This window comes from Rhopalosiphum padi, chromosome 3 (genome assembly GCF_020882245.1).
Source record: "Rhopalosiphum padi isolate XX-2018 chromosome 3, ASM2088224v1, whole genome shotgun sequence".
Classification (NCBI taxonomy): Eukaryota; Metazoa; Arthropoda; class Insecta; order Hemiptera; family Aphididae; genus Rhopalosiphum; species Rhopalosiphum padi.
In genome coordinates, this window is record NC_083599.1 from 75732620 (window position 1) to 75804708 (window position 72089).

General features: G+C 27.9%; 3 protein-coding genes and 1 long non-coding RNA gene across 5 annotated transcripts; 2 read left to right on the forward strand and 2 right to left on the reverse strand.

Annotated features, from left to right (window-relative positions):
* Positions 1-25596: 25596 nt before the first annotated feature.
* On the reverse strand, positions 25597-30031 carry LOC132925733 (piggyBac transposable element-derived protein 4-like). Its single transcript, XM_060990102.1, has 5 exons — positions 29918-30031; positions 29777-29827; positions 29639-29704; positions 28164-29576; positions 25597-25649 (listed from the first exon to the last, which is right to left on the reverse strand). Exons 1-5 carry the CDS (start codon positions 30000-30002, stop codon positions 25597-25599), a joined length of 1668 nt encoding a protein of 555 aa, XP_060846085.1. The 5' UTR covers positions 30003-30031.
* Positions 30032-35986: 5955 nt separating this feature from the next.
* Positions 35987-36875, reverse strand: LOC132925734 (uncharacterized). Its single transcript, XM_060990103.1, has 3 exons — positions 36831-36875; positions 36541-36706; positions 35987-36474 (listed from the first exon to the last, which is right to left on the reverse strand). Exons 1-3 carry the CDS (start codon positions 36873-36875, stop codon positions 35987-35989), a joined length of 699 nt encoding a protein of 232 aa, XP_060846086.1.
* A 5847-nt stretch (positions 36876-42722) lies between these two features.
* LOC132927661 (uncharacterized) lies at positions 42723-44948 on the forward strand. Its single transcript, XR_009661778.1, has 3 exons — positions 42723-42937; positions 43059-43212; positions 44625-44948. It is a non-coding gene; the product is annotated as an uncharacterized LOC132927661 (long non-coding RNA).
* Positions 44949-60492: 15544 nt separating this feature from the next.
* On the forward strand, positions 60493-67580 carry LOC132927629 (uncharacterized). 2 transcript variants are annotated; one of them, XM_060992206.1, is made up of 10 exons: positions 60493-60890; positions 65039-65260; positions 65387-65596; positions 65665-65727; positions 65809-65919; positions 66029-66211; positions 66378-66527; positions 66626-66876; positions 66967-67126; positions 67323-67580. In XM_060992206.1, the coding sequence occupies exons 2-10, from the start codon at positions 65065-65067 to the stop codon at positions 67448-67450; spliced, it is 1452 nt and encodes a 483-aa protein (XP_060848189.1). In that variant the 5' UTR covers positions 60493-60890; positions 65039-65064; the 3' UTR covers positions 67451-67580. The 2 variants fall into 2 exon arrangements, with proteins under 2 accessions (XP_060848189.1, XP_060848188.1); XM_060992205.1 differs by lacking the exons at positions 60493-60890; positions 65387-65596; positions 65665-65727; ... (4 more) ...; positions 66967-67126; positions 67323-67580 and adding exons at positions 61231-62860; positions 63132-64977 and having other exon boundaries at positions 65039-65153.
* The last annotated feature ends 4509 nt before the right edge of the window (positions 67581-72089 follow it).

Consider the following 72089-nt stretch of genomic DNA (forward strand, 5'->3'; position numbering starts at 1 on the left):
TTAATCGAGTGACTAGTTGGAAAGTTGGGAAGGGGGGAAGTCAGTGTTTAACGGTCTGCTTCAAATCATACAATTATATAGTTGTTTTTTATTTAATCGTTTTTTTGTTTAATATATAATATTCCAGCAGGAGGATAGACATTAATCCATTATCCTATGAAGAATGTAAAAAAATAAAATTGAGGCCCTAGAGAAAAATTGCGGCCGAGGCCTTTTATGTACCAGGCCGACACTGGCCATGATAATTGTAAATTTGTAACCAACTGTTAGTCGGTTTTTTGTAGTAAAATATAACTATTAGTCGGTTATTCAAATTATTCGGTTGTGCCCATCACTAGTCCACATCATTAGTTGATAACGTTTTTGTTTCAAATAATTTATTATGTACAATCTCTGTAGAAATAACGTTATGTTAATTAATTTTGTTTATTTTAATTTTATTTAGATATTTAAAACATGTTTTAAATATCTCAACATTCTCAACATTGATTAAACTTATTACATTTAAGTATTTAACTATAAATATATAATTTATTTTGACAGCTATAAAAATTGCTTACCGTTGGTTTCTGTTTTTGAAAAGAAATTTACGATCTTAGGTAGTTTAGTACATTTTTTTCAAGTTCCAGTTTTCTTTTTCTATTTTCAGCCCCACTGAGCTTTTTTTTTGAATTCATCATATTTTTTTTTTGGTGAAGAAATGTTAAAATAAAAAAAATTGTAGAGTTGAAATGAATCTGACAACAACCTTCGACTACTCGACATGAATAAATGAGCAATAATAAATATTATCGTACATTCCAACATTGTAAATACCTATTATAAAACCTATGCATTTATCATCGATCGCCAGTTTGGGTTTTCTCCGAAACTGACTGTTAATAACTAGGCGACTATAAATATAAAATATGTCAACACCGGACCAAAATATAAACAAAAGATAAACGTATTCGAATATCTAATATTATTTATTCTGTTTAAATATACAGTATTATAATTTATACATATTTTATGAGATATTTTTAGCTTATTTTTTTATTTTTTATAATCTTAAGAGCACCCAGATACCAACAGCGCCCGGGGCAAGAATACCCACTTGCCCCCCCCCTAGATCCGGCACTGTCTACAGTCTATAGTCTATTATAAAATGTCTAAAAATCATCTACTAATAGACATTTAAAATTATCTACGCAAAGTATTTTTCATAACGTCAAGCTGATATTGTGTATAATATGTTATATACCATCTCATTTGTGTGTATATATAGGATGTAGACGTTGTAAACGTCTGCGTAGACTGATAGACGTTTAGTATACCTATAGGCTATAATAGATTATGTGTGTTTGCTAAGGTAGGTACTAACTCTCCTATAAGTATGCATTCAATTTACAATAATCGTATTTCGTCTAGACGCGTTACTAAAGATAGACATATAAATTAGACACGAGGATGATAAAATATATAATATTATATTATTAAAATCATCAATCATCATGAGTTATACTTCACTCAATAAAATACATTAAAAAATATTAATATAATATACATAATATTAAAATGTATAATATATATTCATAGGTACCTATACAAAATAAGGTTAATAAAAAATCCGTCTGCTCTTCGGTATTCGGAAAAAAGCTCTTAAAATTCACTGGAAAAAAAAGCCCTGTACGAACGAAATACATTATTTATTATTTTATTATGATTTGCATAATTCAATATAATCATTACATTTATTTATGTACACTTATTTAACATATCTAAAACTATACCCGTAATGTGCATTCAACATTGTCGATAATTGCCATTTGTCATTTGTACCTACATAATTCAGGTAAAAACTTAAAATAATTAAAAATATAAAATAATTTATGCCATTGATGCCATGGTAAACTGCCACTATTATTAACTTTTAGTCTTAAGTCAAAAACCAGCGTGTTATAGAGCAAAACGTACAGTGTGAATAGATTCGTGATATAAAACTCTAAAACTAATTTAAATATTTTATAAAAATATAGTTTATAATATACGAGTAGGTAGTATTATACAAAATCAGTGCCGGGTTAAAGGGGGTGGGCAAAGGGAGCAGTTGCCCCCGGCGGCAATTTTTTAACGGCTAAAATGAAGGTTTTTAAGATTTCTAATATATTCTAATTTTTAGGAAAAATTATTATTAATCATTGAAAAATGTGGGAACAAAATAATAATAATTGTAATATAGTATAATATTATATTACGACTTATGAGTGTATTGTCAATCAATAAGTTTATCACGTCGAGACCATACTATTAGAGAGCTCGGATGACCGACGCATTTCTATTTTCGTCCTTATTATCGTATTATTTTTTATTTTAATTTGTACACGATATGTTTACAACAGTACACACTAAAACATTGACATATAATCAACACATTAATGTGTTTGTATTTGTATACTTGTATTATACATTTATAACCAACAGATTATTATATTTAGTATTAATAGTTTCGAATGATTTATTTATATTTTATATACTACCAAGCAATTGTTTTTAATTTGTATTATACTATTTATTATTTTATTATTCGTCTCTCGATTCTCGTCGACACTAGTCGTAATCAGTCTTAATATAACTGAAAAAAATGCAACATTTTTGTTAAAAGCGTTAATTTTTAATAAATATGAGTGGAAAACGAACAAAATTAAGTGGCGCTAAATATCGCAAAAGAGCTGAGGAAAAAAAGAAAAAAGAAAAAGAAACTATTTCTCAAACTCTTAACATTCAAACTTTCTTCAAAAAGGTAGAAAAATAACGTACATAATAATTCATTTATAATTAAAACAAAATAACAAATTTATTTCCTTATAATTGATAAAGTTTACTCAAGTAAATCTGAAGCAGCTTTTACTAATTTAAAATCTAGAGGAAAACTGATTCACTCAAATGAACATTTTCACAATATTATATTAGCAATAGAAAATGCTTTCTCGAAATATTGTACTATGCCTAGTGTATTTCAGGATACAATAGATGATTTTATAGAAAATAATACCAGTTTACTAACATTTCCATGTGATGAACATAAAAATGAAATATTAATGTTCATTATAGGTATTACATTACAACAAGGATGAGACAATTTGCAAATATAGAAAAGAAAAATTAAAAAAAGAAAAAATCTGCAAAATTGGTCATTACTTGAGTAATATAAATTATAATATATTATATCTATTCTTTAATTCTTGTTTTTATAAATTGAACCCATTGTTGTTGTTTTTCTTATTATTCACAATACCTATATATTTACCTGCAGAGTATTTGAATTTTGAAGTAGGTAGCTATAGTTCAAAATATAATATTCCATATTCACAGCAATTGTTATTGTAAATCAAGTGTTAACAGGTTTGTCATACTACCTATAGCTATTAGTTATTACATCAATAAAGTAAAATACCTACTAAAATGAAAATATGTAAAAATAATAATTTTTTTTTATATGGATACAAACGAGGGTACAAATGTACAATAATTACAATTTAATATATTATTAGTTATTACTTTATTAGCGCGATGTAGCCATGTAAGTATTGTTATATAACGCACTTATTTACCTACTACCTAGATAGCGTTAAGATTGACGTTGTACTAGCTAGTGTTGTACATTTTTTCCATAGATAACGACGTCGTTTCCAGTCCTGTATATCTTAGTCCGTGGTATATAATAGTAATTATTATCTCAAATCAGTCACCGACAATACGTGTTCACAGTTGATCGTTTTGTATAAAATCGCGATTTTACGATGGATAATATCACAGAGCAACGCGTATGTATTAAATTTTGTTTCAAAATTGGTAAAAATGCTACGGAAACTTTTGAATTGATAAAATTAGCTTTTGGAGATGTCTCACTAAGTCGTTGTGTAACTTTTGACTGGTTCAAACATTTTAAAGAAGGTCGGATATCCATTGAAGATGACCATCGTTCTGGGCGCCCATCAACATTAAACGTGGAAATCAAAGTCGTGGTTTTTGCACCCACGCATTCAGCACTTTCCATACGCGAATTTTTGGCATCTAAAAATATACCAGTAGTACCTCACCCACTATATTCACCTGATTTAGCTCCCTGTTTTTTTTGTTTCTAAGACTAAAAAGTACCCTCAAAGGCCACAGATTCGAATACGTTAACAAATCCATAACACGACACAGGAGCTAAAGGTTATATAACCTTGGAAGAAATTCAAAGGTTTTTCAAAAAGTGACAAGACCGTTGGGAGCATTGTATTGAAGCTTAAGGACACTATTTTGAAGGTGATCCATTTAAATAGATCATAAGTTATAAATATATTTTTTAATTAATTTTGTCTGGGTATTTATTGAACACACCTCGTATTTATCTAGATAAAATAAAAAGTACTTACATTTTTTTTTATCTAGATAAGATAAAAAGATAATTATATTTTATCTAGATAATGCACAACACTGGTTAAGACCAATGATTGGTTACCTACAAAGTACTAAGGCAAAGTTACCAACTATTGTTTATTTTATTTATGGTTGGGCTTATGAACTTACATCGGTGGACTTTTGTAAATGTGAATGTGGACTGAGCAAAGTTATTGTTGTAGATTGGAACAATTATATTCGAGAAGTATGTGTATGGAAATTGCCTGGTTGCATAGTTGAGATTGACGAAAGTTTATTTGTTAGACGTAAAAATAATGCAAGTCGAATATTGTCGCAGCAATGGGTTTGTGGTGGCATATGTCGTGATAGCAATGAGTGTTTCGTTCTATGTGTACCCGATCGGTCGGAAAAAACATTTTTACTAATAATTTATGACCGTGTACGAGTTGGATCGACCATTCTATCAGATTCCTGGCGAGCTTATAATAATACCAAACAAATCGGAGATTATAACCATTCAACAGTAAATCACAAATATAATTTTGTGGATCCTTTAAGTGGAGTTCATACCCGGAATGTTGTGAGGATGTGGGGAAGTGCTAAATGGGAAACAAGAAACGAAAAGCGACCAAGAGAAACTTCCTCGATTCATATTTGACAGTTTATGTGGTGAAATAAATTGAACGGACGCGATCAATTTGAGGAAATATTGAAAGATATATCTGAATTTTGGCCACCTGCATAAGTTTTATTTTTTTTTATAATATTACCCACACAGCATTTGTCAATGATAATGATTGTATCAATATTTAATTTTGATTGGAATTTAAATATTTTAAATTAAAACTTAATTCAACATTGAATAGTTATTTAATTCTTTATGTTATAATTTAAATATTTAATAAGAATTTATTAACATTTGACAACAAATATTTAAAAGTTAAAACAAATTTTAAATTGCATAAATTTTAATATTTAACATTTATTTAACTTAATTAGATTAATAATTATTAAAGATTGAAAATTAAACATTCCCTCAATAATTTATATTGAATGTTTAATTCTAATTTTGTGTTCTTTCAAAATCAAATGTCTGATAAAAAAAATATATACAAATTTAAAGAAAACAAATATATATTATCATAAATATAATTATTATAATATATTATTATGATTATTAATATTAGTATAATCATGTATTCCTAATGTTGTTAAATCTATTCTGTATGTATATATTCTAATCATAACATTATTATTAGGTAAGTATAGGTACTATGAATACTATGAATCTATATGATACATATTATTTTACAGGCCCAACATAAAAATTTATAATCAAAGTGTAAATATTAAAGCAAAAATAATTATATTATATATACATTTAATATACAATAGTATTGTGCGCAGACTATTCGGTAAATCACGACCATGGCTGTAGATATAATGTGTCATTCTAAAAATATACTGGTTACACAACGAGAAAAGAACACAAAATGTGGTTCCCGCAATTTCACAATGGTTATAAAGATTATAATTACGTATTGGTAGCATAGCTAATAGATATAATAATATACAATATATATAGAGGCCATCCCTGCATGTACCTATATATATATATACTATTAACACATAGTGATGGGGCGGCGTTCCAGAACTTTCGGTATATGTGCTCCAGCAGCATAATATAGTAGTAAGTATAGTAACTTACACGTAAAATATATTGTTCGGAAACGCTCAACTATCAAACGCTGTCAGTTTATTTTAATATTTTACTGCTACAATGGAAAGTGCCGTAATCACGCGCGGGCTTTCTGCAGTACATTGTACAGGGCATAGAGTATCTTGTTATTATCGCGCCTCGTTTCCGTTGCGTAACCAATATAATAGATTATTATCATGATTAATGATTATTATGGGAAATTCCAGTTAAAAGTACAGTGGACTAATATTTTTGGATGAGCATTGTTCACTGTCGTCCAATCCTGACGGATTGTGGCGCGTAGACGCGTGCCGTAGTAGGGATGTGTAACGGCGATCGTGAATCGTGGTGTTTTTGTTTTTGTTTTCGTCGTTTTCGACTTTTCGACTTTTGGTCTTCGCAAACATCGGAATTCGTAGTGAATATAGTATATACCTATTCATTTTTATAAGATTGACTACATTTCGTAGTCCGTATGCTATATACCTATCTACATAGCTATATATATATACACAGAGCACTTTAATAAGAGTAAACTCATCAATGTAAGACGGCTGGTGTACTTCGAAGTAAGTATATAGTTATTTTACTATTTAATTTCATGGGATTGAGTATCACGCTATAATATTGGTTAAAATTTCAGTATTGTCTCCATATCTTACGCATATATAATTATATTCACTATATGAATAGTAATTATTGTCAATTGTCATCATTACTTCAAATAAAAGTTCAACTTGCAACTAAATATTTTAAAGTAGAATACAGTAAGCTTATATAGCTTATGCAGGTGCACAAATCGTTGGAACTTAGTCCTCTACACACCAAGGTAATGATTATATTAAAATGTTTAAACATATATATATATTATTTCTTCTGCATACATCCGAATTACAAATATAATTATAATGTAATAATTTATATGTTTGTATTATTTAACTGTTTCAAGAAATTAGTGTAAAATTATTATATTTTTTGTTTATTGATAGAAAAATAAATATTAATTATGACAAGTTATTCAGTAGTACATTTCTTTCAAGACAATTCTGTTGAAGCAGTACCAAGCTATTGGGTTAAAAAAAATGGTACATGTGCGTGGCCTCATAACCAATTGTCTGCAACAAAATTAATTGAACGAAAAACTATCCCAAATGAAATAGATTTTAATTATTTCAAAGCAAGAATTTTAAAAAATAATATTGGTAAACTAAATAGTTAAGATGAACAATTTTAGTTAAATAGTTCTCTTTCAATTTAATGTGTATTTTAGAATCTCTGATATCGGCAAGAGCATTTGCAGACAAGGCAACTATAATAAGTAGGGCTAGGATTTATATGCATTTGCATGTTTTTTTCCTTAAGTCCAAATCGATTGTTTGTCAAATTTGTCTACAATTTTGCTTACTCTCGTTTAAATAAAATCAATTTTTTTTTTGCATATTTTTGCATATTTTGAACACAATGCATATAATTGCATATTTATAGATTTTAAGGTTTTTTATTTTTTTTTAACTTAAATTTTTAAATTTTTATAAATTATTATTCGGAAATTGGTGATGGGCCAATTTGGGTTTCAATAGATGAGACCACGGACGTTGACGGTCGATATGTTTGTAACGTCATAGTTGGTCTCCTCCACGAAGACAATTATTCAAACCCGTATCTATTAATGTGTGAAGAACTAGAAAAATGTAATTTCCAAACTATTGGCAAAATATTTAATGATGCAATGCACCTATTATGGCCATCAGGAGTGAAATACGAAGAAGTTTTACTTTTTGTTTCTGACGCCGCGCCATATATGGGTTAAATCAGCGAATTCCTTGACTATGTTATACCCTAATTTAATTCATTTAACATGTTTGGCACATGGGATTCATAGAATTAGCGAATGTTTACGAAATTAATATTCTACTGTTGATAAATTAATAGCGACAATTAAAAAAGTATTTTTGAAAGCTCCCAGCCGAATTATCAAACTACGTGAACTATTCCCAAATTTACCTTTACCACCTCAACCAATTATCACTAGATGGGGTACATGGTTAAATACAGTAGAATACTATTCAAATAATTTTGATTCAATAAAATTTGTAATATCAAATTTAGACGACGAAGCAGAATCAATTAAAAAATCAAAAGAATTGTTTGAACACAAACATTTACAAAATGATTTGGCATATTTAAAAAGTAATTTTTGTTTTCTCATCCAAGCTATTACTAACCTAGAAAAAAGTACACTATCCCTTGACGAAGGTTTAAACACTATTTTAAATGTGAAAGATAAACTGAATAAATGTAACGGGAGAGCAGCAGAATTGGTAAAAACTAAAATGGATTTTATACTAAAAAAAAAATAAGGGATTTAAAACACTATTAAAAATTCATAGAATTATAAACGGTGAATATGAAAATGAAGAAGAAGATATTGATACTAATCTAACTCCAGGGAAAATCGCGTCATTCAAATATGCACCAATAACCTCGTGTGATGTGGAAAGGAGTTTTAGTCAGTATAAATCTATTCTACGTTCAAATCGCCGGTCGTTCATATTTGAAAATTTGAAACAACATATCATAGTAGCGTGTAATAATATAAACTAATATTTAATGTAATTATATAAACTTATATTTAATGTAATAATAATAAATTATGAATTATGATAAAAATACATATCTAGAAATAATAAAAATTTGTTTTTGCATATTTTGGTAAATCAAATGCATATTTTACAATTTGTTATTGCATATAAATCCTAGCCCTAATAATAAGTGATTTATCTGGGGATGATGATAAATCAAAAAGAAAACTACTTGCAAAGAAAAAGACTCATTCCTATTCTGATTGTCCTGAATATCCAGGTAAACAGTATTTTTTATTTTTATAAGTATTAAAATTGTATTAATCTTATCTTAATTATTAATTTATATCAACTTAAATACTTTATTAATTTAATAAAATTAATTACAAATTTAGAATCTGATGAAGATGAAGTTTTTAACAAAACCTTATCTTTGAAAAGAACAGCTGGTTGGTCACCATCTCCAAACAAAAAGGGTAATTCAATTTTTTATTTAAATTATGTGTAATTTAAAATAGATTTTTTTTTTATCATAACTGTAATAGTTTATTCTTATTCTTATCGATTTGTAGCACAGAAAGTTCAGTTTAATTCATCCAATTTCATCAATTCCATTAAACAGCCTACATCTAGTATTAGTACAACTTTTACTCAAAGGCCATCAATAGTAAAAAAATTATCTTATAATGAATCTCCTATTGAAAGTGATAAAGGAATAATGAGTAAGTAGTTATAATAATATAAATATATATAAAAATCATGTTATATTTAATATTTATTTCCATAAAAAGTTTTTTATTTAACAAATACTTGATTAAAATATTTTATGTTTAGAAATGTGTAGGATTTTATCATATTTTTGTTTTGATGATCTCTTAAACTCAGTATTTTATTTGTGAATCTTAAGAGCACAAAACACATACACACACAAAAAGCATTTTTTTTTTTCTAAGATTGTTCTATTAAGAATGTTTAATTCTTAGAATAATGGTATAGGTTTCATGTTTTTACATATGAGTTATGATCAATTGAAAAAAGATGTTTGATGAATTGGACCTGGCTTATTGTGATAATTACGTATAATATATCTTATATGTGTAAATGTTTTTGCTTTACACAGTAATTACCTATCTTTAAAGTATATTTTATAATTTTTATTGTATCTGTGGTGTTCTTATTTACATCTCAATATCTCCTTAAATAATATTTTTTTTAGATTGGATTTTGATAAATACATTTTTAGTAGTTCTAAATACAATGATTTTATATTTAATAATAATATTTGAAGAAATTTTATTTTTGTGTTATGTGCCCCTTTAAACAAATATTGACAATTTATAAATTCAATTTTCTTAATGCCTATTGTGCTGTAAAATCATAACTTTGATTATGATAATCTTATATCTATTTTTTTGGTAGGCTATGAAATCAATGGTGATGGTAATGATGAAAATAATTATGCTACTGGTAGTAACAGCAATGATAATTCTAATTCATTAAGATTGGCTGAAATCAAATGTAGTAAATATAATTTTATTATAAAAATTAAAACTTATTAACATCCAATATATTATTTTTAGCAAATAACAAAAGTCCACAAATAATGATTGCAACACCGACATCTAGATCATCATTAGTAGAAACACCAGAAAGTCTTATTATACCAACTGAACTTGGTCAGTTTACTTTTATGTGATATTATGCTGTTAATATTCGCCTAATTTGTACTTTCTTTTATTAATAGTTATTTCTTTTTTTTATTTGTTACGAATAGGTAAAGAGTTTCAAAAAGAAGTCCTTCATACTCTGTCTTTTATAAAACATGAATTAAGACGAATAGTGAATAATCAAAGGGATTTTACTCAAAGATTTGATGTAATGGAAAGTATTTTAGAAAAAATGTCATCATCTGACTTGTCTGATAGTATGAATAAGTCATCTACACCAATAACAGATGTGACAAGTAGTTATTCATTACCATTAGATAATTTACAAGATCTTGAAATGTTTGAAGTACGGATTTCTGAAGATGGTGCATTCCGCATAAATTTGGTAAGGAATTATAATATAGTATAATATTCAACTCAAAATAAAAATAAATTAATAATTATTCAATTTTTATTCATTACTATTATACAGGTAAATCAGTTATCCTATTTAGGTGGTAAACATGTTAAGTCAATGATTAAAAGGCTCATGGGTAAATTGTTTAAAAACGAATTGCTTAAAGACTTTTCATACACTGGAAAAAAAGGAAAAAAAAAAGTTTTCAGCCTTGTCAATTTGTTCAGTTATATTTGGTAAGATTACGTATTAATTCAAAATTTTAACATTTCATTATATAATGGTAGGGGTCAGCAGAGAAATTAAAATTAATTTTGCATTACAATAAATACTATAAGCTTGCCAATTACATAACATGGATAGTATTATGTTATAGTAGTCATTATAGGTTGCTAACGAAAAAAACTAAATTATTACTCAGGTGACATTTAGATTGCTAGCGATTAAAACTTATAATTTCTTTAATAAGCTATAATTTTTTTGTGACATATTGATATATACTGAGTATTTCAGGAATTTCTCATGTAAAAAAAAAAGATAAATCGGTTATTAAAAAAAAACAAATGAACTTTCTAATTTTAAATATTTTTTGAGTACAATATATTATATTATAATTATAAATAAAAACTAATGGAATTACCAATAAATGCCAGCTAATTATTTTCATTTTAAACTAATTTTATGAGACACCAATATCTTCATATACTTAATAAAGTTATATCTTGTTATTTATACCAAAGCTATCATCTACTTATATCTCGGCCGTTTAAGGTTGTGGGGAAGTTCATGAATGAAGTTAATGTGTTATATCAATAAACTTTTGAAAAGTGTTTTTGTTTTATATATTTTTAATACATAAATATGTTATAATCATAATATGTTTTAATACTAATTTTTCACTATTATGGTTTTTCAGATTCTGTCAAAATTCAAACCAAATTTAAACAAGTGTCTCAAAACGAAATGGAAGATGTTATAAAATACATTCTTGCTCAAGCACCATTCAACATAAAGAGGCAAAATGAAAAAAATTTACTTACATTATAAAGTTTATTAAACCAATAAAATAAATGTTATTACAGACTATATTTTAGACTTTTGATTTTAAAAAATTACCAGTTTGCATCCACCCAAAATTTTTAATAAATTATGAGTTTCATGAGTTAATTATACAATATTATACTAACAATGTAATAATTATATAAGTATATAATCTTTATCAGTTACTAGAAGTTATATAGATACACACATACGTTTTGGGGGGGGGGGATGAAAGTGCCTCATTTACTCTGGGGATTTGCGCCACTAAATTATATTATATATTGAATCCCTCTTCATTCTTCAATGTTCATATATACCAATACCTCCAATTAATATATGTATAATGTATATATATTAAAAATAATAGAATATTAAGTAAATGTTTTATATACATTTATGTTTGATTAAATTATATTTATACAATACATATTAAACATTAAAAAAACTACCATTAAATATTAATTTTCAATATTTATGAAATCTTACCGAAACGGTTCAAACAATATTTAATAGTCATTAATAAATATTTAATAATTTATTGACAATGAAAATTAAATATTTATTAATAATTGATATTTATTTTCAAATATTTCTTTAATTTTAATTAAATATTTATATGCTGTGTGGGTATTCATAAACATAATTTTCATATACTTTTGTAGTAATCGACCATGTATCAATATATCATGCTTTTGTATTTATTTTGTTATTATTATTATTAAATTCCGTATAAATTTATTAGCACACCGAAAATAAGAAAAATATAAGTGACGGGCGTCAACTAAACCAGTACCAATAATGCTGGTAGAGTTGTACCTCAACAATGGATTTTTTGAGGCATTTGTCGGGAAACGACGGAATGTTTTTTAGTTGAAGTGGATATTGAGTGTGTACAGACGTTACAAATGCATGACCAAAAACGATATATCAATCCAGTTGGAAAACATTGGTAACATTCCACTTAAACTTGACTTGAAACGAAGTGTGGAAAGTGATATGAAAATTAAAGTATTGAGTCATCCGTATACGATGGAGATCATGAATGACTGATTAGTAATAAAAATAACACAATAATCAATACACAATTAAAATATACAACTATACAAGTAAATAGGTAAGTATGCCAGAAACAACTTCCTAATCTGAGGAATAAAAATTAATATTTTTGTATCAATAGGTACTCGTACTTGAAAACTATCACTTACCAGAATGCTTGTACGGTGTATAGTGTATACACTAAGCAGGCTATATAATGTTAATCTATTACAAATTATATCTATCTATTAGAATAATAAAAACTCATTTTAAAATGTGTATAAATGATACAATATAATATAATATACTATTATTAAAAGATGTATAATTACTTGAATCATTTTCGCACACTATTTCCTTATGGTACTTCATAATGGCATTATTAATTAAGGAAGTAGGAACATTTGAATGCCTCCTCATTTTAATGTCTATGTAGGTATAACTTATAATAGTTATAAATAATATAATAGTATATGTCTGTATAAATATACCAGTTTAATTATAAAGCGTTTGGACACAAAATAAAAATGTACAATAGGTATACATTTGTTTACATGCGACGATTACAAATCACGAAAATTTATAAATAACATCTTATAATAGGTACCAAATGTACAATATAAATGTTTATTATGGTGTAATTATGTAGATTTGGTTTTGCGCAAAAGGGAGAAGGATACAATTTTTTTTAAGGAGGTTAAAAATGGGTACAAATCGAGTACAAAAAATTGAGATCGGTATGCGTTATACTACTTTATTAATAGAGGGCAGGGCAGATATTATATCCTTTACAAAATATATGTTTTCATATAATAAGTATTTAAACTAAGATATTCTAAATATAACTCAATAGTATTAATATTACATTATTTGTTTTTAATTATTGCAATTTTCTAACATGAATATACTATTTACTATTAAGAACATCTAAATTTGTAAATGATTTGGACATAATATTTTAAATATCTATGTCTACAAATGTTTGTTTGGTTAGTCGCTTATGAGTGGAAAAGAAAACTGTATAGTTGTAGACATCTACTGCGTCTCATCGTATTTTTAAAGAAATAACAAAGTACTATCACCTTTAAAAAACTTTTAAGATTGTATCTATTTTTATGTATATATATATATTATAAACGATATAATAATATGGAATAAATATTGTAATTTGTAATACGCTTAGTAATCCAGTCACACAATGACGTCAATGATTATACTACCTATATATTTGTATGGGGAACACATTAGATGTCTATAAAAGATTCCCAGTTTTTCAGTTGAATTGCCTGAATTCCAAATCCATTAATCACGAGGGTTGGGTCATGCGTATAGACTATAGACCATTATTTCAATAATATAACAAAAACATTGATATATTCCTGTTGGCAATGAATTCCATGTTATATTGTGTTACAGGTATTTTAGAAAGTGTACTTCCTGCGAGTTGGCGCCAGACGGCAGGTTTTACGAATTCAATAAATTCAGATAGTATTGTGTTGGGTGGACAATACACCAGTGGGGTTATCGATGAATATAACTGAGACGATTTTAATGTCTCGCCTAAAATAATAAAAACCTTATAATATAAAGTTAAAAACCGAGTAGCTGAATTTTATATATTTTTACGTAACTAGAAGCACTCTTTGCGTCAAATATAATCAGAATATGTGTGATTAACATATTTATTAAAAATTGTACATATAATACGATGTATAATAACTATAATATGTTTAAAATTCATTTTTTAATTATTATATTATATACGTAAAATAAAATATAACAAATAAAAAATTACTTAGTATTAAGTTACCTATAATTTTAGTATTAGTACCATCCGAAAGTTTCCGATATTGAATGATAAAAAAAAAATGGAATTTGTTGCAATTATTTCTTTTAATTTTTACTTTTTTTTCATATACTTGACAAAAATATGTACTCGTGTTGGTAATGAAATCCATATTATGTTGTATTGTGTTACAGGTATTTTAGAAAGCGTATACCTAAAGCGTGTATGCGCCAGACGGCAGGTTTTACGAATTCAATAAATTCGAATAGTATTGTGTAGGATGGACAATACACCAAAAATCGAGTATAATATGTACCGATTTTTCGTACGAGGGCACGTAGAATGACCATCCTAACAATAAACTATGTATGCACAAATAAAGATTTCTCTTACGGGTTTATCGATGAATAACTGACGATTTTACTGTCTTGCCAAAAATCCAAGTGACTGAATTTTATATATTTCTACTTAACTGAGATATTTTCTTAACTTTTAAAATATATCCTTATTATTTATAAATTTTACCTTAAGTCATTGTAAAAGATGACTCTACTATGAATATTCCTCAAAGTTATTCAAAACCGTTTTTATGCCACATCATATTTATTTTACTTATTGTATATAATGTACAGATTATAAATTCCCAATTAACATCATTAATAAAAAAAAAAGAAACTTAACTAGAAGTACTTTTTGTTTCAAAATGTTTATCCTGCAAATATGCATACAACATGCTGAATTCGAAACCTTGATATTATGAAAATTTGACTCGTGGTGGTTTTTCGTATTTTTCATATGAATTGTTAATTTAATACAATGTTTACTATTATTTATTAACAAAAATTCTTCAAACAGTGTTATATTAAAATATTTTCTATTTTAATAGTTATTAATTAATAATAATATAATATTATCATGATTATATTATGCACACAATTATTACTACTTTTATTATTATTTTATGCAGTGACTAAGTGGTTCAATTTCTTTTCAATCAAAATACTCCGTCGTCATTATCAACATTTTATTAACGATAGTATAAGTACCTAAGCATGTTTTGTAAGTATGCTGCAGTTTTTACAACGATAATGGACAAATAAACACAATTATACAGACAATTTTGTTTTGTATTTATTCACGAATCTGTTTGTAGGCATGTTTTATTCTATAAGAAACGATTATTTAAAAAAATAATACCTCTAGGGTTAAATATTTAAATCATAGCCAGTTATCAATATAATGCTGTACATATTACTCTGATTTTAAAATGTTACGAATACAACTAATCCAATAATAACATGCGTACTCATATTATTTTTAATCAAATGTTAATAATGACAACAAAGTACCTATATTTATTGAGTACACGTACATTGTGTACATCGTGCATTGTACACGCGTTCCAAAATTATCAGAGTAGCCCGATTGCGGCCCGAATACAGGAAGTTGTATTTTATCCCAAATATAAGTATCCTGATTGCGTCCAAGCACACATTGGTTCCAAAAATAGCTTATAATTAATAAAATAAAATAAATATTTAAAATTTTTAAGTACATTTGGAAGTATTTGTATTTGAAATTATATATGAAACACTATTAATGCGTCAATAATCGAATATTAAAATAACAAAATGTTTACAATAAAAAAAGATAAAATACAATTATTATGTCAATAAATAGTAAAATAATTATAGTGTTAGAGGTAGATTTTTAAAACTCATTATTTTCTAAAAATTAAAATTAAATATTTCCAAGTTGTTTAATTTTGTTATCTGGGTTGGTACAATTTTTTTTAATTATCATTTTGGTTGTTTCCCGAGGAGTCCAAACAATGAATTAAATTTTTATTTTATCATCTGTTTGGCATTGTTTCAAAATTTCCAAAAATTGAATATACTTGGTGTTGTAATGTTGTATATATAACAAAATATACGAAGCGGGAGTCAACAAATACCGATTCGACAAAAATTAATAATTAAATTGTCGACGGCGATGACAAAAACGGAGCGATCGGGCAGTCGTGGTGTGTTACGGCTGACAACTGTTTTATTTTAAAATATCTTTAATTATTTCGTTGTGTTATTATATGTTTATTTTATTTCAATTAATATAACTTTGTTTTTATTCTCATATCGAGGTACGCACCTAAGCGTTTGTGGTGAGGAAACACTTTAGTAGAAAATAGCAAGACACTATAATACCTTATTTCTCTTCCAGTACTCGTTATCGTGGTCAGTTGTTACTCGTTATCGTGGTCACCAAAGGATTGTTGAGTAAGCGCTTACCACAGGTGTCGAATGTCGATACTACTTGTTTGACGGTTTGGGAATCGGATACCGAGATAACTATTTTATACGTAAACCATCGCGTGACGAATACGACATTGGATAGTGAATTTAATTTGGAATGGAAACTTCCACACGCATCGTTGTCAAATACATACTAGAACTACAAATATCATATATTTCAGGAGGAAAATCAGAATCATCATTAATATAAGTGTCTACTAAATAATCACAAAATGTTTGTATTTTAGCCGCTGAAGGTTGTATATAGAATTATAGAAGCTAAATTTATAGCAGCACCGAATTACCACACCTTTTGTATTTATTGGAGATGAAGCTTTTCCTCTGCGAGAACATTTGTTAAGACCCTTTCCGAAAAAACAATTAAGTGACGAGGACAAATCGTATTATAATTATCAGGGCCGGCGAGAGCTTTTGTGGGCCCCAGGGCTGATTATTTCCGGGCCCCTTCACTTATATATACTTATTTTACTGAGATTTATAAAGCTGTATGGCATTTTTAGCGATACTTAATATTTAAGTTGGATGAATTGTAAATAAAACAAACATAATATATGGTATATAAAATCTTTTATTAAAATTGAAGAAAATAATGTAAAAAATTAAACAACTATTTAACAGTAGTTATAATGAATAATTATTAGGTTTAATTAAAGTGTTCTTTTTGCCCATGCTTTAGCTCCTATAAGCCTATCTTTGTATTTTTTGTGACTCTTGTTCCATAAAACATTATGTTTTTGGATTTCAGAAATCAATAATTCCGTTTTTTCAAAATCTGTATACGGCATTGTGTACAAAAATGTAATTAGGTAACAAATAAAAATTAATTAAAAATTCCTTTTTTCATCCACTCTCAGTTGCGATGACGCATATGACATGCGACGAAAAACAAACTATTTTGTATTTCAAACCTGCGAGTGCGTTGCGTTATCGTGAATTAAACGCATGCGTCGGTAACCAGGACAGTCCGATCTATTTCTGGACGTTTGTTATTATTAAAAATCGCATGCGTTGCACGCATGACGATTTGCGGTGCGTGCACGCACCAGCTAGGACATAGCGTTATGAACAAATCTGTACTTCATAAAATAGTAAATGAAATAACGTCCGCTAAATATTTCTCGTTAATCGTAGATTCTACTCCCGACATCACGAAATTTGATCAATTAACGATTGCTGTTAGATACGTTAATTTAGGTGGGACTGCAGTAGAGCGATTTTTATGTTTTATTCCATCGGTTGGACATAAAAGTAAAGAAATGGAAGTCGCAATATTAACGAAATTATCTGAATTAAATATCGACATACAGAACTGTCGTGAACAATCATACGACAATGTAAGAAATATGTCAGGTATATTTAATAGTCTGCAAGCTCGTATTAAAGAGAAATCAAAAAATGCAATTTTTAGTCCATGTTCAGCACACTCATTAAATTTAGTTGGTTGTCATGCTGCTGATATAACTAAAGAAGGTTATCACTTTTTTTCACTTGCCCAAAATATTTATGTATTTTTTTCTGCATCGACATGGCGGTGGGAACAACTTTCAATAAATTTAAAAAATATACCAAACTCAATGTTTGTAAAAAACTTATGCCCTACTAGATGGTCATCCAGATATAGTGTTTGTAAGAGTTTAAAAATTGGGTTTGAAGCTGTATTAAGTTCATTGAAAACTATAGCTTTGAACATAGATCAGAAAACTAGTGTAAGACACGAAGCAGAATCGTTGTATAAAAAAATTGAAACTCTCGAGTTCTCATTTATGATAGCTCTATGGACTCCAATATTAGAAAGATTCGACGCTACAAGTAAAAATTTACAACGTATTAATATTGATTTATCTTGTGTTGTAAAATTGTACGAATCTCTAGAAATGTATGTACAAGATTTAAGAAATAGATTTGATAATATTTTAGCTGAAGCAAAGCAAATGATTGGATATGAAGTCTTTTCTTACGAAGAAAAAAGAAATAAACAAAAAAATTGTTTTCACGATGACCTTAATGTTCAAGATATAATATTTCACGGACAAGAAAAATTCAAAAATGAAACATTTTTACCAATTTGTATCCAAAAAAATAACAGAATGGAAAATAGGTCATATGATGACATGCAAGTAAACTACACCAATAAGAGTATTGGAAAAAAGTTTGTGGACTATTTAGGTCCAACTAATTTTAACTCATTGCCGCTGTAACTAGAAAAATATATTTCTAGTAATGTAAATAAGAATAATTATATAACTAATAAAAAAGCTATTGTTAACTATTTGTTTCGTGAACTATATAGTTGTATCTTATCTAGTATTTAAATATTTTAATATTGTTTGAAATCATAATTTTAGGTTTTGTTTTAGTTTTAATACATTTTCTACTTAATGTTTGTTATATTTAGACTTACTTGTGTATTAAATAGGAGCTTAAATATTTCAAATATTGCTTAAGTATTTTATTAAAGTTAATCTGTATCACTTATTTTTAAGTTTTAAATATTATATTGTATACTATCAACTCATCTACCTCGCCGCAAGCACAGCTTAAGGAGGTGGATTAAAATTTAAAAATAATAATAGATACATTGTTACATTTCTAGTTTTTAATTTGTAAATTTTTAATGTTTAATGTAATGTATTCTATTTTTCTTAAAAAAAAAAAAAAATTAGCTATTAAGTGAGAACATTATTATGTGCTTTATTTATGAATTTATACTTAGAAATGCTCGCAGAATACACGTCTATATTTATGTCTTTAGTATTTATTTATATTAAATTCGTATATCAATAAAATTATAAAACGCTAAAATTGTACCCTAGATATTATAAAAATATATAAAAAATATTTATTTACCTCTAAATAATATGTATTGCAGTCAGCTGAAACGTAAGCGAAATCCAAAGCTATTTTAGTGGTGAGTCTAGTTATGCCTTCAGTAGCCAGTAATTCTTCAGGCGTAAGGCATTTGCTGGTTGACAAAAGTTCCGAGTTGCGGCGTATATGCATCTCTGAATTCGAAATTCTCCTGTATTGGTCCGGCGAACTGCGAAGTAATCTGAACTGGTGCTATAGAACTTTTCTGTAAGAAAAATATAAAATAAACTATAAGACACTAGTGTTTGATCCCTTTATTAAACATAACAATTAAAAACTATAGTTTTGGCCGTCGTTTAGAACCACTCAACTACATACTTATAAAACCGTTCAATACCGCACCCATTGATGTATATTATTAACGTATTAAATAACATTATATCATTTAGTATCACCATTGATTAAATATACATAGATAGCTCACGCAACGTTATAAAGTGTTAATGAAAAATCGAGATAATGGGAGCCCAGAAATATTAGTTTGGGAGCCTGAATTCAGAGAGCGCTATAGTAGTTTTCGACACTATCACAACCACGACAGTAACCATTATTGCAGTGCTGGTAGTTCATACTGGTATGTGTGGTTTTGCGTAACAACTAACAAATTATGATAAGTGATAAAATTGGATTTAACTGACAACAGACTATTTACTGTTTATGCTCTGCTGTTCAATGTTCACATGTTAATTTTTCGATTTTCATTTGACATTTACATACTTTTACAGTTTTTGTTGTGTCGTTGTTTCGCGAAATTGTATAGTTCTATGTTATATTATTTATTTCTCGATTTATTCATAACTACTTTTTACTGGTGTTGATATCCCGATTTATATTATGTCTCGTGGTTGTGGCAGTAAATGTGTGTATATGGACTGTGGCAAATCTGCACGTAATAATGCCGATTTGAAATTCCGTAAATTTCCAGTAAATGATGACGTTCGCAAAAAGTGGATTTTAAATTCAGGTAAGAACAATCATATTTTATTATAATATTTCAATTTCCTGTAATGTCGGAACCCAGAATTTGATAGAAACATAAACTTTATAGAATGCCAAAAATTAAAAATTATCATTAAACGTTTCATGTGTTATTTTGTGTGTAGGTATAAGAGTATAAGACTGATAAATAACACATACATTTTACATAAAAAACCTAATTTTTGTCTTATACTTTTGTAAAACTATTTAAATTGTATTTTAATAATTTTCTTTCAAGAATGGTATTCTATAAAAATGTATGTTGTGAGTAACACAATGATTATATCAATGTAATAAAACTATTGGTAGATAATTAACTATAAGAACAATTGCTTTATAGTTTAGAATTTATGAAAGGAAATGAAAACCTAATTATATTTTTTATTATTTAATATTTACATAAAAAAAGCTAGCAATTTAATCTTTTTTTATAATGCCTACCTAGAACATATAGGCTATAGATTTATTATATTGACGAAATGATATCTGTGTACATTGGTGTAGTTGATTATAATAATATGTGGCAGTTTTGTAAAATATTTGAGTAAATATATATGTATATAAAACTTTTTAAATGTAGTATTTGGAAAGTATTTTAAATACTGTCTTGGAGGCTGGGGTGTATTGGTATATATATTTTTTTACAAAAATGCTATGTAGTTTATATACTTATGACAAGCAAACATTTTATAGTTTTAAAATTTTATACTAAAATAAAAAATTTTATATTTCAATTAGGAAATGTTACCCTAATGAGTCTTACACCAAAGGAATTGTCATCTCGATACATCTGTGACAATCATTTTATAAGCACAGATTATACTAATGAAAATAAACTCAGATTAAACAAACATGCAGTTCCTGTTCAATATAAAGACATTGAAAATTTCCATGTCACTACTCCTACTAATATTTACAAAAAAATATGTGTAAAAAGCCCCATTCAGATACAAATGAAATCCAAGTCAGGTTCTCCAAATATGTACATTCAAACACCAAATAAAGTTCAATCTTCAACTAGTAACTTATCCGCAGTTGCTTCTACATCCTCAACTCCAGTATTGACACCAACAACAAGAAAATTCATTGAAGAATCTCATGTACCAATAAAATTAGCCCCTAAGCAATTATTTAATAGTGATAAAGTCTCAAAACTAAAATTGTCTTTGGAACAAAAAAAAAAGCAAATCAATAGTAAAAATGTATCGCTATTCAGATTAAAAAGAAGGCTGAAATTTATAAAAAATGAAAGGCAAAGTATAACTAATATTGTAGATTCATTACATTATCCATCAAAAAACTCAAAAGTACTTGTCAAAATGCAAACATTAAGAACTAAATTTTCAAGAAAACCTTTCTCAAAAGCTGAACAAAATTTTGCCCTAAGTTTATTTTACAAATCACCAAGTGCCTACAAATTTTTGAGAAATAATAAAGAAATAAATTTACCTGGTATGTCAACTATTCGTCGCTGGATAGGTAATTCAAAATTCAGACCTGGATTTAACACTGGAATATTTAGACAGTTAAAAAGAAAATGCGAATCAATGAGTAAAGAAGAATTATACTGCACATTAATATTTGATGAAATGAAGATCAAAAACTATCTTGAGTATTCTAAGGTTCTGGATGTCGTTGAGGGGTATGAAGATTTGGGACCAAAAGGTCGTACTAATAAATTAGCTGGTCAAGCCATGGTATTTATGATTCGTGGATTGTATTCATCATGGAAAATGCCCATTTGTTATTTTTTACCAGCGACATCAGTAAATAATTGTGTATTGAGTGAGTTGTTAGTGGAGGCAATTAAACGATTATTAGATTGTGGATTGTTTGTTAAAGCTATAATATGTGACCAAGGTTCTAATAACGTAGCAGCACTAAAACTACTGAAAGTCACAAAAGAAAAACCATTTTTTGAAGTGAATGAACAAAAAATCTATTCAATTTTCGATACACCTCACATATTTAAAAACTTAAGAAACCATTTAAAAAAAACTAATTTTATATTCGAAGGCGAAGAAGTCTCTTTTCAAGATTTAAGAGATGTTTATGAAATTGATAAAAAAAGTTGTACTAGTCGATCATTATTAAAAATAACTGATAATCATATAAACCCAGGGCCATTTCAATTGATGTCATGTAAATTAGCTATGCAACTTTTTAGTAACACTATGTCTACTGCTATAAGAACTAGTGTGTACACCGGCCAGCTAAAGTCCAAAACAGCTCTTCAGACAGCTAAGATGATAAAGTATTTAAATGATTTATTAGATGTACTAAACAGTATGAGTTTGTACCATTCAAACCCATTTAAATGTGCTTTATCCCCTGAGAGACCCCAGCAGCTAGAATTTCTTCAACAAGCAAAATTAACATTTGAAAATTTAAAAAAGAAACAATCTGTCATAAAAATTAAAAAAGAAAACAGACCTATTTGCTTTGATGGTATGTGCTGGACTTTGAATGCTATTATGATGCTCTATAGTGAACAACAAGACATGGGATTCACATATATTTTGACTGGACGCCTCAACTCTGATGTAATAGAAAACACATTTTCTATATTTAGACAAAGAGGAGGATATAATAGGTAAAAAATGCTTGTAAAATATTTGTTAATATTTCTTATAAAATATAAATGTGTAATTTTCAGTTGTAAATAATTTTTTTTAAATGTTTGTGCTTTTTCAGAAATCCAACTGCAAGAACATTCCGCACAACATTTAGGATTAATGCTAAAATGAATTTGATGAAGCCATCTATTTCTTCTAACTGTGAGCCAGATGATGACAATCATTTAATGACAGAGGCTGTGAATATTAACACCCAATTAAATGAAGATAGTAGTGAATCATCAATGTCATCAAATTCATCATCTGATTCATGGACTGTAGACAGTATTCAATTAGAACAAGAAGCGGTGGTAAATCTAGAAAATTGTTCAAATACTTATTTTGCTGGCTATCTAGCAATGAAAATTATATCTAAATTTTCCTGTTTAAACTGTGAAAAATTATTGATAAGATCAGATCTTTCAATTCCAAATAAATTGGATTTTTTAATTTTTTGTAAAAACTATGATTCCAAAATTTCTGAAATGCATTTGAAAATACCGACTACTGAATTAACGCAATTTATTATTTTGGCTCAAAAAATCCTTGCAGATATATTAGAAAAAAAACCACATAGAAGAAAAATAGCACAATTTGCTGAAAAAAAAATAAAAACCGAATTAATTTGTTTATTAAATGTTAATGAAACTTGTGTTCCACATATTGAATTTTTAATCAAACATCTCATTATATGTAAACTTTTTAGAAATTTCAACTGGGTTTCAAAAAATATTAAGCATGTAAAAAGTGAAAAATGTCAAAAAAAGTTAAAAATTCTTAGAAATTTTTAGAAATTTTTAAATTAGATTTTTAGTATTTAAGCATTGTTTTAACTTTTATTATAATATATGTCATCATTATTTTGACTGTAAAAATATATTTTGTATGTTGTTTTTGTTATTTATGTCTTGTTAATTCTTAATACTTTGTTATAAGACTAATAAATAAATTTGTATTAATACTAAATTGAATATTTTTAAATTTTTACACTGTCGTTATTTTTAATCAACATCGATGATGAGTATTTATAATTTTTTTGTGAAGAATAATTTTTAAAAAAACCGGGAACTTGCTCTGCTGTACAATAGGTGTTGAGTGGATCTCGTCATTGCAGAGTAGGTCAGAAACGTGGCTGAATTTGAAAATCAAATATTTAAAAAAAAAACACAAAAAAAAAAAAGAAGTGAGTATCGGTCTGCTGTACATTAGGGGGTGGGGTGGACCTAGGTAGACTAGGATAGGTTAAATTTGAATGCAATGATAGGTATCATTGTATACGAAAAGCGATTCTGAACGGAGATGATTTGTCAGTCTAGGATATATTATATTTAAATATTGTCATAATATATTCTATTTTGAAACAAATTAAAACATTTAAGAAAAAGTCTCAAGATCCTACGTTTGGTAATTTTTTAAAAAAGGTCATTTAAATTCGAGCTCTAGTTATGAATATAATTTTTGGTAATAAACATTACAAAAAGCTTTATTAATGAGTTACCTAGTAAAATAACCAAGTCAAAAAATCAGATTTACGAATTTCATTTGTTATTTCAATATATTTTGTTCATCTGGATATAATAATTCGTATTTCGTATATTTTGTTAATAAGTAATAACATTCATTGCAATGTAAATACTAAATATAATACTATAATTACTATTTACAAAACTATTGTTTCCTTATCGCAATTTATTCCTATCCAAATACCAAAACTGGTTATTGAGTCTGTTTGTCACTAACATGATCCCCACCTTTTATTTTTCGTAACAGCCTATATTTAATCAATGATTTTATGATTTTAATTATTTCTCAGATATTAACATCGCTAATGCCATCTATTGAGAGGTCGCTCTATTAATTTAGGCTATTACATTATTTGTATAGAAGTGGGCTATCTATGTATATTTAATCAATGGTATCACACACCGGTTAATCATGTTTAATCAATACTACAAATCATTAAAATAAAGCTTTCGAGATAATACAGAAAAATCAGTTCTATTCCAGTATTAAAATAAAATTACAAACATAATAATTCACAATCTGGATTATGGTTAAAACTTTTTTTTGTTTGCCACATTTGATTCCTAAGGCGTTTGTTGAGATTATAGCTACTTGTCCAGATGAAAAATAATTTTATGATTTTGCTGTTTAATTTTTAACTGTGAATAAATAATGTGTGAGGTATTGAACGGTGGAAAATGTGCGGTTATGAACAATAAGTGTGTGGTTATGACGGCCGCTGATAGTTTTCTATTCCTATTGTTTTAGTAGAAACAATTACTAAAGTATAACAAATAAAAAACATTTTATCGGTCATTATCAATAAATAAAAATGTTGTATTAAATATTTTGATAAAAAAAATAAAAACATATAGCGGAGACTCAACTTTTTAAACAGTAAAAAAATGTAAATCCATAATTTTTTTAGATTCTGAACGGAGTGATGAATGTATTGATTTTACAACGATGTGTGTGTTTTTTTTTTAAATTTTTTTTTTTTGTGCCTGTCATCACTTTTTGGAGTAGTAATAATGCTTCGATTTTTTACTTCAGCCCCTCTTTGAAAAGGAAAATTTATCTAGTTGGTACTTTGTGGGGGGGGGGGGGGGTATCAAAAGTAGAAAGTAAAAGTAAAAAGGGAAAAACCCTACAAAAATTACGGAAAAACGGGAATTTTTACGCATAACCACTTTTTGACAAAATCGATTTTTTGATTTTGCTGTAACTCCAAAACGAATGATTGTAAATACTTGAAATTTTCACCAAATGTTTATATTAGCGTTATCTATTTACGATTAAATTTTCAAAATATTTAGAATTTTTTTAAGCTACTTATAGACAATTGAAATTTTTGACTTTTGAAGTTTTTTTTCTTAAAATGCCGATAAAAAAAATTTGGCTATCCAAAAAATCTTAAAAATTTAATACAAGGTTTATTATAAGTTGAACTTATCGTAGTAAAAAAAAAATCAAAAATCGTTAGTCACAATTTTTGATTATAAGCATTTAAAGTTCAAATATTTACGAAATATATCAAAATCGCGAAAATTTGCGAGGAATTTTGAAGTTGAAAATTCATAAAATTTTTGTGATTTATACTTAAGGTTCAAAAATCCAATAAAAGGTTATCCATAAGTTTACCTTTAAGTAATTGTAAAAAAAAATTCTAGCGTCGATAAAGAAAAAATTTCATGAGGTTAGGAAATTTAATTTTTTACGAAATCACGTAAAATAACGATATATTACAATTTAAATATAGGTAATAATATGATATATCCTGCTAATTACCATTGACTGACAAATCATCTCCGTTCAGAATCGTTTTTCGTATACAATGATACCTGTCATTGCATTCAAATTTAACACATCCATTATAGAGACCAGTAATCTACTCTCCATCTCTACTATACGGTAAACGGTCACTTTGTACTGTCCATTGTTTAAAATGCAGAACGCAGACACTTAGTACGGTGGTACTAAGGTAAAAAGGTTACTTGGTAAAAAGGTACTTTGCAAAACGTGGACACTTTGTACTATTATACTATTATATACATAAAGTATATTTTATAAATTAAAGTTTTATACCTAATTAGTAACTAATAATTAGTTATGTATAGTGTTAATTATTAAAATAGAAAAAATAATAATAAAATTGTTATAAAATATTGATTGTATAATAATAATAATAATAAATAAATAAACAGAATATAACTATTTGAAATATACTGTTATATACTCTTTCGGTTAAGGCCAAAAGGTATATATATGTTGTAAAAGAGTTCGTTCACTTACGGGTTGTATTCAAAACACTACACAAAATCTGTTTAACTTTAAGAAAATATTTTATTAATTATTTTATTATAAGAATACTGAATATTTTAACAACACAGTATTATACGAATCGGCTACTTATTCACGACTAACTCTTGCTTATTCTACGTTCTTGTCTTGGCGACGCAGTCGCTTACAAAAAAAATACACATATTGCTTACACTACTATATCACGTTGAGCGCCATGAGACACAAATTTGGGTCTCACTTATCTTCGATCAAACCGCCACATAATTTTTGGTATGGTTTACTCAAAAAAAAAATTGAAAAAAAAATTGCCCAAATGGTTTGAAATTTTACACATACTATTATTATGGCTAACATAAGGGATTATTAATATTTTTTAACTGATTTGGAGCGAGACCCTAAAATAGGTCTCATGGCCAAACGGAGTCACCCATCAAAAATATATTATTTAAATGATATTTTGAGACTCATATTTGACCCTCAACTATTTTATAAAATAGGTAATCATAGATTGACATAACCAATTATAAATGTTATTGGTAAATGTAGAGTAAACCAATAATAACATGCAGTCAATTGTATGTAATTAATTTTATTAACATATAAAAAATAACATTGCTTATGTTCAATATTCTTATAGAAAAACAAAAAACTTAAAAAAATTTCAGTCTACTTCATTGAATAACAATAGTAATACATAATGGTAATTGTAACTTTATTTTAAAAATTATAAAACAAAACAAATCAATAAAAACTTGAAACATATTTTTTTTCAATCTAGTTAAATAAAAATAACAACTTTATTTTATAAATTATAAAACATAACAAATCAATAAAAACTTTACTTCTTTACAATTTTATGTTCCTCAAAAAAACAATCAAGACAAAAATGTTTATCACATAAAAAACATTTAGTATTAATTTTTTTTGTATTGCATTGTGCATATTTTCTGCCTTTTTTTTTTACTGCCTTAGAGTAACAGCCAACACATCTACTTCTGTTTGCTTTTTCTAAAACATGTTTTTGTGATATAATTTCTGTGATAGTTTCTTTATTTATTAACTGTTCTACAAGTGTAGATCTGAATACTGTAATAGACATTTTTGAAGATGTAACTTTCTGGAATAAAACTAGAGCATTAACAACACTTATGTTTAATAATGCATCTAGAGCAACTTTTCTGTACCACTTTTGACTGCGACGAAGAGGGTTGGAGTAGGAAGTCATCTGATCTGAGAGGTCAATTGAAGTTTTTCCAATATTATAATCAACAACTACTGTTGGTTTTTGTACTATTTTTCCTCTTATTTTCAAATTTGTAAGAGCACTATCATGTTTAGAAGAAACCATAACTAAATCCCGTTTGTCCCTCCACTTCAGCACCAACACATTAGATGAGCTTCTCTGAGACACAATTTCCCCTCTTTTCAATTTTTTTTTAGTTACTTCTTTCGGATTAGACTTTCTATTGCACCTTAATGTTCCAACTAAATATGTATTTTTTGATTGTAGTAATTCTGCCAGTTCTACACTTGAATACCAGTTATCGACAAAAATTGTTCTACCATTATCAAGATAGGGTTCTGCTAATTCCATTACTATGTTACTTCCAACATTTCCAAGATTTAACATATTATTAACTTCTTTTCCACAGTATACTTTCATAGCAATAGTATAGCAAGGGGAAATACATAGTTTAAACTCTTTGATGCCAAATCTGTCTCTTTTATTTTTAATATATTGTTTAAAAGCAAGTCTTCCCATGAATTTAACCAAGGACTCATCAATACACATGCTTTGGTCTGGTTGCATACAATAATTAGAATTTATCATTATATCATCAATAACTGTTCCTAATTTGTACAACCTATTTGTAGGGTCAGCACAAGTATTGTCAGAAAAATGTATAGTTTTCATTAAACATTCAAATCTGTTACGGCTCATTATAGTACCAAATTGTGTAGAATAAATTCTTGATAAACTCCAATAAAGATGATAGGATGGCAGTGAAACTAATCCTGTCCATATAAGAAGACCAAAAAATTGTTTTATTTCACATTCATTTGTATCGTGCCATTTGTTTAAACGTGCATGTGGTGAAATTGTTCTAGCACTCAATAGTTGAGCAGCATATTTATTAGTTTCTATCACAATTTTATGTATTATATCATTACTTACTATACATTGATAAAAATCTAATGGAGTTCCATCTTGAAGAGTGTCAATTAGATCTGGATTCAAACCAATATTGCTGTTATTTGTGTTGAAAGTATAAATATTAATATTTTGGTCATCATCTCTCCACTGGCGATCAATTTGTTGAGGAGCCTGATGAGGTATAGTACTTGGAATATTAGCAGGTGGTGGAGAATCGACAGACATTTCAGAACCACTAATATGAGATATATCTGAAATTTATAAGAAACCAATGTAAATCTGTGATTTACAGTTATACAAAATATATAAATACCAGCAAGTGATTCAGTTCTGTTAATATTCTCATCATTAAAATAATATATACCCGACAGTGCATCACCTAAAATAAATTTCAATTTTAGTTAATTAATAATTTGCATATATAGTAGGTACATTATTTCTATAATAATACCATTTTCTTCTGTTTCAATAATATGTTGATCTGAATCGTCTTCAAATGCAGCTATTTAATAGTTTTTAAAAAATATTAAGTTATTTAAAATGCAAAAAAATCTTAATATACTGTGTATAATAAACATTAATAGGTACTTACAAGTATTATAATCTGGATCTTTATCCGAGTCGTCGTCATCGTCAAAATCGGAATCCAACATTTCATTTATTTCATATGGATTCATATTATTATTATTATTTTTTTCGTTTATAATTTATATTATTATGACTTTATTTCACTACTTCACTAGTAAACTAAATAGTAAATGTTTTCAAAATATCTATAAATAACCATAGATTACGATTTAAGACAACAAAATATACAATTTCTTATCATTGATATTGATGCAATAACATGGTTACCGCGGAATATTATGCATTACAGACATCGATGTTACAGAATAGAAAACAATTCATAAAAAAAAAAAAAAACAAGATATCCCGTTGCTACAAACACCAAAATGATGTGGCAACACTGTAGAATTAAAATCCAATGAAATAATTCCGATAAATGAGACCTATTTCTGGTAATCGCTTAATAAATACAATGATATAATGAGACCCATATATGGGTCTCACAAGATGTTTTATTGTACTTTATTGAGACCCAATTATGTGTCTCATGGCCAAATTGAGTAACTTGGTAGAAGCACCTTTGGCGCTCAACGTGATATTATTGTATAATATGCTTACTAATTTAAAGTGTGTGTGCAAGGGTTCCTAACAATGTACATAATACGCACCTATTCTAATTACTTAATATTAGGATTTAGGCCAAAAACACAATAAAAAAAAAAACAACATTTAGTATCAAAAGAGATGAAAACAGAAATAGTGAAATGTGTACCATTAAAAAATATTCACAACAATTATTTAGCAAGCCATAGTTAATAAAAAATACACATGACGTCATAATTTTGTTGCTGCTATATATATATATATATATTATAATATACTCAGTACACAGTACACTTTATTACGTGAATATTACAAATCTCAGTTATAACTCAACTAAGTAATTTATTGGTTTAGACCTATTTTAACAATTTAACAATTTAAGATTTAAAATAATATCTTATTCATTGTGTTTACGCTGTGCGCAATAAGAGCAAATTAAAATATTATTATTATTATTTTCATTAACCTAATATTATTATCAACTTATTATTTATCACATTATTAAAATTGTGCGTACATCGGTGATTACCTACATGTCTGGGGTTTCGTGCGTATAGTCAGTCACAGAACACGGCACCGGACGCGTACGGTTATAGTCACAGAACACGGCACCGGTCGCCTGGTAATAATAAACCGAAGGTCGAGAACAATACGTGAGATTCGGACATTTTCTCGGCTTTACAGAAAAATAACCATTGTAACGCATTGGACACGACCCATTTCAATATATACTTCCCGCAGTTCTTTTCATTTCTAAAACGACCCGTCACACAATTCTTAAGGGGCGGCACTGTATAAAACATTGAAAGCAACAATAACATCTAAAATGCAATACGTATAAGAGCCATGGTACAAATACCACCCACAATGAAGACGGTCACACGGTCTCTAAGCAGAAACTATACAGAGATCGATTTATTTTACTTGTCGCTGTATAGGGTAGAATAATTAAACGAGAAACACAAAGAAGACGACAAGATCTTGTGCAGTGCACGTGTATCGCTTACATAATATATTATGTATAATATTGTACATGGTACAGGCAATGCAAATGTTCGGCTTTCTGACGCCGTATACTGCGTTACATTTGTTTAAAACATATATTATATTTTCCGTCAAGATAATATTTCGGCACGTCGTAGAATGAATATTGTTAAGTAGGACCTACCTACCATTTTATAAAGTACTTATCCATAAGAACACACGTCGTGCGATGTTAACCGTAGAAAAAATCATTTTCGCCATCTTCCGAGTCTATAAATCTTTGTAATGTAAAAGGTAAAATACAAAAGTATCATTTGTAGGTACGTTATTATTGTTGTACTTGGCGGGTCTACATAACATCGGGCGCCAAGATTCTGTCGGTATAAAGCGCACTATACAGCTATAGTATATAATATCAATATATATGAGTATATGAGATGTTACTATACTTATCCACTGGAATAAAAGAATTGTTTTTGTATTACTGTAGTAGTGATAGGTATTGTGATATGCATTTCGATACTGCACATTAAAATAGGAGCGGATTACGTATAAAATATATTACCGTTGCATATCAATATAAAGCCATAATAAATAATAAAATTAGTTTACTTATGCATAGTATAAAGCTTTTATGGATAAATAAATGTTTTGGTCATTTGTGCGTTCTGTACTATATCGACCAAGGTCGACACCTTCCAAAAATATTTTAAACTCACAACCCCTTCGATGCTTATATACACGGTTATAGACACAATGAGTACTATAGAACCGCTTTCAAACGATTTTAAACTAAAACGTACTTTATGTACCTAACATAATAAGTCGCTTATGATTTCAATCATTGATACATTTAGATCGTACTATCCCTCCTTTAAGTATGCATATTAAATTTACTTTATACATTGCATATACTCTGCATATACTTTTAACTCCCATATTTATTGTAGATTTAACTCCGAAATTTCTATGTGTTTAGTATACAATAGATGGTAGAATAAAATAATTCGTGCAGGCGTTTCATATGGTGGTGCACATTTTACCTACATATGTTCAAAAATGTTCAGATCTCGTATAGAATTATCTCATCAATCATCACCGTGGCCTTTGGCCCAGTTAATATAAAAACACTTTTTAGAATCAACAACACGGAAAAAAATAACTTGTGTATACAGCCAGAATACTGCTGCTATAACCAGAATATTTGGTTGTGCTCGTGACAACAAAACGTTCCGTAACCTTTACAATGTATTTTATGTAAACTAGTTTTGATAGTAGTAACAGGACCTATTGTAATTGGTAAATAATTAAATTTAATAAACTCTACCAAACATTCTGTAACTTCGGTTGTAGATTTTAACCAATCGTTTGGTAATTCAAACACTGCTCTTTAGTAAAAAATACTCTAATTAATAGTAATTTTTGCAATAGCGTTTATAATCATTGCACTAATATATTGATAAATTCAATATACAATTTGGTTAAAACAACCAGTATTATAACTTTACCTCTACAATGTATTATGCTACAGTTCCAGTCTTCATTTTACTCAGACTACTTATAATTTTGTACTAATTACAATTGTAATATACATAGGTACTGTAGTTGATTAATTATTACCACTTTTTAATTTGTATTGTGTTAATGGGCAAAAAAATAATAAAATCAATAATAAGTAAGATAAAACACAACAAATATATTTATAATTAGTTGAAAGAGTTTTTATTAATCGTATAGTTTACAATATAGGTATAATATAAAAAGTGTAATAGTTATAAATTTAATTATATAACATTATTAAGTATTACAAATATAAATGGGAATTATAAAGACAGCTATTGATTTATATAGGTATCATATAAACAGTTTAATAGTTAAATATTAAATTATAAAAAATTTAAATAATCAATTATTAATTAATAGTAAATAGGTGCCTATTCATAAGAAATGTTTTATATAGAAATAATTAATTTTAACACATTAGTTAACAAATTGTTAAATACTACTTCTTAATGTCACATATAAAGATCCATTAGACATTATACTGATATTATTGGGAATATGGGAATATAACATATGATGATAAACAAACTTTATTTTATTTTTATGTCTTACTTCATAGGAAAAATAATGTTCATAAAAAATAATGGTACTCAGTAGACAACACTGAAACACAATTACTCTATTATTACAAAGATAAATAGCATCTATGATACCAAACTTGGGGAGACTATTCTCGTCAATGTCTAGAGTAAGGACCATTTTATGCTGATACTTTGTGCCTTTAACAGAAATCCATGAACAACAAAATAAGGAATCAAATGAGTCAATTTCTAGAAACTTTTTAATGTTTTTAACATCACTGTCACATATTAGGCTATTAGATGGACCATATTCAATGTCATTATTTAATTTGCCTTTAAGGAACATATCATTCAATTGTAATTGATGTTTGATAGCTAGAGTCATGCAAATATTCCGCCTATTGCTGGTAGTATTGGCTGCTGTTTTAAAGATTCTATGCTTTGCTTCAAATCTCATACTCAATAAATGAACTAGAGGACCTAACTGTTCAGTGATAGTATGATAATGTTGCATAAAATGATATTTTGGCTTTAAATCAAGCTTACTATATTTTAAATACAAGTTATTATGTTCTGAAACAAGAGTTTCAAGTAGTACACAACAATCTTTTTGTATTGATGTAGAAAAAACTATATCAACAATGTGTCTTAGTGAAATATAAAGGTACCAAATAGGATCATTTAGAGGTATAAAATCACCAATCATTAAACCAAAATAACGAATCAAAGTCAGCATTTCCGACGCAGAATGTCTTATAGAGTTTTTCCGAATATGGTCTATATGTAGTACAGAGGGTTTATTACCTTTATCAGGGCCATAGTCAAAACATACTAATTTTTCATTAAGAACTTGTAATGGAAAAATTTTCAAGTCTTCAACATAGTAACGTATTAAGAACGCCAAGTCATATTTCCCCACCCCTTCTAATATATCATGCATAACATCCATTCCAACTTGATCTAATACATTAAAACCATGCACATTATTCCAAACACAACTTTCTTTAATTCCACTATTTGAAACATCTCCCTCAATCACATCCAAGTTATATTGCTCTATAGTTCTCAACAATTTTTTATCAACATAACACTGTTTTTTTATTTCATATTTTTTCATTTTACATACTCTACATGGGTAATTTGAAGAGAAACTTTCAACAAAACCAGTTATGCTATGTATTCCAAGATTATCACCAACAAGAACACCTAACTCAAATTTTAAGATTCCTTTGAAGACGTCAGTATCGACATAAATACCTGTATCTCTTAAATAATTTATTTCATCAATAAGTGGTTTGAAAATTATGTTGTTTCCAAATTTAACCCTGTCTGATGAGTGAAATAATAAAGCTAGGAATATAGTATTCAAAGAAGACTGGCGATGAGGAGGTATACAGGGAATTGAAATGTATGCAGCTCCAAGCTTATGAATACCAGAGTGACTACCCAATGGATTTCCTATTTCATAATCGTCAAAAAATAAAAAATAAGGAAGTACTGTCTGAGACCCATGTTCTTTTTCTTTTTTTTCCCATACACTACCTTGCACAAAATTAATTAAAATTGAGTTTTGAATTTTACATTTATTTATGTGCTCTAGTGTATCTGATAACACATTTTTTAATTGAAAAAAATTCTTTAAAACATGTCTTAATGGAATAAATTGCTCTGTGCAATTAATGGGAACCAAAGAATGAGAATTATTTTTTCTATTATCATTTAATCGCTCACCTATAACATGTTCAAGAGGAGAAATGTATGTGCCAAGTTCGGTAAAATATTTAATTCGTTTATATTCTGTGCCTAGATTCACAAACGGGCAGTCAAGTACATCTAGAATATTGTTGAAATAACCACAAGATTCATCAGAGATTTTTTCTTCTAAAAGTAATTTATTAGTATTATTTTTTAAATTGTGTTTTATACTATTAAATACATTTTTCATATCTTCAACAATTTTTTGAACAACATTCCGAGGAATTTGTGGGTTTGCATATAAGGAAGCTATACATTTTTCTACAGTGTTGTTTTCAGCTACACAACTATTGATATTTATACCTGATAAAGATGAAGATGTTGCTAAACTACCTATTACAGAAGACAAGTTGGTATTACATTGCTCTAATGGTAAACTATAGGTATAGGTTGAATCATTTTGCTGAATTAGAGTAGAAGTTTCAATTGGTATATGAGTGGCTAAATGTTTTTTGAAGATCTGTTGCAGTTATCTTCTATACAAATATATGAATAAAAGTTATGACTTGTGTGTTTGATTTGAAAATGTTTACATAGCATTGATATACTTGGTATATTTAGGTTGCATAAAAAACAATTAGGCATTTTTTAAAAATATTAAATAGAAGTGTACTTTAGGTGTTAAAATAATTACAATTACTTGTACATATAAAAATTAATGTTAAAATTTATGAAATTTCATTTATATCTAGATCACTGAGAAGAGAATTTACTGAAACATATTCTGTATCCCAAGATGTTTTCATTTTGTAGAATCCTTTTTGGATAAAAGTCCATACGGGTAAACATTCTATAGGATACTGTAGATTTAAAGCGTGTATAACTTTAAAACAACAATCAACTGCATGAACAATCGAGTTTAAAACATAGTATGTTTCATCAACAAAAACAAAATATTGTGAAATTGAATTTATATCAGGTCCTACCATTATTACTAGTGGCTGCAAAGTGATCCCCAAACGAGCATACTTTTCTTTACGCCTTGTAATAGTTTCCTTAACTTCAGAATGTGACCTTAAATGAGTGATAAAACTATCTCTGACTTCAACTTTTGATGGTCTACAGGCAGGTTGTCCCTTTTTCCTCTTGGTTGTTATTGGTAAAAAGAGAAATGGAAGAACGAGGAAGGCTGCTAATGATAAAGTTTCTTCAATTTCTGAAAACAAATTAATAAATTAATTACCAAAATGGTTTTTTGATTGGTATTAAAAATTAAAATTACCTGATTTCAGATCTAGATATTCACTTAAAATGGACTTTAAAGTAGAATCTTTAAGGTTATCGGATATTTTTTTCCCCAGGTTTAATATTTTTTCTTTATATACAGGAAAATGTTGCAAAAGATTTTCTTTTTTATCAGGATATAGAAAGTTGAAGTCTTCAATCAACTGGAATAAAATTCAGAAGTATTTATTAAAATTTTCGTATTACAAAAAATCAAACTTGCTCAACTAGCTAAGAAACATTTACAAAACAAAATAAAAATAATAATTATAATTTTTTAATACTTACAAGGTTAAAACCATTTGGTTTTTTCAATGCAGGAAAGTTTTTCATATACTGTGAATGTAAAAGACCATTAGAATTTGAGTTAAACACATTTTTGAAACGCTCTTTTCTAGTGATGGTCCAGTAATTTTCCACAAGGTTCCATGGGTCAGAAGAATTATTCAGCCATTTAATTTCATCGTCAACATTTTCATTACCTATAATTTGAAAATGTACATGGGTAACAATATGGTTTAAATGACCATTAACATGTTAAACTCATAAAACATTACCTGTTGTATCAATTATAGTTTGACTTAATATTGAAATAGATTCAGATATACGCCCAATAGAAGGAGAGCATCTAGCAGTAATAATACCTGCCTTTCTATACTCTCTTTTTCTATTGTTAAAACAATCGAGGAGTTTCCCTTTGGCACCTTTTTTCATCAATGGACCTGAAATGAATAAAGTATTATTTAATAATCATGCTAATATTAAAAATATAATACATGTTTATACTATATATTTACCATAGTTCATGTAAGGTATAAAGTACGTGCTTATATGCTCTTTGGGAAAAACTTCAGTTATTTCTTTAGCAAGTAAAAGTAAACGCTGCGTTTTGATAGATTTATCAGGATTGTCTTGGAGTTCTTTTCTTACTATTAAATTACATAATTTTCTTCGGCCACTATTGTCTAACATACAATCTTTATTGTAAGTGGCTAACAAAGCCTTTCCCTCTGTGGTACTTTGTAAATAATTCAACAAATCAGAGTGCTAAAAAATATATAATATAATATACTTTAGGCATTTTTATAAATAAGTAATACAATTTTTATAAATATAATATGAATAAATTAATTTAGTAATAACATATTTCTTGTACAAAAATTTAAGTTAAAATTGTTCAAAACTTAGTACACTAATTTATATATCATACTAGTAATTATAATTATATTATAAATTATTATATATATTAATTGTACACATTAACTAGAAAAATTACCTTTTCTACAACTGCAGAATTAACAGTTTCAATTCTTGCCTGAGTATCTAAGACATCAAAAGCTGGACTTTCGCTTAAGCTACTACTTGATGCTGATGGTTCACAATAAAGCTCATATTCTGAATTAGGTTTAATATTGGTTAATGATATTGATGATGGACTTTCAGGGGTAAAATCAAAGTTATTTGAAATGTCCTAAAAAAAAAATATGCACATATATATATATATATATATATTATTAATGGATATTATAATATTATTTAAATATAATATATTATGTTATCGGATATGTTATTATTAATTGAATTATAGATTTATGTGAAACAATTTCCAGTTGGTCATATAGATTTAACACGTTCATAAGTGAAATATTGTGTTGTTATAATAAAAGCATTGCTAATTTTAGAATTGAAAAATAAATAAAACGTAGGTAGTTCTTACCGTAACTGACACCTGATTATTAGCAAGAGCAAGTACCTTACGCCACTCTTCTAAATTTGCCCTAAACTTGGCCCTATGGCCAATCATAGGTATAATGTCTTTCAACATATCATCCGTTAGTAATGAAAAGCATGATAAATCTATTCCATGTTCTGACAATAATATATAAAAACAAAAGCAAATAAGCAAATATGAATTAACCATTTTTAATTATTATATGCCAGACTTGGGTAATATTCCAAATACTTTTTAAATACTTTTTTTTTCAAAGTATTTAATACAGTATTTTAAATACTTGTTTAAGTATTCTAAATAATGTATTTCACATAGCTACTTTTTTAATGTTCAATCACATTTATAGGTATACTCAGATATTTTGTTTTATTTTATAGTAATCTTGTATTAATTTGTTCATTAATTTTGAAAAAATAAATGTTTTAATAAAGTAACTATTATTTTTGTTATTGAAGTCTTCTAAAAAAAATATTTGGAACACTTTTTGTGAAGCAAATTGGCAAATAAGCAAATAGGAATTAATATAAGCTGGATAAATCTATTCTGTGTAGCCGTGAAGGTGTGTACATTTTCATTAAATAAGTACTAATGAATAATTTAATGCCTGAAGGTTTAAACAACCACTTGTGTAACACTTATGTATAGCTTATATATCACCAGGGCTCGTAAGTTCATGCATTTGCATGTAATTTTTATTTATTTTTATTAATTTTGACAACTTAAAGTCTATGAAAATTAAAAGGAATAAAATACTTTTAAAATGGATTAATGTTTTATCTTATTAGTTCAAAAATTGACTATGATTTTTTTATATGGTGCATATTTTAATAATGTTAGCGAACATAAATGCATATTTCCGAACTTTTTAGAGCATGAATGCATAGTAATTACTAATTAATGTATTTTTTAGTACATGAACTAACGAGCCCTGTATATCACCATTGAATACATAATATGTGTTATATTTGTTAAGTAAACTATAAAATATAATAATATTTATAGGTAGATACTCAATGCTGTTATCTAAATAGGTAGGTACCAGCTACTTATTATATTTACTATAAAGTATAAAAAAATGTCTTACCTTTGAATACGTCAATGTACGATTCTAATCCCCAAGCTGAGAGCATGTCTCTGACATCAGAATCGGCCATTTTAAAAATATAAACTAAACAGTAACGTAAATAATATGGCAGTTGTGGTGGTAGTAATTTAATAATGCATAGTGTGCGAACTGCGAATCGCCACGATGCCGCAGCGAGCTGATTATAGATCAAATTGCAGCGATGACAATACAACTGTGATATCAGTAAAACTGTTGGATTGGTTTTACCAAACGACCGGTTATTTTGGTCCATCATTAGTACCATTTACCAAACGGTTTAGTAATATTAGAATAACATCTAGTTAATGTAAAATATATAAATCGTATTCAATGCAATTTAAGTCTAGTAATTATTACAAAATGTTTACATAACATTTAATGACAATTTTGTAGAGAATACAAAGATGTTTTGTCATGATTAATTAAACTTTTGGTAGTTTTTTTTGACTTAGCATCTGTTACAGTACATTTGCTATTATAAATATGAATCATGTTAAACTTACAACATAGAAACCATTTCTGACCATCAGAGTATAAACAATATAATACGTTTTTATGTTTCTATTCCGTGATTACCAGTTTATATGATTTTAAATTAACGAAAAATTAATAGCGTGTTTAATAGAAGTCCAGTACATATCTGCTTTGATTCTGTATAATGAAACAGTCTGTATTTTTTCTTCACATGAAAAAAATATATATTTTTAAGAAAAAATATTAACGGATGTAGGTATTGTACACGCATTTATAGTTATTCTGTATAGACGCCAATGGACATATTATTACAATTTATATAACAATAATAAGTAGGCGGGTGTCTTCTAATGTATTTTTTCGGTCAAAAATAATCAATAATGGACTTAATATAATACAATACGTACGAATGTGGTATCTTTTAAATCGCATGCCCTTATATGGTGAAAAAGAAAATGTACATTCGATTATATTATAAAGAGCGGAAATGCCTTCGTTTATTATACATAAAGTGTGGTTCGATGGGTACCCATATTGTAACAATTGTGGAATTATAATGCACCGCTCAGTCAGGGGTGATATATTTCGGGTAGGCATTCTTTTCTCACCAAAGGCGACCGCCGATCTCTACTGCGCATTTAAACTTTTGTGTATTATGTTTTGATGTAAAGAATACAGGTGCCCGCTGTTATAGGAATCCCGCGCACAATGATTGTGGTGTGGGGCGGTGTTTGTCACAGTCGGCCCCGTGTGTGTTTGTTCAAAATAAAAATAAATTTTTACGCTTATAATATACATACATATATACAAAACTAATAATATCATATACGACGCAGTTTTTCGATTGAATTTCGAATTCCTATATTTTATAATTTTATATTTTATCTTATACCGAGTACTTGTGTATCTGACATCTAAAGCATATAATTATTAAAATTAGTGACAAGATGATGCGATTCAAGCTAGGTATTAAACGTTATCGATAGTTTTTATTTCTTCATGTACGAAATATGTACCTATTATAATTAGGTACTTAACATTAAGATTTAGGAAAAAAACACTAGAAATATTTAGTACACAAAAAGAATGAAAACAGAAATATCATTAAAAAATATTTATAACAATTATTTAGCAAGCCATAATTAATAAAAAAACTACGGGTGACGTCATAATTTCGTTGCCTCCATATACTAAGTATACAATACACTTTATTACGTGAATATTACAATTCTCAGTTATAACTCAACTAAAAAATTTATTGGTTTAGACCTATTTAACAATTTAAGGTTTGCAATATTACAATATCTTATTCATTGTTTTTGCGCTGTGCGCAATAAGCGCAAATCAAAATATTATTATAATTATTTTCATTAAACTAATATTATTATTAAATTATTATTTATCACATTATTCAAATGATGCGCTCATCGGGGATTGCATGTCTAGGGTTTCGTGCGTATGGTCAGTAACAGAACACGGCACCGGACGCGTACGGTCAGTCACAGAACACGGCACCGGCCGCCTGGTAATAATAACTAATAAGTCGAAGAATGAGAGCAATACGTGAGATTCGAACATTTTCTTGGCTTTATAGAAAAATAACCACCGTAACTCACTGCAGGCGACGAGTGACGACCCATCTCAATATAAATTTCCTGCAGTTATAGTTTCATTTCTAAAACAACCCGTCAGTCACGAATTCTTAAGGGGCCGTACGACACTGTAGAAAACATTGAAAGCAACAATAACACCTAAAATGCAATACGTATAAGAGCTATGGTACAAATACCACGTACAAAGAAAACGGTTACACGTCGTAGAATGAATATTGTTAAGTAGGTCCTGCCTACCATTTTAAAAAGTTTCCATAAGAACGCATGTCGTCCAATGTTTACCGTAGAAAAAATCATTGTTGCCATCGTCTGAGTACTGTAAAAGGTAAATTACAAAAATGGAATTTGTAGGTACATTGTTGTTGTTGTACTTGGCGGGTCTACATAAAATCGGGCGCCAAGATTCTGTCGGTAAACTGCACCATACAATATATAATATAATATATGAGGTGTTTCTATACTTACCCACTGGAATAAAAGGACTGTTTTTGTATTTCTGCGGTAGTGATATTGTGTTATATGGTACTTAATACCATACTAAAAATTATACTAAATTTGCACATTTTGTTTAGCACATAATTAAAAACTAAAAACGTTTGTAAATACACGTATACACTTTATTAGTTCACAGTATATTACACATGCATTTATGTACTGTACATTAAAATAGGGACTGATTACGAACAAGCAAAACATATTAATACTTATGATATTTTATTAATACAATTAGTGTAATTTATGGTATAAAACTTTTTATGGGTAAATAAATGTTTTGGATATTTTGAATGTGATATTAATATATTATTATAAACCAGTGGTGGTCAAATTTTTTTGTCCGCAATCTGTGTAACCGTGTATGTATATACGTATATAATAATAATTTAACATAATCCTATTATATAATATAATATATAATATTATAAACTAGAAAATTCGTGTGAACGCTGTACAGTCAGACGTCGAGAAGGGGTAAACGCGTTCCATTTTACGAAATATTATTGAAATATATAATTTCGAATACATCGTAAATTTTTATATTTGATATAGGTAGGTACTCTACATTCGACGTTTGTCGTCCAGGCATCCGGTTTCGGGCATTCAACATCGCCGCCACCACCGAAACTCCGCTGTACAGATGTATGAGTGTTAGTGAGAGTGTTTGACCTTGTGCGCATGTCTGTATTTGTTCGCAGTACTTGTCGATGAGGGTGGTTGAGTGGGCTGACCGATCGATGGGTGAGCGGGAAGGTCGGAGGGCAGTTCAGCAAATAGAATTTCCGTTCGCCCGATGCTCCGGTAGGCTCCTGTCCTAATAGGCCTTCGACGCGTAATCGGTGGTGGAAACCACCACCACCAGTTTGACGCCGAAGAAGCCGCCGCCGCAGCCAGGGCATAAAAGGGGGTGCGTAGGAGCGCCGATCGCCATTTATGTCTCAACAGTCACCTTTATTTTCAAGAATATTTTTTACACGTAAGTACTCCACGATTTCCGAACATTATTTTTTTGTCCCATGACATATTTTATACTCTCTTGCCTGTCGTTTATATTTTATTCAGGAATTTTTCAAATAACATTTTTCGTATCATTTCAGCTCTGCATCAACATGAAATTATCCATTGTAAGTTTGTTCGTAATTATTATGGCAGTCACTATATATGTACAGGCGATGCCGACCTATGATGCACCCGACGCGATTCCGCAAACAACACCAGAAAAAGCACAGCATCAGCTCCCGCATAAAGAAGGTAAAAAAATTATAATCTTTATCGTTATAAAATATTTATAGATATTATTTTTTGTGCATGTATATTTTTATTTATTGTTAAGACTTATTACTTTATTTTACCATTACCAATGTTATTATTTTATTTTGTTTTATTATTTCTAAACATTATATATTATTGATTTGCTTTTAATATTTTATATTTTTTTCTACTATGATAGTTGTAAATACTTTATAAGTACTTCTTACAATCTAATATTTCACAATTTTACTCCACTAAAAATAAAAAATAATAATAATGGTAAATTGGTAATAAAATGATATAATATGCTGAGGATATTATTTATTATATAAACTTAATGATATTTAATTTTAAGCTTATATTATACCTAGTAGCAAAAAAATATTTTTTAAATGTTTAAAAATAAAGTTAAAAATGGTTTATGCATTATTTTATAAATGTTAATAAAATGTTCAAATGGCCTTATTTCCAATCAAAATAAAATGTTAAAACATTATTTTAAATACATTTGATTCATATTATTTGAAAACAATATTTTTAAAAAAATTATTTAAATGATTACAAATGATTAAAAATCTCAAAAATCATTAAAAAATATTTTTAATACTTAACAATTGTGAGAAAAAGCATTTTTTAATATTTTAAAATGAAAAACAGATATTTAAAATACTCATTGTATTTCAATTTTTATATCTATAAATAATTAGAAAATAATAGTCATAATATGGACAAATTCTTTGTTCCTTTATTAATAAATTGTAATATTTAAATAACCAATAATAAGTCTGCTTCTGTGATGTGAATAATATTATCAAAAAAAAAAAATAATAAAAATAACAAAAATTAAAATTAAATAAGTTAGTTTGTGCCCGTTTGATCGTCATGTTTTTGGTTGTTAGAATTTCACTGAGATGGTAACATTTTGTGTTGATAAATAGTAATGTGTCCAGTGTTATCTTGTTTTTTTTAATACGATTTTAACCCTTTAAAAATGTTTATATATGTACATTAATTATTACAATAAATTTAAATGATATATCTTTTAAAATTATTCATATAGTTGCATTTTGTTTAGATTTAAAATTGGAACATCAATTAAAATACTATTTTGTAGATGTGAAAATTTTTTTTTTCAATTGCAATCATTGTGATTTTTATCATTTACACTCAGCCATAAAAAACGATTTTAGGTGAAAACTTATTACATAATATGTTGCATGCGGGTATAAGAGAAAAAACAAATATTGCACTAACATACTCTTAAATATGAAATATGTAAATGATTATTTATTTTTTATTAACATTGGCACGCAAGTAACTATCGCTTTTATACCTACTTATGTAATATTGTCATATTTTTATACATCACTTCATACAAATGAATAACAATAATTAATGAATATATTTACAAGTGATGGGTGAAAAATTAAGGAAGAAGAGGTGCAGTTGGTTCTCCGATCCAACAACAACAACAGCAGGGTACAGCGACCCAAATTTTGGTCATCCCCCAAAAGCCTGGGATCCCGTGGAACCATTCGAAAAAAACAATAAATACTTTGGAACGACACGCAGCCCCCAATAAGAAGATAAGAAGATTACAAACTAAATATGTTTACCCTGTTCAATATTAAAATTCTTAACAAATTCTAATTTTTTGCCTAATATTAAATTTAGTATGAATTACATTAATTAAGCATTACAAAAATAAATAAATAAATCGATTATTATTATCTGTATCTTCTTGTTTATTTTCAACATAGAACCTTGTTATTTTCTTCAAGTGGTATGAACACCAATGATCTGCTTTACTGCTATCTAAAAAAATGTAGTCAGTTAAAAATATATATTGGTTGGATAATAACTTGTGAATTTAGTGTTTTATAAGTGGCTAAAAATATGAATTAGTAACATTTGTCAAAATGATCTAAAAACGATCGTTTTATAATTTTTATGAAGTATCAGGTTTAATGAATAATAAGAATAATTTTCTTAATCTAGTAGTCAAGGTTTCAAGACACTAACTTGAGTATTGATTGTTTTATAAACAGTTAAAAATATGAATTGGTAATATCCGTCATAACTATTATATAAACATATGTTTTATAGTGTATTCTTTATATCAGCATAAATGAAATATAGAAAAGTTAATAACGAAAAATTAGAATTATTTTCCTTAACTAATAGTCAAGGTTTCATGACACTAAATTGAGAAATACTTGTTTTATAAAAAGTTAAAAATATGAAGTAGCAACCTTCTTCAAAATTATCATATAAACGTAGCAAAAATAAAATGATTTTTATAGCTATGGCAAATTTTAAGATTGAAGATTACAAGCTAAATGTGTTTACATAATTAATTATTCATATGATTAACAAATTCTAATTTTTTGACAACTATTAAAATTAGTATGAATTACATTCATTCAGCATTACATGTACATTGCATAAATCCATAATTATTATCTGTATCTGCTTGTTTATTTTCAACATAAAACCTTGTTATTTTCTTCAAGTGGTATGAACGCCTATAATCTGCTTTACTGCTATCTAAAAAAATGTAGTCAGTTAAATATATATATTGGTTGGATAATAACTTGTGAATTTAGTGTTTTATAAGTAGTTAAAAATATGAATTAGTAACATTTGTCAAAATAATCTAAAAACGATCGTTTTATAATTTTTATGAAGTAACAGGTTTAATAAAAAAATAAGAATAATTTTGTTAATCTAGTAGTCAACAATAAACTAGTAGTTCAACATAAAACCTTGTTATTTTCCCCAAGTGGTATGAAAGCCAATGATCTGCTTTACTGCTATCTAAAAAATGTATAATATATATATTATATAGAAACCATTTCTGACCATCAGAGTATAAACAATATAATACGTTTTTATGTTTCTATTCCGTGATTACCAGTTTATATGATTTTAAATTAACGAAAAATTAATAGCGTGTTTAATAGAAGTCCAGTACATATCTGCTTTGATTCTGTATAATGAAACAGTCTGTATTTTTTCTTCACATGAAAAAAATATATATTTTTAAGAAAAAATATTAACGGATGTAGGTATTGTACACGCATTTATAGTTATTCTGTATAGACGCCAATGGACATATTATTACAATTTATATAACAATAATAAGTAGGCGGGTGTCTTCTAATGTATTTTTTCGGTCAAAAATAATCAATAATGGACTTAATATAATACAATACGTACGAATGTGGTATCTTTTAAATCGCATGCCCTTATATGGTGAAAAAGAAAATGTACATTCGATTATATTATAAAGAGCGGAAATGCCTTCGTTTATTATACATAAAGTGTGGTTCGATGGGTACCCATATTGTAACAATTGTGGAATTATAATGCACCGCTCAGTCAGGGGTGATATATTTCGGGTAGGCATTCTTTTCTCACCAAAGGCGACCGCCGATCTCTACTGCGCATTTAAACTTTTGTGTATTATGTTTTGATGTAAAGAATACAGGTGCCCGCTGTTATAGGAATCCCGCGCACAATGATTGTGGTGTGGGGCGGTGTTTGTCACAGTCGGCCCCGTGTGTGTTTGTTCAAAATAAAAATAAATTTTTACGCTTATAATATACATACATATATACAAAACTAATAATATCATATACGACGCAGTTTTTCGATTGAATTTCGAATTCCTATATTTTATAATTTTATATTTTATCTTATACCGAGTACTTGTGTATCTGACATCTAAAGCATATAATTATTAAAATTAGTGACAAGATGATGCGATTCAAGCTAGGTATTAAACGTTATCGATAGTTTTTATTTCTTCATGTACGAAATATGTACCTATTATAATTACTTAACATTAAGATTTAGGAAAAAAACACTAAAAATATTTAGTACACAAAAAGAATGAAAACAGAAATATCATTAAAAAATATTTATAACAATTATTTAGCAAGCCATAATTAATAAAAAAACTACGGGTGACGTCATAATTTCGTTGCCTCCATATACTAAGTATACAATACACTTTATTACGTGAATATTACAATTCTCAGTTATAACTCAACTAAAAAATTTATTGGTTTAGACCTATTTAACAATTTAAGGTTTGCAATAGTACAATATCTTATTCATTGTTTTTGCGCTGTGCGCAATAAGCGCAAATCAAAATATTTTAACAATTATTATTTTATTATAAGAATATTTTAACAACACAGTATTATACGAATCGGCTACTTATTCACGACTAACTCTTGGTTATTCTACGTTCTTGTCTTGGCGACGCAGTCGCTTGCAAAAAGAATACACATATTGCTTACACTACTATATTATTGTATAATATGCTTACTAATCTAAAGTGTGTGTGTGAGGGTTCCTAACAATACTTTACCTCACTGATTTAGCCCAGACTTTACATTCAACATCATTAGCTGGAAATCTAAAAAATTAACAAGTTTCACGGTTGGAAATGTGAGAACACAGCGGTACCCAACATTGTACCATTTTAACACTAAGACAACAATTATTTAACATATTTTAATTTGGAATAAATATTATGTAAAATGTGTTTAATTAGTAACTCACATTGAAAAATCTTTTCAAGAAGGAAATCTAACACTACAGTTTATTGACTCACTGAAGATCGCCGAAACAGAGCTTTGGGTAAGCAAATGGCTCAAAAAGAAAAACACAACAAATTATTATATGAATATAAAAGTCATAAAACCATAGACAATGCATAAAACATACTTATTATGTAAAATGGAGGGAAAATAGTACATACTTCTATGTAAAAATTGCAATAGTAAAAAATATTAATAATACTTAACTGATTTGTGTATAATGCATAGAGTATATTATGGTATAATGTGTGTGCCATAGAAATACTAAATACTACACTTTGTTTATATTGACGAAAAAATCGTTTAGCTTCATATTTTTGGTCGGTACATATGTATAAACTTGTAAGGAACATGTTTTTAATAGTTAGAACTTTAAGAAAAAAATACATATGCACTTAAAACCAATTTTTTTTCAAACATGTTTTTTGACCCATGTATTTCTTATGGAATGAACCGTCGGTCTTATCAATAGACAATGTTACGTCACTACTATTTGTGCCTTATACCACGATAATATAATATAATTATGATAAGTTATCCAAAATAATCTTCTGTTCTCGTGTTCTGAATTTTTTGACTTTGTTAAGGACCAAACAGATTTGCTAGCTGCAGCGAGACTGTGTACGAAGTACAAGTTTAAGAAATAATTTCTACAATATTTAATATAATACTATTTTCCAAGCTATTTTCATTTTTATATTATTTAAAATAACAAAAGCAATGTTATTATATTAGTTTAACTTATTACAAAACATTACCAACTGTATTCAATTTACTTATTATTTTTAATTTTTTATCAACAAAAGCATTGTTATTTTGTTAATATTTATTATCTACAAATAAAAGAATGGATTTAATTTAAACAATTTTTTTGATGACACGTGAATAATTATAATAATAGTTAGTGGACAAACGAACGTAATTGTTAAGGGGTGGATACGGTTAAAGCCGAATTAGTAATAAGAAAATTATGACCTTTTTTTTGTACCTTGGGCTTTGGGCCGGTATTTTCCTAATTTGAAGTTGGCAACCCTACAATTATCTTTAATAATTGTCGATATAAATAACCAAGCGCGATATGATAACGTCGTAGCAGGCTGTTAGGTTATTTGCCCATTATTTTAGTGATTATGTTGCGATTGCACGTACGTGTTATGTAATTAAAGTTTACTATATATATAGGTATTATGAAGAGTAAAGACTATAGAGATATTTCTAGTCTTAATGATAGGTAGTAACTTTTATCTATAGTGATTGTTGCTCGTCTGAAAAACCCCTCGGAAAAACCTTATGGGCTATGGCAATGGCATAGTCGACTTGGTCGTGAAAAAATAACCCAATCTGATATGCATTATCGTTCGGCGTTCATCATTTGACAGTTGTAACTGTACCTATATACACTAGCAGACAGCAGTTATTATTATTTTATTTCATTGCTGACGGAATTTCAACAGTCAACATATTTTGTCATTGGTAAGTATGATAATTAGTTAAATTTAAATGCCTAAAAATCTTACAAATTAGTCAACGAATTGAGTAGAAGTCAACGATTCCGTAGGTTTCACTCATATATTGAAAATAATTCCAACATTAGAAGTAGTAGTAACAGTAATAGTAACATAATCTATTGTAATTTGACTAATACTAGTCAGGTCACTAGTAGTTCCATTCCAATAACTCCAAATTCAATATAATATATAATGTAGGTAATGAATTTAATATTTTTATAATATATAATATAGTTAATATTATATATAATAATACTCACCAGTTATATTTTTATTTTTATTTGATGATACGTGATATACATTTTATGTTTAAAGTTTATTTTATTATTTTTATATTGGATCATAATATATAAATATAAATTAAAATATTGATATTCCAATATGTTATTTAATGATAAATATTTTATATCATTATTCTTTAAAATGTGTATGCTATATAAGAAATTTTGTCATTATTTGGCAGTACGTATATTTGTGAATCGGCATTTTCTACAATGAATTTAATAAAGTCAAAATCAAGAAACCGTATTCACGATTCGTCTTTAGAATCGTGCATCAGATTAGCCACCACAGGGTGTTCAATTGAAATTGATAAATTGGCTACTGAAAAACAATGCTAATCATCACATTAATAGTTTATTTTTTTTTTGTAATGTATTATTGTAATTTTTTAATAATAATTAATTATTTGTGTATTATATAAAATAAAATATAAATAGGTAATAATATAATTTTTTTCATCTGGCGGCCAACGGTGTTTTTATGAAAGTGTAAGTTGGCCCGCCAACTACAAAAGGTTGGACCACCCTGGTCTAACCTATGCCATATACTAAAATTAAAATTAACATTTTTTAAGTTACACAAATTAGGTAATATACCTGGCTTTCTAAATATTGTTAGCTCACAGGATTCATCCAAATGATGTACTGTTGATCATAAGTACATAATAACGTATTCATCATTTGTTTACATTTTGATATTTGTATTTCACTTAATTCTAAGTAATATAATTGTTTATGCAAGTTGGCATACATGCCACAGACATTCCCCTTTGGTCGAGAAAGCAGCGCCGCCCGTTCAGCTGGAACGTGTGGCGTCCGGCAATACTGCGCGACGTTAAAAACATCAAGATGGCCGCCGGTCGCCGTTCGTTGTTCTTACGCTCGCTCGCGTCTGATAAAGTTGTTTTTGTTATTAATTAAGAAGTGTGACGTGACGTTATTAAGCTGAAAAAAAGGCACGTTCTTTTCTTTCTTCTTATTGCCTTTTTTTCTGTCATCTTCCGTGGCCAGTTTCGGCACGGACCGTGATCTCGGGACCCAGTTCTGGCTCCGATCACCTGCAGCTGCAGTTCCCTTTTCAAGATTCACTATTGTCAGCACATGTTTGATATTTGGTCGCCAGTCTCAACTCAACACAAGAAGTGGTCCGGATTTCCATCGTTTTCCTTTACGGTACCGTATCTATTATTCTATTATTTTATTATTTTATTATTATATATATATGCATAGCATATTTGAACGTGTGATATATTGTATGTTATTCTAAAATACTATTTGTAAGATATATATATATATGGTTGTTTTTATTTTATTTATTAATCCTACCCTCTCCTCGTCATAATCTGAACCCTGGTCATCGCCGTCCACAAGCCAAAACAAAGGTAAGTCCGACGTTGGCGAAACAATAATCTAGATTTATCTATAGCTATATAATCAGATTTTGGAGCTATCATTACATAGTCGTTATCGTATATGTTAACAGGTAAAGGTATGTTTTTATATAATATAAATTCATAATTGTTAACTATAGGTATTTATATGACGAAAATTAATACATTTTCTATATATACTATGTTAGTTGTAATTAGTCGTAACAATTCTGATATTACAGCAATGAGTATTTGATTTTGTTTTATTTCGTTTAAGACATTTCCACAGATTATATGTTCATTAATGTTTTGGTCATGAATAAGAATACTTTGTGAATCAGTTATAGGTTCGTTTAATATTCGTATAGGAATTATCGCTTCGCTTCTGGCTGGTATGGTTGTTGTGGCATTGTCAGGATAAGTTATTTCCTTCTGATCTACGTTGATGATGATTTTGTTTTCTTTTAGAAAAGGTTTACCCAAAATTCCATCCCCGTCAATTGAAAATGACGATGGTACCACATGAAATTCGGTTTCAAAAGTTTGGTTCTTATCTGAAATCATAAGTACAACACCACCCATAGTGTTGACTAAGCGGTCGTTTATTCCTTGTAACTGATAAATATTAGTTTCCGAAACTAGAACTTCGTCATGCAATACGTCAAGTCGGATAAGGTTTAGTTTTGCGCCGGTATCTATTAGGAGTTTTGCACTTCCTGACGTACATTGTGAGGTTTGAAATATTGCATGGTCGTTATGTAATTTTATTGTAAATGGTAAGGTTCTTATTGTGTTTGGGCAATTATTTTTAAATCTTTGACCGAACAACTGCCCGAGGAATTCGGTCCCGATCCGTTTCCCGAATAATTTTGTTGATTTCCTTTATCACCTTCTTGTTGATTATTTTTTCTTTCATCCGCTCCTTTTTTTTTATAGCATTTTTCTATGGAATGACCAGCTTTTTTACAATATGCGCATGTCTCTTGCTTTGTATTAGAGTTTTTTTGTTTGCTGTTTTGCCCTGTGTCTATGCTACGATTTACATATCTACACTCATTCGTATTATGATTACTTTTTTGGCAGTTTTTGCAATATTTATTTGTGCTATTAGCGTTAGATTTATTTTGGAACAAACGTCGTGTTTCTTTATTTGATAAAAATATTTTTTCTTCTTCTAAGCTTACTTTCATAGCGTCTTCCAAAGTGGATGGGTTTCTAGATTTTATGATATTTTGGATGCTATCTGGTAATCCTTCAATGTAAGTAGTTAAAGTAGTTTCTTTGATATAGTCGTGCACTGCTTTAGCTTCTGCTATTGTTCTTTTGCTTGTACTGACATTACACAGCTCGTGTAATAATTTCTCGACTCTTGAAGAATATTCTTGAATAGTTTCTCCTGATTTAAATCGGGTTGTGGACAATTCTAGTTGAAGGTAACCTGGAGTTCGTTTAGCGCAAAATGTAACTGATAATAACTCCCTAAGTGAGTCCCATGATTTGACCTCTCGATGTTGTGTTATCGCAAAAGCTTTACCTGCTAATTTTGTTAAAATTGCCTGCAAAAGAATAGGGCGACATTCTTCATCTACAGTTTTAATCACAAAGTCACATGCACTAAAGAATGGATATACATCCTGTGGATTTTCTCCATTAAACTGCGGTACGAGTCTTATAGCTGTTTCTAAGGAAAGTAATGTTTGTTTATTATTCGCCATTATGTTCGTTGGTTTTCAAATAGTGTTTTTATCGTTTAAGTCTATTAATGATATTTTATCAAGAAGATTTAGATTTGTATTTATATTTGTTTTATTTTGTAACCTAGTTAATGGTTTATTAGACGGATTATCAGGTACAACCGTTCGGTGGGGGACGAAATCAGGATCTAATTCAGTTGAATCAGAATTGCTACCCTCACTATCACTCGTATGAGTTGACATGCATTAATATTCTTATGTATATATATGTATATAAAAAGTGATTATAATAGTAATTTGTTAATATTACGTTAAGGTTTTATAATAAATTAATAAATTACAGTAATACTAGTATAGTTCTTATGCTTAACGTATACATGCTGTTTGTTGTTGTTATTGATTGTTACGGCTGATTATCAGTGATAGATTGTCACAATGTAAACACCGTAGCTGCTCTCGTGACGTTCCTGGACGCTCAGCGCTCCCACTCCGTTGGTTTGACCCACTTAGATTTTCTGTCACGGTCAAGGATAACGACGGCGGCGTTGACGACGACAGCGACTCGTGACGGATGATGAGTAAACGTCACAATCGAAACGATTTTAATATCGATGTTGATGATTGCAATGTCGCACTCCGGAATGTTGTTGACGTTGCGTAATACACTATACACGGTGTATTATGCTACGTATAAAGACACCATAGCATGAATGATGTATAGACAATAGACGTATATAATTATACGTATATTGTAAAGATACGTATTTGTTACGTATATAATATTAAAATTTATATAAATTGACGACTGTGTCACCTGAGTAAAAGACAGACTTCGTTGTGTTAGAATTCCGAAAAGGTACCGCTGCCACCAGTTGTTATATACTCTTTCGGTTAAGGCCAAAAGGTATATATATGTTGTAAAAGAGTTCGTTCACTTACGGGTTGTATTCAAAACACTACACAAAATCTGTTTAACTTTAAGAAAATATTTTATTAATTATTTTATTATAAGAATACTGAATATTTTAACAACACAGTATTATACGAATCGGCTACTTATTCACGACTAACTCTTGCTTATTCTACGTTCTTGTCTTGGCGACGCAGTCGCTTACAAAAAAAATACACATATTGCTTACACTACTATATTATTGTATAATATGCTTACTAATCTAAAGTGTGTGTGCAAGGGTTCCTAACAATGTACATAATACGCACCTATTCTAATTACTTAATATTAGGATTTAGGCCAAAAACACAATAAAAAAAAAAAACAACATTTAGTATCAAAAGAGATGAAAACAGAAATAGTGAAATGTGTACCATTAAAAAATATTCACAACAATTATTTAGCAAGCCATAGTTAATAAAAAATACACATGACGTCATAATTTTGTTGCTGCTATATATATATATATATATATATTATAATATACTCAGTACACAGTACACTTTATTACGTGAATATTACAAATCTCAGTTATAACTCAACTAAGTAATTTATTGGTTTAGACCTATTTTAACAATTTAACAATTTAAGATTTAAAATAATATCTTATTCATTGTGTTTACGCTGTGCGCAATAAGAGCAAATTAAAATATTATTATTATTATTATTTTCATTAACCTAATATTATTATCAACTTATTATTTATCACATTATTAAAATTGTGCGTACATCGGTGATTACCTACATGTCTGGGGTTTCGTGCGTATAGTATTGCCAGAAATTGAACTTTATGAAGGTGATGATGAAGAGGTATGTGGTATAGAGTGTATAGACGATAATCTAGTAAAAGATAACGAGATTGAAGATCATGAATTTAGTGGTATAGCTAATCATATAAAAAATATCTATGAGAATAGTAAATCAAATACATTGATAAAAGGTAATCGTTTATCTGCTTATTTTTTGCCAGACATTACCAAACATGTATTACGATTATGTAATGATTTTCCATTATGGACTAATGTCATGAAGTTTAAATTTAAATCTCCATATCACATTGGAAGTTCAGCTGTCATTGAAAACGATTTTAAAGAACTCAAAACCCAAATTCTTAAAAATTACGTTCGGCCTATGAAAGCAGATAAATTTATAATAACCCACTTAAAAAGTATTGAGTCAAATGCAAAACTATTGAGAAGTTCACAATTAAGAAATTCTAATGAAAACGTTCAACATTGTCAAGAACAATCAACTCCATCTGTTAATCCAAATAGTTTAATAACTAGTAGTCAACAAAAGCAACCTTCAATAATTCAATCATCACTCAATCACTTATCAAATGAGGACAGTAATTCAAGTGATTCAAGTACATCAAAACAAAAATCATTTTATTATGACACCGACAAATCTTTGTCCTTTAAAAATGTCTCAAATGTTGATGATAAAGGTAATGATTCGTCTTCATCGTTAGATGCTACAGAAAACTGGCGTGGTCAAGGCAATGACAATCAATTAACATCTAAAATTATAAATGTTTCTCTTAAAAAGAAACGAAGTACAAAATATATGCAATCCACACCAGAAATTGATAGAATTCTAAATACTCGAGTTACTCGTTCAACAGCAGAAAGTTTGTTGATTAATGGAAACTCTACTACTCCCGTAAAAATTGGTAAATACAAATATTTGATTCATAATACATGTCCATTTGACTCGGTATCAGTAATAATTACAATGGCGTATATTGATAATCCTTTTTATAAACAATTTATTAATGAAAGTAAAAACTCTTTTTTAAAATTTTGCAAACATTTGGCTATTAATGGTACTTCAAAAAAATCGTACTGTGATCGAGGTACTTTATTGAAAACTATTTTCACAGAAAATACTGGAATTACGGACATTAAACTTATAAACTCGGAATGTAATGTTATATTTATAGTAACAAGTCTTTTAAAGAATGAACCTTCAGCAAAAGAATATATTTCTTGTTCAAATGTTAATTGCGTGAATTATACAAAAATAATATCTTGTCCATCAATAATTATAAGTCTAACAGACGGCTTTAAGTCCTTGGAAAGCAGTCTAAACAAGTATACCTATTCAAATGAATATGAATGCACTGTCTGCAATGAAGTCATAACATCATTTAGACATCTCCAAAATCATTTGTTTATTGAAACCGATGTCTATTCTGATCAAAGTAAATTTACATTGGACAATTTTCCTGTTAATATAAATATAAACGACACGAGGTATGTACCTAATATTTGAAATAACTTATAACTATTAATTATTATTATTTTTAATGTGTAATTGGGTTTCAGCTATACATTTTATGGTGCTGTTGGTTATAGTGGCAATCATTATGTTGCATACATTAGACGATCAAATAACAAGTGGGAAATGCATAATGATCTATTTAAGAAAATCACTGTAATTAAAAACTTTGATAAATTAGAAATATGTCCTCATATTCTTGTTTATATTCAAAATTAATTATAAAATTAAAATTGTTTGAAATATGTTAATATATAAAAAAAATATTTAGTTATTTTAATTCTTAAATAATTTAAAAAAAAACTATTTGCATATTGAAATGTATCTGATTTTATAGGTCCAAAAACCTGGAAGTGATGATTATTATTATTACTTTTTTATTATATTTCTGTTATTATAATATTGACTACAAGTTTATATTTTACAGAACGTAAGATTTTTATTACTATTATTTTATACAAAAAAGTAACCTGTGTTTTAATTCAAAGTTAATAGAAATGGATATGATAGTTTTTTTAATATTTTCAATTTTGTAACTGTCAAAATGATATTTAAACCTATGTATAATCTATGTTGAATTATGTTATGTTAAAAAAAAAAGTTACTTGCTTTTAATTATGTTTTTTCAAAGTAGATTCAAAATTAATATATTATTTATAGAATTAACAACATCCTTATAATTATTTTGTCAATAATGCATAATAAATTGTCAACAAGAAACTATATACCTAGTTAAAATATTTATAAAATATAGTACGTTGGTAAATATATTTTTCAAATATATATCACCAATCTTGTAAAGTACATAGTTGAATAAAAGTTTTCAAATATTTTTAAGTACCTAGGTACATACAACAAAGACCAAAACATGTTTCATTCCTAGTCTAATTAATTTGAATAAAACTAGATATTGCTAAAATAAAAATATAATTCAGTTAACTAATAATTCAATTTATCTTCAAGGCCATTAGGCCAAGGTAAAAGGGTAAAACATATTAAAAAAAAAATTATTTAAAAATATATGTAAACACTTTAAAAGTAGGTATTTGTATTTTTTTTCAAATATTCAAATACGTATTTTATATACTTATGAAAATAAGTAAGTATCTGTATCTATGATACCAGAGTGAAATTAGCACACAAAGAGAAAACAATTGTTGTGGTAATTGAGTGAGTAGGCAAATTTAGTTATTTAATCGGCAGTAACATTTGCTGAGGTTAGAAGTTTGTAGCACAAAGTGGTGGTGCCAGCGTGAAATTAGCACCACCAAGAGAAAAAATATTTTTACGTGAATTGAGAGAGTATGCAAATTCTAAAAATTGCTTAGCAAATTTTAGCAAATAATTTGCAAAACATTTGCTGAGGTTAGAAGTTTGTAGCACAAAGTGGTGGTGCCAACTTCACGCACGTCTCATTGTGTCTATAAGCATCGAAGGGGTTGTGAGTTTAAAATATTTTTGGAAGGTGTCGACCTTGGTCGATATAGTACAGAACGCACAAATGACCAAAACATTTATTTATCCATAAAAGCTTTATACTATGCATAAGTAAACTAATTTTATTATTTATTATGGCTTTATATTGATATGCAACGGTAATATATTTTATACGTAATCCGCTCCTATTTTAATGTGCAGTATCGAAATGCATATCACAATACCTATCACTACTACAGTAATACAAAAACAATTCTTTTATTCCAGTGGATAAGTATAGTAACATCTCATATACTCATATATATTGATATTATATACTATAGCTGTATAGTGCGCTTTATACCGACAGAATCTTGGCGCCCGATGTTATGTAGACCCGCCAAGTACAACAATAATAACGTACCTACAAATGATACTTTTGTATTTTACCTTTTACATTACAAAGATTTATAGACTCGGAAGATGGCGAAAATGATTTTTTCTACGGTTAACATCGCACGACGTGTGTTCTTATGGATAAGTACTTTATAAAATGGTAGGTAGGTCCTACTTAACAATATTCATTCTACGACGTGCCGAAATATTATCTTGACGGAAAATATAATATATGTTTTAAACAAATGTAACGCAGTATACGGCGTCAGAAAGCCGAACATTTGCATTGCCTGTACCATGTACAATATTATACATAATATATTATGTAAGCGATACACATGCACTGCACAAGATCTTGTCGTCTTCTTTGTGTTTCTCGTTTAATTATTCTACCCTATACAGCGACAAGTAAAATAAATCGATCTCTGTATAGTTTCTGCTTAGAGACCGTGTGACCGTCTTCATTGTGGGTGGTATTTGTACCATGGCTCTTATACGTATTGCATTTTAGATGTTATTGTTGCTTTCAATGTTTTATACAGTGCCGCCCCTTAAGAATTGTGTGACGGGTCGTTTTAGAAATGAAAAGAACTGCGGGAAATATATATTGAAATGGGTCGTGTCCAATGCGTTACAATGGTTATTTTTCTGTAAAGCCGAGAAAATGTCCGAATCTCACGTATTGTTCTCGACCTTCGGTTTATTATTACCAGGCGACCGGTGCCGTGTTCTGTGACTATAACCGTACGCGTCCGGTGCCGTGTTCTGTGACTGACTATACGCACGAAACCCCAGACATGTAGGTAATCACCGATGTACGCACAATTTTAATAATGTGATAAATAATAAGTTGATAATAATATTAGGTTAATGAAAATAATAATAATAATATTTTAATTTGCTCTTATTGCGCACAGCGTAAACACAATGAATAAGATATTATTTTAAATCTTAAATTGTTAAATTGTTAAAATAGGTCTAAACCAATAAATTACTTAGTTGAGTTATAACTGAGATTTGTAATATTCACGTAATAAAGTGTACTGTGTACTGAGTATATTATAATATATATATATATACCCACATAGCATTTTGGATGATGATTGCATTTTTAAAATATATTTTAATCATCATAAAGAAAATATTTCCCTGGATATATTTTGAAAATGTGTTAAACATATACTGCATATAATATTATTTCTAAATGATTTACAAAATATTTCAAACACATTTCTTGAAAATATTTTAAGATAATCATAAAATATACGTTTTAATAATATTATTGCCCGTGACAATAATGAAATATATATAATATATTATATATCGTATCAACCACCTAAAATTAAAAATTATATATGTATATAGTATATATATGTATATTATACATGTTTAATCAATTTAATATTTAAACATTTAAATTGATTGCATTGTATATTATTGTTTAATATTTTTACTTTTATTTTTTTGTCTGGAGGGAAATTATCTTATATTATATGGAGGGGGCGTCCTAGATTCATTTTTACCTCATATTATGTATGTACATAATAATAATAAGTCATAATTTGAATATTAATATTAATATTATTGACATGGGCGCAACTATAGAAACATATTTATGGGGGGGCTAAAATTGTATCAGCAGCACAAACTCTGATAAATAATATTTTTAACTAAAATATGATAAAAAAAACTAGGAGGCTATACAGATCAATTTGAGAAGGAGGGCTAAGCCCCCGGGCCCAAAGCCACCACATAATTACGCCTATGATTATCGACGTTATTTGCCCCGGAGAAGTTAACAGAAATAATTAGAAATATATTTAATTAATCAACAAATAATAACGAGTACTTATAGCTTTTTTATAATATATGAAATTAAGTTCATGATGGTTTCTTTATATTTTTATGAGTTGGTTTTTTAATAATTATTAATTAAAAATACAATTATATAATAATAGTCTATATAAAATATATTAATTTATTGTGAATATAATTATTAATAATATAATTTTTTTTATGAAGGAAGATTTTCTTAGTGTACCACAGCTGGTTGAAAATCGCCGGTCTATATATAGCAATAACATAATATTTATATCTTGATATAATATTTATGTTACAATATAATCATATCTATTATAGTCAGTCTTAAAATTTAATATTAATACTTATAATTTATAGATTCATATTCATTCAATTTAGATAACAAAAGAGGGTATAAAAGAAAAGATTCTTATATTATATTAATCTTGCATTGAAGGGCGGTAGAAACGAAGCGGTGTTTAACATAATGTTTATTGCCACAGCACATATTTTGCCGTGCCGTTACGGTATCGCTACAACGAATTTCTGCCTGGTCGACTATCACTATATACGCGTCGACATCGACCAATGGCGCTCTGTTTTATTATTATTTTATATTATAAATATGCACTCATTTGACTACAATTAGTCATATATTTCCTTTAACCCTAAAAATTTGTTATGATGTACATTATAGCATTGATTAAATATATATTATATATTTAATCAATGATTATAGTAAGATAGACTAAATAGAGACAATATATGCGGGTATGGCGGGTGCCGGGTGGTAAATTTATTAGACGATAATATTCAGTATATTATATATATATTAGTATTATCATTGATTATAGAATAGTCCATTTTATAATCAATGGTATTCAGTCTTTCAGTCTTTACATTTCGGAAAAATTGAAATAATAGATGTATTTTTAGACCAAATACACCATTCAATTAGTAACGTACTAATGTAATCACAATAATAGCCAGAAGAAAAATCAAAATAATCAAACGACGCTAGCAAACATATGAGACATTTTAAAGAGATTATAATTACATCTGTGGTGCGAAACGTTACGAAACGTTCTTTCATCAGTTTCATCTTTATAGCCGTGTGCCTGTGTTATGATTTTCGGCCACGGAAATACTGATCATAATAATAATAATAATATTATACGACATTTTGTTCTATAAATAATATAATAACATGGTTTAGTTATTGGCATAATATTATTTTATACTCTGTGTTATCGGTGTTCATTTTGTATTTTTGTCGTGACGTATGTGCAAACTATCTCGATTGCCGTGCTGTTTTTTTCTGTTTCTTTTACTAATAAATACCTAAACAGTAAACTCAAGACCACAATAAATAAGGTAAGTTATAACTTGTTCATTTTATTAGATAGGTATAACATTGACTGCCGTGTGACCGCCGGCAGTCATTTGTGTAATTCTCAAATTGTATAGGTACCTATAATACATTGTATACTTGTATGACTACTGGTGTTCATGTGACCGTAAATTAATAGGGTTTTAATGTTTTAAAATATTAAATTTACTATTGAACTTTTTCGAATGAAATTGTAATAATTAATAATTAATAATAATAATGTATAAATTAATTTATAATAATAATAATAATAATAATAATTCCTAATTAGGAATAACATAATATGCAACATAATAATTTTTGTGTGACCCCTTTTAATATTATAAGTATAGACAATTAATACTTATTTTACAAAACTTGTACCTTTATACTTTACATTATCAAAAATAATCTTACTTTTAAAACTGAACTGTATAGGTATAATAACTGAAATTAACTGTATATATAATATATACTAGAGTACTAGACAAATATCTAATATTATACCTAATCAAAGTATCTGCCAACCATGCACAAAACATTAAAACACAATTCACATATAGGTACTATTACTTGTATTATATTGATCTAAAAATATACAATTTATAAGTAATGTAAGACATTGGACATAGCTAGGTAATAAAATAATTCTTTTAAAATTGTTCTAAAATAAATTACACTAATTGCTACGAGATAAAATAATAGACATATGATATCCTATCAAACATATAGGATTATTCCATTACTATTCTTAAATTAATTAATTAGAATATTATATTGGATATGATGATTTTATAGTAATTATTGAAGAGTTTAGTTTCATGGTTTCTATATAGTAAACCTACTATTTAACTGCTCAATTTTATGTATTGTACCTAATATAGAAATATAGAAAAAGAAAGATTATTTACATCAATATTTTATATTAGTTATTATTAAAAATGTATAGTAATTTTTTAATTGTATTAACAAATCAATTTACTTATAACGATTGCTTTTCTTTATTGTATACCAACTTCAAATAACTTTTTATACTTATAGTTTACCTATAAGAATTTGTTTTAAAAATTGTGAACTAATGAACCTCCACATGAACATAATATTATGTTTAATGGGCGACATTTTCTTCTTGAAGAATAAATAAAAATAAATACATACCAAATTTAACATAGTACAATATAATATTTTATTGGTAGGAAGGTATAATGTTAAACTTATTAAATCAATTATTTAGAATGATTACCTACTTCAAATATTTAAGTTATTTTATTTGAACTACTGGATGCATTATATAAGTATAAGTTAAGTATAAGTTCGAACTTATAAATTACTTATCTATCTAAAATTCTAAAGCTTTAAATAAGATGTTAATATAATAATATTGTATGTTGATAGCTGAATAATATGATTAGCTACCCATAATATTATAAAAAAAATTATTGATGGATAAAACATTTAGAAACTGTTTCATAACATAATTAATTTAAATTTTAAATGTAATAAAATAATAATACAAATAATATAGGTAATGGCTAATTTTGTCAATGTTTGAAAACAAATTATTTTTTGAGCTTTTGTGAAAATACTTGTTAAAAATTTTTAACTATGCGATGAGCAATGTAGGTACTTGAACAATATTTGAAAATTTTCTTTAGGTGCATATGCACCTATCTTATTTGATTATGGTTTGTTGACACATAGAATTGAAAATTTTGTTAAAATCATGACAAGTGAAAGAACAAAAAGGAGAAGAGTTAAGGAAGAGCTAGAATCTATGCAGTTTGATCTTAACTTTTCAAAATTGCAAAAGAAAAGACAACATACTTATTGTAAAGAAGTGAATGTGAATGATGATTTTATTACTAATAATCTGCATAACAAATACTATGAAGAAAACATCAGTACTCCAATATGTAATAGTTATAAACAAAATATTGAAGAAAATTGTTTCAGTCCTGGAACAACATTTTGTAATGTATATGAATCATATTATAATCATAGTTTATTTAGGATGGAGTTTTTAAACAAAAATATATACCTAAATAATAATTGACACTGGTTATATATCGCTTATTATCTGGCTTATTACATTACAAAATTACACTAATAACAAATCTTACTAAAGGTAAATACAAATTAAATAAAAGTTATAAACTGGCTATATAGGTGCCAGGTGACAATAACTCCATCCTACTTTTAGGTATTTTACCTACTATTTTATTATCTTTAAACTTTTATTTTAATAGTTTCCTGAGAATAATGCTGCATTTAATGAACCAATTGAAACTATTAATGAATGTGATTTATTCAAGCGTAATTTGTGTCAGTGGGCAGTAAATTTTAACATAAATCATAATGCTTTGGATGGATTATTGGTTATTTTGAAAAATGTGTCAACATTATCACAACTTCCTAAAGATTCACGTAGTATTTTAGATACCAGAAAAATGAACGAGACACAGTGCTTAACTACAATAAATCCTGGTTTATATTACCATTTTGGTTTGAAATCAGCTATTTTGGAACATTTTAAATTTATTTCAACAAATAATATAGATGTTATCAAAATAGTTATTGGCATTGATGGCTTGCCAATCTCAAAAAGTAGTGCAAGTCAATTATGGCCCATTTTGGGGTATATACGCCCATTCAAGAATTCTGTGTTTCCAATTGGTATATACTGGGGCCATGAAAAGCCTGAAGATTCTAATTTATATTTAAAACAATTTTGTGTAGAAGCTAAAGAGTTATTGACAAATGGAGTTAATATTAATGGAGTGATTTTTAAAGTTTTAATCGATGGATTTTCTCTAGACGCCCCGGCTAAGTCGTTTGTGCTAAAAGTCAAGGGTCACAGTGGTTATGATTCGTGCACCCGGTGCATAGAAGAAGGCGAGTATTTGAAAAATAGATCATGTTTTCCATACACAGCAAGTAGTGAAAAAAAACGCACACATGACGACTACATCAGTATGAAATATGAAGAACATCATGTTGGGAATACAATCTCAATTTTATCAGATTTACCTGGTGTAAATATTGTTGATGCATTTGCGTTAGATTACATGCATCTTGTTTGCATAGGTATTATGAAAAAATTAATCCAATTATGGATGAACAAAGGACCATTGAACGTTCGTATACCTAGTTCTGTTGTAAAAATAATATCAGACCAATTGGTATCATTTAAAAAGAGTGTCCCTTGTGATTTTTCCCGAAAACCCAGGGCCTTAAATGAATTACCAAGATTTAAGGCCACAGAACTGCGTCAAATCCTTTTGTATACTGGACAGGTCGTTTTCAAAGACAGCATAAACAGCAACTGTTATATGCATTTCATGGCACTTAACATAGCTATGACCATATTATTAAGTGATAATATGAAAAAAAAGTACATACATTTTGCTAGAAATTTACTCAAATATTTTGTTCAAAATTTTGAAAATCTCTATGGCAGACATTTTATTTCGCATAATGTTCATGGGCTTTTACATATCTCTGATGACTATACCAATTTTGGCCCTATCGACAACATAAGTGCGTTTCCTTTTGAAAATTATATGAAGTCCCTCAAAAAAATTATAAAAAAACACGATAAACCACTACAACAAATAATTAAAAGATTCTATGAACAAAAAAATGTAAATACTCCTAAAAATACTAATACAGAAATTATTTTTAAAAATGAACACACAAATGGACCTATGTTAAATGATTTAATAGCACCACAATTTAAAATTGTCCATTTACTTAATACAAAAATTAAAACAACATGTATAGCTGATCAATTTATATTAACTATAGATAATAATATTATGAAAGTCTTAAACATAGCTCATACCAAAGATACCAATGAAGTAGTTTTTATTGGGAAAATATTCCAATCTAAAAAACCATTTTATGAAGAACCACTAAGCTCAGATACTTTTAATATTTATATTATTGATAATTTATCTAATGAACTATGTTGGATTCCAATGAAAAATTTTAAAAAAAAGGTTATGTTATTGGAAAAATGTAATGAAACAATAGCTTTGCCTATTATACATTCAATTAATGATGATTAAACTTATAAAAAAAAAATTTTCGAAGGTACTTAGTTTAATATATTTTTTTGTACTTAACCTAAATTAGTTTAATTTTATGTTTACAGTTTTATTTTGTACATTCAACTTAAGTATGACTTATCATATAGTAATATTCAAAAAAGAAAATGCAGTTGAAGTTGTACCATCTCATTGGCTGTCAAAAGATGGAATTACTTGTGCTTGGCCACATAGAAATTTAGATCCAAAAAAACAGATTGAAAAAAAAACAAACCCTAATACATCAGATTTTAATTGGTATGATGTTCGTATTTTAGCAAAAGATATTGGTAAGTAAATTTTCAAGTGTATATAGTAGTTAATTTGCAATAAAAATGTCTAATTAATATTAGGTATATTTTTATTTATAGTTAGTTAATACTTAATTATAATATATTGCTTTAAAACGGTTTCAGCAAGTTTAAAAGATGCCAAAATAAAATGTAGTAAAGCAACTTTTACTTCGGATTTATCAGAAAATGAAAATAAAGAAACTAGAAAATTTCGATGCAAAATACTTGATGATGATGATAATAGTTTTCATTTAAAAAAAAAAAGAAAAAATCTTTCCGCACATATACAACCGCCAAAACTATCTAGTCCTCCCAAATTAATTGCTGATACAGGTAAACAATAAAAATTAAATTAAACATGGTTATTATAATATAATGTTATATTTATAATTTTTTTTTAGACAATTCAGATTATGATGACTCTGATACTGACCGTACATTTGGTCTTCCAATTATGAATTCATGTAAGATAAACAAATTATGATTATTATTTGTTATTTAATTACAGTATTACTCATTTAATTAACTTTACTTAATTTTATTAGGTATTAAGAAGTCTCCAATAAAACATTTTGAAGTAAAAATGAGTGATAAGCAACAAAACATGTCAAAAAACAATATTTATCGATCTCCTTCTCGAAAGTTATCTCTTGATGGTAATTAAAGTATTATACTTCAATGAATACACATAACTAGACAGACTGTTGTGTTTGCTAACTACATATGAATGAAGTTATTTATATTTTTATTATCATTATATTTTAGGACCAAGCTCAAATATTATTAAATTAAACTCACCATCATCAGGAAAATGGAAAGTGATTGATATTAATAATTCAAGTTCCACTAAGTTTTCAAGAAGAAAGCTAAATTTTGATTCAATGTCACAAAACATAAATGGGAACTGTAATAGTAATCGCCGTGTCAGTCAGTCTCCAAAACATTTTGGTAAAATCAAACTTACATTATTACATTTACATAAAATTAAAATTATACATTAGTTATATTATTAAAAAATATATATACATCAATAAATTTATTTTTAATCTCTGTTTGTATAAATCAAAAAAAGTTTCCTTGAATTAATTATGTACTTCACTATTATTACTTTCAGAAAACATAAATACAGATTTGCTTAAGTCCCCTACAGGAAACTGGCGCATAAATGATCATAATATTGATGATGTTGCTACTACTCAAGTTGATTTTAACACGTCACCCATGTCTTGTAGTCTTAATACTAACGAAGTCTTAGCTATTGATGGTAACAAAATAATTAAATAATTTGCATATTATTCAAAATCATAATGTAACTAATTTGTGAAATGTATATAAAATTGAATATTATTAATAATTTTTCAGGTTTAAAAAGTACTTTAATAAATTTGACTCGTTCTATTACAAACATCAAGTATGATATGAAAAATTGTATGATAAAAATTGATAGGATTGAAAATATGTTGAGTGATATTCATACAAATCAAAATAAATCTTTCTCAAAAGAAGTTAATTATTTTGTCAATGAAAGTATTTATAAATTCCCAATGACAAATATTGATGAGCTGAATATGTTTGAAGAAAAATTAGGTGACATAGAATTTCGTCAGAAAGTGGTGGGTTTAATAATTTATCTTCAATAATTTTACATACATTTAATAAAAATTTTACTAAAAAATTGTAATTTTTTTTTTATTATTTTCCAGATACATTACTTGAGTAGACTAGAACGTGAAAGTGTTTCAGATATGACGCGACAAATAATGTCCAAGTTATTTCATAATAATTTGTTATCAAAATTTTCGTATGCAGGACAAAAACAAAAAATGGTCTTTGCTACTTTACATTCCTGTTCTATCATATTTGGTAATTTTTTTTTTTTAAACTATATAATTATTATAACTTATATACTAAATACTGTTTATAAATATAAAAATTTGCTGCTATGATGAAATTGAACCATTCAGATTCTGATATTAAATTCAAATAGAACACTGCAGGTGTCATAATTATATTATACTGCCTACATAATTAATAAAACAAAATATACTTAATATTTTAGAAACTGTAAGAATTGTACATAAACATCGGAATTGCACTGATCAAGAAATATTAAAGCCAATGAAGTTTTTCATGGCAAATGCAAAATTCAGAGAAGAGAAGAAACAACAAAAACATCACTCTTTTTAATTGTTATTATTCATAATTTTAAATGTTTTATTTTATAAGCTAACAATAAGAGAATTGTCATCAGTATAGTTACTAAAAGAAAATTGTAAATTACTTATAATATACAATTAAAAGTTTATTTTAATTCTAATATTGTTTATTATTATTCTTATTCAAAATATTATTTTTAATATTATCTAATTTACAGTACTATTATACAATAGTATAGATAAGTTTATTGGGTTTTATAATGATAATTCTAATATTAGTTAGTATTTGAACTATATAATATAGTATAATGCACCATAACAAAGGGTTAATTCATACATTTTAATCAATAAATGTTTAAGTAATTACTAATTAATAAATATTTTGAAGTTATCTTTAAAATGATTATAAAATATTATCATATATTTTGAAAATATCGTTAACAATATATTTTAAAAATTTAATTATGCAAATATTTTAAAAATATTTTAAAAAATATTTTGAAAACGAAATAAAAATATTTTGAAGACTATTTTTTTCGGCCAAAAAATATTTTCTAATTATTTTTAAAATATATGTTGATCATTAAACGATGTTTTATAAATATTCATTATTTTCTGAAAAATATTTCTAAAATGATTTTAAAATCACTTTTTGTTATGTGGGTATATATATATAGCAGCAACAAAATTATGACGTCATGTGTATTTTTTATTAACTATGGCTTGCTAAATAATTGTTGTGAATATTTTTTAATGGTACACATTTCACTATTTCTGTTTTCATCTCTTTTGATACTAAATGTTGTTTTTTTTTTTTATTGTGTTTTTGGCCTAAATCCTAATATTAAGTAATTAGAATAGGTGCGTATTATGTACATTGTTAGGAACCCTTGCACACACACTTTAGATTAGTAAGCATATTATACAATAATATAGTAGTGTAAGCAATATGTGTATTTTTTTTGTAAGCGACTGCGTCGCCAAGACAAGAACGTAGAATAAGCAAGAGTTAGTCGTGAATAAGTAGCCGATTCGTATAATACTGTGTTGTTAAAATATTCAGTATTCTTATAATAAAATAATTAATAAAATATTTTCTTAAAGTTAAACAGATTTTGTGTAGTGTTTTGAATACAACCCGTAAGTGAACGAACTCTTTTACAACATATATATACCTTTTGGCCTTAACCGAAAGAGTATATAACAACTGGTGGCAGCGGTACCTTTTCGGAATTCTAACACAACGAAGTCTGTCTTTTACTCAGGTGACACAGTCGTCAATTTATATAAATTTTAATATTATATACGTAACAAATACGTATCTGTACAATATACGTATAATTATATACGTCTATTGTCTATACATCATTCATGCTATGGTGTCTTTATACGTAGCATAATACACCGTGTATAGTGTATTACGCAACGTCAACAACATTCCGGAGTGCGACATTGCAATCATCAACATCGATATTAAAATCGTTTCGATTGTGACGTTTACTCATCATCCGTCACGAGTCGCTGTCGTCGTCAACGCCGCCGTCGTTATCCTTGACCGTGACAGAAAATCTAAGTGGGTCAAACCAACGGAGTGGGAGCGCTGAGCGTCCAGGAACGTCACGAGAGCAGCTACGGTGTTTACATTGTGACAATCTATCACTGATAATCAGCCGTAACAATCAATAACAACAACAAACAGCATGTATACGTTAAGCATAAGAACTATACTAGTATTACTGTAATTTATTAATTTATTATAAAACCTTAACGTAATATTAACAAATTACTATTATAATCACTTTTTATATACATATATATACATAAGAATATTAATGCATGTCAACTCATACGAGTGATAGTGAGGGTAGCAATTCTGATTCAACTGAATTAGATCCTGATTTCGTCCCCCACCGAACGGTTGTACCTGATAATCCGTCTAATAAACCATTAACTAGGTTACAAAATAAAACAAATATAAATACAAATCTAAATCTTCTTGATAAAATATCATTAATAGACTTAAACGATAAAAACACTATTTGAAAACCAACGAACATAATGGCGAATAATAAACAAACATTACTTTCCTTAGAAACAGCTATAAGACTCGTACCGCAGTTTAATGGAGAAAATCCACAGGATGTATATCCATTCTTTAGTGCATGTGACTTTGTGATTAAAACTGTAGATGAAGAATGTCGCCCTATTCTTTTGCAGGCAATTTTAACAAAATTAGCAGGTAAAGCTTTTGCGATAACACAACATCGAGAGGTCAAATCATGGGACTCACTTAGGGAGTTATTATCAGTTACATTTTGCGCTAAACGAACTCCAGGTTACCTTCAACTAGAATTGTCCACAACCCGATTTAAATCAGGAGAAACTATTCAAGAATATTCTTCAAGAGTCGAGAAATTATTACACGAGCTGTGTAATGTCAGTACAAGCAAAAGAACAATAGCAGAAGCTAAAGCAGTGCACGACTATATCAAAGAAACTACTTTAACTACTTACATTGAAGGATTACCAGATAGCATCCAAAATATCATAAAATCTAGAAACCCATCCACTTTGGAAGACGCTATGAAAGTAAGCTTAGAAGAAGAAAAAATATTTTTATCAAATAAAGAAACACGACGTTTGTTCCAAAATAAATCTAACGCTAATAGCACAAATAAATATTGCAAAAACTGCCAAAAAAGTAATCATAATACGAATGAGTGTAGATATGTAAATCGTAGCATAGACACAGGGCAAAACAGCAAACAAAAAAACTCTAATACAAAGCAAGAGACATGCGCATATTGTAAAAAAGCTGGTCATTCCATAGAAAAATGCTATAAAAAAAAAGGAGCGGATGAAAGAAAAAATAATCAACAAGAAGGTGATAAAGGAAATCAACAAAATTATTCGGGAAACGGATCGGGACCGAATTCCTCGGGCAGTTGTTCGGTCAAAGATTTAAAAATAATTGCCCAAACACAATAAGAACCTTACCATTTACAATAAAATTACATAACGACCATGCAATATTTCAAACCTCACAATGTACGTCAGGAAGTGCAAAACTCCTAATAGATACCGGCGCAAAACTAAACCTTATCCGACTTGACGTATTGCATGACGAAGTTCTAGTTTCGGAAACTAATATTTATCAGTTACAAGGAATAAACGACCGCTTAGTCAACACTATGGGTGGTGTTGTACTTATGATTTCAGATAAGAACCAAACTTTTGAAACCGAATTTCATGTGGTACCATCGTCATTTTCAATTGACGGGGATGGAATTTTGGGTAAACCTTTTCTAAAAGAAAACAAAATCATCATCAACGTAGATCAGAAGGAAATAACTTATCCTGACAATGCCACAACAACCATACCAGCCAGAAGCGAAGCGATAATTCCTATACGAATATTAAACGAACCTATAACTGATTCACAAAGTATTCTTATTCATGACCAAAACATTAATGAACATATAATCTGTGGAAATGTCTTAAACGAAATAAAACAAAATCAAATACTCATTGCTGTAATATCAGAATTGTTACGACTAATTACAACTAACATAGTATATATAGAAAATGTATTAATTTTCGTCATATAAATACCTATAGTTAACAATTATGAATTTATATTATATAAAAACATACCTTTACCTGTTAACATATACGATAACGACTATGTAATGATAGCTCCAAAATCTGATTATATAGCTATAGATAAATCTAGATTATTGTTTCGCCAACGTCGGACTTACCTTTGTTTTGGCTTGTGGACGGCGATGACCAGGGTTCAGATTATGACGAGGAGAGGGTAGGATTAATAAATAAAATAAAAACAACCATATATATATATATCTTACAAATAGTATTTTAGAATAACATACAATATATCACACGTTCAAATATGCTATGCATATATATATAATAATAAAATAATAAAATAATAGAATAATAGATACGGTACCGTAAAGGAAAACGATGGAAATCCGGACCACTTCTTGTGTTGAGTTGAGACTGGCGACCAAATATCAAACATGTGCTGACAATAGTGAATCTTGAAAAGGGAACTGCAGCTGCAGGTGATCGGAGCCAGAACTGGGTTTTTTAAATTATTTAATTATTTAAATTAAATTATTAGATAGACCATATAGATGGTAGAATAAAATAATACGTGCAGGCGTTTCATATGGTGGTGCACATTTTACCTACATATGTTCAAAAGTGTTCAGATCTCGTATAGAATTATCTCATCAATCATCACCGTGGCCTTTGGCCCAGTTAATATAAAAACACTTTTTAGAATCAACAAGTTTAATAAGTCTGCTGTTACAGATTATCGTGCTCATAAACACATTTAAACATGTACTATATACAATATACATATATTGATAAATATTAATATTATACCCAATCGCACTATGCTATGTATTTCAAAAATTAAATCTTATACAGTTATACATATGTATATTATATAGAAACCATTTCTGACCTTCAGAGTATAAACAATATAATACGTTTTTATGTTTCTATTCCGTGATTACCAGTTTATATGATTTTAAATTAAACAAAAAATTAATAGCGTGTTTAATACAAGTCCAGTACATATCTGCTTTGATTCTGTATAATGAAACAGTCTGTATTTTTTCTTCACGTGAAAAAAATAT

What these genes read in the sequence shown, in the direction of transcription:
- LOC132925733 (XM_060990102.1), bottom strand. Translation starts at nt 30,002, where the DNA reads ATGAATCCATATGAAATAAATGAAATGTTGGATTCCGATTTTGACGAT. An exon ending in AGATCCAGATTATAATACTT is followed by an intron (nt 29,828 to 29,917) that starts GTAAGTACCTAT and finishes ACTATTAAATAG; the next exon opens with CTGCATTTGAAGACGATTCA. An exon ending in CAGAACTGAATCACTTGCTG is followed by an intron (nt 29,577 to 29,638) that starts GTATTTATATAT and finishes TATAAATTTCAG; the next exon opens with ATATATCTCATATTAGTGGT.
- LOC132925734 (XM_060990103.1), bottom strand. Translation starts at nt 36,875, where the DNA reads ATGAAAAACTTTCCTGCATTGAAAAAACCAAATGGTTTTAACCTT. An exon ending in AACCAAATGGTTTTAACCTT is followed by an intron (nt 36,707 to 36,830) that starts GTAAGTATTAAA and finishes ATTTTATTCCAG; the next exon opens with TTGATTGAAGACTTCAACTT. An exon ending in ATATCTAGATCTGAAATCAG is followed by an intron (nt 36,475 to 36,540) that starts GTAATTTTAATT and finishes ATTTGTTTTCAG; the next exon opens with AAATTGAAGAAACTTTATCA.
- LOC132927629 (XM_060992205.1), top strand. Translation starts at nt 62,609, where the DNA reads ATGACAAGTGAAAGAACAAAAAGGAGAAGAGTTAAGGAAGAGCTAGAA. An exon ending in CTGGAACAACATTTTGTAAT is followed by an intron (nt 62,861 to 63,131) that starts GTATATGAATCA and finishes TTATTTTAATAG; the next exon opens with TTTCCTGAGAATAATGCTGC.